The 72,089-nt window shown below is 42.8% G+C and overlaps 3 protein-coding genes, 1 long non-coding RNA gene and 2 pseudogenes across 6 annotated transcripts; all 6 read left to right on the plus strand.

Moving 5' to 3' along the window:
• Positions 1–5,053: 5,053 nt before the first annotated feature.
• LOC125311894 lies at positions 5,054–6,499 on the plus strand (annotated as a pseudogene).
• A 13,011-nt stretch (positions 6,500–19,510) lies between these two features.
• On the plus strand, positions 19,511–23,380 carry LOC125311821 (complement C1q-like protein 4). 2 transcript variants are annotated; one of them, XM_048270171.1, is made up of 3 exons: positions 19,511–19,802; positions 20,122–20,262; positions 22,941–23,380. In XM_048270171.1, the coding sequence occupies exons 1-3, from the start codon at positions 19,577–19,579 to the stop codon at positions 23,213–23,215; spliced, it is 642 nt and encodes a 213-aa protein (XP_048126128.1). In that variant the 5' UTR covers positions 19,511–19,576; the 3' UTR covers positions 23,216–23,380. The 2 variants fall into 2 exon arrangements, with proteins under 2 accessions (XP_048126128.1, XP_048126129.1); XM_048270172.1 differs by having other exon boundaries at positions 20,125–20,262.
• Positions 23,381–47,103: 23,723 nt separating this feature from the next.
• On the plus strand, positions 47,104–56,005 carry LOC125311798 (complement C1q-like protein 4). 2 transcript variants are annotated; one of them, XM_048270132.1, is made up of 3 exons: positions 47,104–47,380; positions 49,549–49,689; positions 55,554–56,005. In XM_048270132.1, exons 1-3 carry the CDS (start codon positions 47,191–47,193, stop codon positions 55,847–55,849), a joined length of 627 nt encoding a protein of 208 aa, XP_048126089.1. In that variant the 5' UTR covers positions 47,104–47,190; the 3' UTR covers positions 55,850–56,005. The 2 variants fall into 2 exon arrangements, with proteins under 2 accessions (XP_048126089.1, XP_048126090.1); XM_048270133.1 differs by having other exon boundaries at positions 49,552–49,689.
• LOC125311799 lies at positions 52,229–53,403 on the plus strand. The gene is made up of 3 exons (XR_007196528.1): positions 52,229–52,303; positions 52,856–52,915; positions 53,132–53,403. It is a non-coding gene; the product is annotated as an uncharacterized LOC125311799 (long non-coding RNA).
• A 1,782-nt stretch (positions 56,006–57,787) lies between the features above and the next one.
• On the plus strand, positions 57,788–58,795 carry LOC125311873 (complement C1q-like protein 2). The gene is made up of 2 exons (XM_048270242.1): positions 57,788–58,298; positions 58,497–58,795. Exons 1-2 carry the CDS (start codon positions 57,803–57,805, stop codon positions 58,778–58,780), a joined length of 780 nt encoding a protein of 259 aa, XP_048126199.1. The 5' UTR covers positions 57,788–57,802; the 3' UTR covers positions 58,781–58,795.
• A 12,814-nt stretch (positions 58,796–71,609) lies between these two features.
• Positions 71,610–72,089, plus strand: part of LOC125311895 — a 3,426-nt pseudogene continuing 2,946 nt past the window's right edge.

Raw genomic sequence — 72,089 nt, forward strand, 5'->3', positions numbered from 1 at the left:
AGAAACATCTCAAGGTTGATCAGTGGAAACAGAATGCACCTGAGCTCAATTTTGAGCTTGATCGCAAAGGCTGTAAATACAGTGATTCTTTTTAATTTTTTTATTTTAATACATTTGCAAAAATCTCAAACAAACTTTTTTTTTAAGTTGTCATTGTGGGGTATTATGTGTAGAATTTTGAGGAAAAAATGTATTTAATCCATTTTGGAATAAGGCGGTAACAGAACAAAATTTGGAAAAAGTGAAGCGCTGTGAATACTTATACTTACACTCCATATGCACTGTACATATATTTTATATTGCATGCAAAAAGAGGTGTGTACAGTTAATAGCAACTTTAAGCCATAATATACATATTTTATATTGCATACATCATTAATACAATTATGCTACATTGTACTATCCTCCAAAGAATGCCACCTGGCTCTGCTACCAAGAGAGGGGCAAGGAGAGGGGGTTTAAGGTACTTCTATACTCTTGCACGCATAGCTCTACAATGAAAGATACGAGAGCTATGAAATTATAAATTTTTCTTTTTTGGACAATGTACCGGTAGTTAAGGCGAGACACGTGTGTTGCTTACGCGGCTCGGCTGCCTTTAGCATGCAGGTCTTGACAAATAGACCTCTGAAGTTCACCTACAAAAAAGCTGCCATCTTTGACATCCGGTATCTGGCGATTTTTCCTATGGGAAAATAACATGGGGATTTTGAATTATCGCACCTGTTAAACTCTCACGAAGGATGAAAACGTCTGAAATGCAGATGTTTTCCTGAACACACTTTTGTCTTTTGCCTTCGGATGGGTACTGTGATCTCCGGTACGTGAAGGCGGCACACTTAGATTTTTGCTGCCGCAGAGCTAATTTGCAATGCAACTTGCCATAGGTAGTTAGCTTCAATTAACAACCGGATCTCCTTATATGGGCAAAGATGGTCGTTTTGGTTCTTTTTTGTAGGGCCAACTTCAGAGGTCTATGCACCCTCTGAGAAAGGCTTGGCTGCCGTAGCAATTTCCCAAGCGATGATGTAGCTTGCCTTCACTGCCCCTTGAAACGAAATGGAATGTAGGAATAACGAAATTGAGACACTCCTCTTTATGAAGTGGTGCAGAATAATTAAGAGTTGAAGATACCTTTCGTGTGTGTATCTCGACATTTGGAGAATACGGCTTGCTGTTTCTGTAGCGCATACCTGTCAACACTCCCGTTTTTCCCGGGTTCTCCCGTATTTCAAGGTCATTTTCTCAGCATATCAGGTCATATCACAGATTATTATGGCCATTATTTGAACAGTGAAAATTATAATAAAAGAGTTTTTGAACTTTAATGTCACTAATGCTGATTATTCAATGATTCGATTTGAATTTAAATATTTCAAATACTGTCACAGGAAAAATTATATATGCGATTAATTTAGATTAATTAATCACAGGAAAAAAAAATCTCCCGTTTTTGGAAAGCTAAATGTTGACAGGTATGCTGTAGCGATGATGATTGATGATCAACACCTGAGTAAATGATTTGTGTTCCTTTTATAGTTTCCTGTGTATTTAAGGTCTTGTGTTTGCCTTTGCTTGGTCATTATGGTGTGTCAACGTTGGTTTCTCTGTACATGTTAGTGATCGTGAGATGAAGCTTCTTGAAGCTTTTCAGCCAGATGTGTTGGAAAGTGATTCATTTCTTAACTCGAAAAATTCCAAACACAAAAGCAACAGAAAATGTGTCTTTTGGTCCGCGTGCCCGATGCATTCATACTTAACCCTACACAGGCGTTAAAATTAAAAATGAGATTCTGAACTCTGTTCTCCAATCGAGGCAGGAGATGTGGTGGCACCATTCTGCAGACATCCTCTCAAGCGCTGCCTCTATTGTGCGCATCAGGCCCATCGATGTCTCAGCGAATTATTCTGAGATTTCCTGCTGCGCTTTGCAGGAGACCTTTGCATGCTTGCAGCTGACGTGCTGTGTTGAAACACTCAAAAGTCACAAAAAGGCGCCTGAACTGGTGTTAGTAGGTATTAGGGCCACACAAAGAAAAAACATTTTTGCCATAACTAGATTAAATTTGAAATTTCGAGAATAACTAGTTAGTATAGTTGTTGCTAAACCCGATTCACCAATTTGTACAATTTCACCAAATCATCTCGCTACACAAGGCATTTTGTTGAGTCGTCGGCAAACTGACTGTACGATTCAGTGGCAGCTAGGGGAGAAGCGGGAGGAATAAAACAGTTTTTAATTAAACATCATTTACAAAACCGTTCAGGAGTTATTCAGATGTCGAACGTGCGTTTTATTTAGTTTGTCACTCTTGGCCCGGAGAAATGAAACGGGGACGAAAGAAACGTACAGTTTAAGCCATGTAGGCCAACACTTCCCACAACTTCAATATTTGACAATCATGAATGGTACATCAAATAGGTGTTATTTCAGATAGATCTGCCATCCTTTGGAGCGGTCATTCTCTCCAAACTAGTTTTGATTGACATGCCAAGATGAAATTAAGATTCAAATCAATATATTTCGAGATTAAAATCAATATGATATTTCAACTTTATTCTCAAAATGTCAATGTCGGAGTCAACACTCCTTTAATTTTAAGCTGCAGCCAGTTAAAATATACACATCAACCTACCGAAATCGAAGCCCCTCTTTCTACTCTGAAATCACCGGTGTGGAAGTATTTTGTCTTTCACGTTACGTAACACTAACTTAGCCTATAAGTTCCCAGACCCCATCTCAATGAGATCTCAGTGAGATGGAGTTTGGCGTTAGCCAGTCTAAAATAAAAGCCCCCCAAAACAAAAAAGGCCAAAAAAAGTAACATTTAAGGAATGCATTAATTAATCGAAAATGAAATCGAATCGAGGATTTGGAGAATTGTGACACCCCCTATTCACTACTCTATTCGAATCGAGTTCTTCTTCGATGCGTTGCAAAGCCGCGGCGTCTCCTCGACCATGCTCATCAGCTCTTCGAGTGCATCGGTCCAGAGTCATGATCCAAAATCCAATAGAAATCCAATACAATAATCCAAACGATGATAAGAGTGTGGTGTCATTGTTTGCGCCATCACTGTTTATCTGGTATGTTGACTTGTCACTTCCTGTCTTCTTGTGCACTGATTTGCTAGTCAAGGGCTAGCACTCTACCCAGTGGCGGAACAAGTCAGAGCGGGGGCGGGGCACATGACCAGGCCCTTTATTAAACTCATCATAACATAATTTTACAACATAGGCTACACATGCCCGCAACAGCGGGTCTTACAAGCGTCAGTACAACGGAGAGCAACTATGTAATTTTGAAGTCCATCGAACGTATATGAAGTGTAACCAAGAGAACAACAACAAAAACATTAGGCTACATGACCCCTAATAATAAAACAACAATAATACGCAGCACTATTTGAAGGGCATACGACGAGCCTTGCGCTCCGCAAACTCGTCCACGATGCTCTGTGTATGTCCATTTTCTTTGCTCTCGAATTCTCTATGGACAACATGGCAAATCCACTCAGTCTCTCCTGTCCCACTGTGCTCCTCAAGTGGTTTTTAATGGTCTTTAACTTGGAGAATGAGCGCTCAGAGGTTGCAACGGTGACGGGAAGAGTCAAAAATAAAATTAGGGCGGTGGAAATCTCACTGAATGCAGAAGTTACTGCTGAGTGGTTGCATTGGCCCGGGCGAGGGGTGTGTTTTAGGGGGGGCTCAAGCCCGAATCTCTTTTCAAAAGCCCCGAATATTTTTTTGTATGTGTTTTGAATTTCCAACGATTCTAATTTCTAATTTAACTTCCCCTCGGTTTCTCTATAAATGTTGCAAAATGAAGCCTACTATTACTGAGCAAATATCCCTCCCTTAATATCCCAATATTGACAGATAATCTGATTTCCCACACGATGAGTTTAGGCAATGCCAGAGCCGAGATGCGGCCGAGATTTACGTCATAAACCTGGCAGGAAACTTCAGAGCGGCGCAGTCAGTTTAAACAGCAAGCCAGTAAGAAAAACTATTGTCAAGACATTATGCAATTAGGCTACTGTACCCCGGAATACAAAAATAAACTTCAGAAAGACAGAAAGTTTGTTGTACTGTATTCTGTAGTCTGTATTCTGTAGTCTCAATGACCGAATCAGTAGATATAGGCCTACCTGTTGTCAGTTGAGTTTGTTCAATTTATTGTAGGCTAGTAGCCTAGGCAAATATGAAACGGAGATGTAACGTGGCTACCGGCGGGATTTTGAACTTGCATGTTTCATGCATTTTAAGGCAAAAAATACCATGGGATAGATGTGTTCTCCATTTGAGGAACGTAATCAATTGCGGACGTGCACACACAGCTCAGACACAGAGCGCATATAGGCCTAGGTTAGGCTACTTTCACTTTCTAGAGCGCATTTATTAGGCTACGTAAAATATGCTTCATACCAAAACAACGATCTAACATTATCAAATGTATCATGACGTGTTGTCACAAAGACTTACTCCAATTAGATAACACGGTGCGTGCCATAAGGAGAGGACTATTAAGAGTGTCGGGTCAGGACGGATCACTTGACAACTGCAGAGATAACTGGCCTTTGGCCATAGCAACCATCCATTTAGAACGACTGGCCTTCATAGCAACCAAGGATCTTAGCTGTGATTCACGTAGCTACAGTATGCATGCAATGTGATGCAAAGTATAGAAAGGTGATGAAATATACAGAGACAGGTCAAGAAATATAGTGCAATGTAGACAGTAGTATACAGTTGATTTACAGAAGGTGGTTTAGAGTAATATGAATTAAATATAAATATGTGCAGTGTATTAGCAGTCTCATTCTCATACAATAAGTAGAATAATGAATGTAGATGTAGCAGTAACATTATAATAGTAGAAATAATAATATAGATATATGCAGTGTATTAACAGAATATAATAAAACAGAATAAATATGGATATTCAATATGACAAATATATAACAGATATGTACATAACATACAGCTATGTGCAGTGTGGAAACGGTGTCATTGTAGTGCAGAAACAACATTATAAGCAGCAATCCAGGCCATGCACACGGAGCTGAAAAGCTGGCTTGCAGCAGTGGACGGGTCAGGCCTCCCTGGGAAATTTAAAGCCTGGATATATCAGCATGGCATCCTGCCAAGGCTTTTGTGGCCTTTGCTGATGTATCAGGTCCCAGTAACAACAGTGGAGACCTTGGAGAGAAACATCAGCCAGTTCCTGCGCAGGTGGCTGGGCCTGCCGAAGAGCCTAAGCTGCATTGCCCTGTATGGGCACACCAACAAGCTGCAGCTCCTGTTCTCAGGCCTGACAGAGGAATTCAAGGTAACCAGAGCCAGGGAGGTGTTACTTTACCGAGACTCAGCCGACACCAGAGTCTCCTCTGCAGGCATAGAGGTCAGGACTGGACGGAAGTGGAGGGCGCAGGAGGCAGTCCAGCAGGCAGAGGCAAGATTGCGGCACAGTGTGCTAGTAGGCTCTGTGGCAGTTGGGCGACCAGGACTTGGCTGCCACAAGGCACTGCGCTATGACAGAGCGCAGGGAAGGGACAGACGGCAGATGATTCAGGGCGAGGTCCGAGAAGAGGTGGAAGAGGAGTGGCTCAGCAAAACGGTGGCCATGCGTCAGCAGGGGGCCTGGACCAATTGGGAGCATGCACTGACTCGGAAAATCACCTGGTCAGAACTTTGGAGGTCAGAGCCAGCAAGAATAAAGTTCCTGATCCATCCAGTTTATAGAGAAATCTGCATTGCTGGGGGCTAGCTGAAGCACCATCCTGTCCCCTGTGCCCTGCAAGAGGATCGCTGGAGCACATCTTGAGCTGCTGCCCGAAAGCACTGGGAGAGGGGAGGTACAGATGGCGCCATGACCAGGTGCTGAAGGCAGTAGCGGACACCATCCGTGCGGGAATCCAGCAAAGCAAGCTCCAGCCCCTTAGCAAGGCCACACATTGCTTTCGTCAGGGCCGGCGAGAAGCCTCAGTCACAGCCAAAGGTCCCAGCTGGGCTGCTATCTACAGCAGGAGATTGGCAGCTGAAGGTGGACCTGGGGAGACAATTGAAGTTTCCAGAGCACATCACCAGCACCAAGCTCAGGCCAGACATGATCCTAACATCAGAGAGTACAAAGCAAGTGGTGCTACTGGAACTCACAGTCCCCTGGGAAGACCGGATTGAGGAAGCGTTTGAGCGGAAAAGGGCGAAGTATCTGGAACTGGTGGAGGACTGCAGGCTGAAGGGGTGGAGGGACTGCTGTGAGCCAATCGAGGTTGGCTGCAGGGGATTCCCAGGACAGAGCCTGCACCGATCACTCAGGCTGCTTGGAATTAGAGGTGCTCAAGAAAGGAAAGCCACCAGAAACATCTGCGAGGCAGCTGAGAGAGCCTCTAGGTGGCTATGGATCAAAAGGGGCGACACATGGCTTAGTGCGCTGCTTGGACACAAGTCGGGGTCTGATCAGCCCCGGCTGGGTCGCCCAGGTGAGTGTGTCTGATGATCTGAGACCCGAAACACCCTGTGACCCTGGGTTCATCACTGAGGATGTGTCCAAGCTGCACCACTATGGTGTTTCTTATAACTAAGAGTAGTAAGAATAAGTCTATGTGCAGGATGAATAGTATAAAGATCAGTAGAATAACTATGTATAAATGTAATTACAGTAGGCCTATGTACATTTGTAAATAAATAGAAAACTATGGGTGAGAGGGATAAATTAATTTTATTTAATCGTAAAAGTAAATTGCATTCAATTAAATTGCAATTAAAAATCTTTCCAGTAGGCTTTAATGTCACGCAAAAAGTACAACCAAAGCTGAGCTTGATCAACTAGAACGTCTAAAGAACCAGAACTTGAGTGTAGTTTTTTGCTGGGTCCCAGGCCATGTTGGTCTGAGGGGAAATGAGAAAGCGGACAGTGCTGCTAAGCAAGCCCTCAATGAAGAAGTCACAGAATGTCATATCCCTTCCCCAGACCTTAAACCTATACTGAACTCTTACATCTCAGATAAGTGGCAATCTGAATGGGATTAATGTATATGCATAAATAATTCCAATTTTGAAAATGTTCCACCACTTGGATTTTCATGGACTTTTGGTATGTGATATGGGAAGGTTTCATGAACTGAATACAACAAAAATCATTTCTGTTGCAATTAGTTTTGGGTTGGGTGATTTTTTCTCACAGATTGCTGTGAGAAAATCCTGTGTAGATAATCCTGTGAACATTTCAGATGCAACACCATTGCCAAACGCACATGGCAGCAGGTGAAAATGAAATACAAAAACATTATTCAGAATAGTAGGTTTATATAGTTATAGCTTGCATTAATATTTCCTAATTATGAAAACATGTAGGCCTAGTTTATAGCCTTCACTTGGCCTCTGTTTTACAGCTAACAAGAAACAGGTGTCTTTGAACACTACTGTAGGAGGAAAGGCACCAGAGTGTTTTACAGTAGCAGAGGAGTTGGCCATCGCAAATAATAGTGGAAAGCTGATTATGGAAGGGGTTGAGGGAGGCATTCGGTCGGATTCTGGTGCTGTGGAAATGTGTAGCCTTTATGTGCAGGGTACAGTAATATGACATTCAATTCAATACGTTTGTTAAAATGGTGATTTTAATTTATTAGACATACTGTAGGCCTATGTCCGATTTATTTTCGGACATACAGTATTCTTGCTCAGATGTTCAGCATCACCGATGGAATGAATGTCCACGTACGGGCATTGCCCAGATAAGCCAGTAACCCTGCTTCGTAGTACAGGCCCTAGGTCTATTTCTTTGATAGTCAACATCATGCTACCACATAACAAATACCAAATAACAATACAAAAGTTTCTTACAAACCTTCCTGCATACTTCTTAAATGTGCTGCAGTCAGATGGGTGTCCTAAAGACATAACTAGATCTTGAGCATCTATTACCAGTGTTGAATGAGCAGTTTTTGCAGTGATCACTACTGGACATTTCACATTGCTAGACAGCACTTGAGTGAGGATAGACTTATTTCCACTTCACAAATAACCATAGCTATCTGCAATAGCTACAGTACAGGGACATTAATCAGTTCATAGCTGAGGATTTGTCTTCATAGCTGAGGATTTGTCCTAGGTCCACTTCCCTTTCAGCATCATATGCAGTAAATGATGCACTGGAGAATGTTTCTTTTTGTTGCACTATAAAGGATATCTTGTCTAAATGTTTTGCAAATAATGCAATCTCCATAGCACTCTTCAGCAACCCTCAAACTGGCACACTCTTCCATTTTTTTGCATGGCTGGAATTTGAATGATAGGAAAGAGCACCAGTGAGATGTTTTAACTAGGCAAGCACAGTCGCCTTTACAGTAAAATAAAAATACAGTGTAAATCCTCTGTTAAGACTGACAACTGTTCATAATAGTTAGTGACAAAGTACTTTCTATAGAAAAATGAGCAGTCACCTACTATTCTATCAATTTATTATCAAGGAATCTATTTTGCTTCTAAACGTCATACTGAATTTTAGCTATTATTATTATTTATAATTTAATTTTAGTTTATTTTAATTTGCTACTTGAGGGTCATTTGGGTAATTCCTGTCCTGTCCTACAACATATCTGATACATAAAGAATATATTAATGCCTTATTTTTTGCAATTCCTATGATATCTGATGGCAAAACCAAAAAGTATGTGAATTATGCTAATTAGCAAGCTTAAAACTCAAAATTGAGCTTGGTAAACGAAATATTTGAATTCAGCACCCTCAAATTGTGTGAAATGGCCCCTTTACCGACTTTTCCTCAAATTTGCCAACAGGACTTTTTCTGAACGTTTCTTAGCTATCTGCTCTCCCTCTAAATAGGGTAGCAGGAGTACACGCCCCACACAAGGGGAGCCACTATCCTCCATTTATGCAGTGATCGGGTTCCCATTGAGTTTTATTGGCAGAATCCAAGATTTTCCCAGAATTTGTCAAAGCCTTATTTTTCTGAGCAATGAATGCACATTTCGGCCACGGTGTCATGATCTCCAAACCCTCCTCTCCATTTCAGGAGAATGTCGTGACAGTATGACCCTCCAGTCGAAAGTTCATCTACATTAATGAAGGTGTACACCAAGTTTGTTTTGTACTCCGGCTTCTGTCTGGCGTGGAACCGAGGCGTTTAAACGTCAGTCATACGTCAGTGACACGCCCCTGTGCAAGCGGGAACTGAACCAGAGCCTGTCTCTGACTGAACTCCACTTTGCCCTCATAGACATGAACTAGGACGACCCATCTTGCCACGCATTCATTATCTTTGACTGCAGCATCCTCCTCACCTTGATCAGGCCAGAGCCCGTTTACGGAGAGCTGGGTTATTAACTCCCTAAAAAAATTAAAGCCCTATTAACTCCATTGTACCTGCAATCTGTTGCAATCCGGGGCAGCCGTGGCCTACTGGTTAGCACTTCGGACCTGTAACCGGAGGGTTGCCGGTTCGAGCCCCGACCAGTGGGCCGCGGCTGAAGTGCCCTTGAGCAAGGCACCTAACCCCTCACTGCTCCCCGAGCGCCGCTGTTGATGCAGGCAGCTCACTGAGCCGGGATTAGTGTGTGCTTCACCTCACTGTGTGTATACTATGTGCTGTGTGTGTTTCACTAATTCTTTCTGCAAGCGCAATATGGATTACAGGTCAAAAGTTAAATGAACGAGTACTTACGTCTATTCGATTTCTTACAGGTTGGGTCGTTGTTGCACACAACACACTAGCTTTCTGCTAATGAATGACGTCATTGACACGTTTGAAAGGCTTTTTAGAACAAATGAGTGACTCAAAAAATATAATAGTCAGCAATGTGTATTTTATTTACCCCCTCTTTCGAATGCAACATTCAAATTTCCAGACAAATAATTATATCCCGAGAAAAGTGGATTTTGAGGGGTACAGCTCCATAGGCCTGAAAAAAAAAAAACTGGCGCTGAAAGGGTTAACACTACAGCATCCTCCATGGTCTCACCTTGATCAGGCACTGAAAGGGTTAACACAACAGCATCCTCCATGGTCTCACCTTGATCAGGCGCTGAAAGGGTTAACACAACAGCATCCTCCATGGTCTCACCTTGATCAGGCGCTGAAAGGGTTAACACAACAGCATCCTCCATGGTCTCACCTTGATCAGGCGCTGAAAGGGTTAACACAACAGCATCCTCCATGGTCTCACCTTGATCAGGCAGTGTGCAAAAGAGTCTGACCTTTGGTCCCCAGGCAGTGTAGAAGTGCACGTTTACATCCCCAGGCAGTGTAGAAGTGCACGTTTACGTCCCCAGGCAGTGTAGAAGTGCACGTTTACGTGTAGAAGTGCACGTTTACGTCCCCAGTCAGTGTAGAAGTGCATGTTTACGTGCATCTGGTTATCCATTTGTGTTTATTGCTAGGTTGTGAAGCTGTGTGCAAAAGTAGATCAATATAGAATGAAATATGAGTACTTTAGACCATTACTTGCCAAGGCTTGCTCATGTGTTTTGTAAAATGCCCAATGGAAACTCCCCATAGGACTTTTTGTTACCCAAAATGCATACAGACAATAGAAGGCTTCCTGTGTGGCAACCTCTTGGTGTAGAAGGATAATCCTGGTCTCAAATGAAAGGTAACACTCTGTAGTTTCTTGTAGACTATGGAATGTATTTCAGAGGTTCTGATATAAATTGACTACACAAAATATGAAATAATTAGTCTCTGTTTTTGCATTCTCTTTGTTGGTTCAATGGATGTGTATAAGATGGGACTAAACATATACCGGTACACAACTAATATTGGATAAAACAACATGAATATTCAATTTCTAGGGATTCCTGTGAATATTTCAAGACCCAACATGCTGCATCTACTTATTGCTAAGGGATATACACTGCAGTTACTACACTGCAGCATGTTGCAATATACCATTTCACCACTAGATGGGAGAATTTCCCCCAAAAATTAACCCCATGAATTTACACAATGTAGCTTTAAGGTAATGGAACAGTAACATATCAAGACAATGTATTAGAAGGCTGTAACATTTCTATTTTGATCCATAGTATATATCAATGACCTTAAATAAAGACCTACTAGTAATTATGTTTAATAGACACTTAATCAGAAACATGTGACAGGCTACACACACACAAAAACTCAATTTTTTTTGTGAGAAGTCGGACGGACCCCCCAGTGACGAAGGAGGTCAAGCACTGGACTGACCAATCGGAAGCCAGGCTACAGGACGCCCTTAGCAACGTTGACTGGGAGATGTTCAAGACTTAACTCTGCTGACATCAATGAGTTTACGGAAGTATCATTGAGTTACATCAATATGCTAACTGATTCCATCATCCCAACTGTAAAGATCCGAAGCTTCCCTAACCAGAAGCCATGGGTGGATAGAGAAGTGAGAACGGCATTAAAGACACGCACCATGACTTATAATGCTGGGCTTATTTCAGGGATATGACGGATTACAAAGCAGCATCTTATAGTTTACGAGAGCTATTAAAGATGCTAAGCTGCTTATAGAGACAGAGTTGAAGCTGATTTCTTGGAGGGTGATCCAGCACAAGTGTGGAAAGGACTCCGAACCATCACTGGCTTTGAAAGAATGTCCCCTCCTATGATGAATGTGAGTAAAGCCCTCCCTGATGAACTTAATGCTTTTTATGCTCGCTTTGACATGAAAAACACAGACTATATTGGACTAGCTGCAGCATGTGAAGCAAATGAGGATGCACCTTTCTGTGTCTCTGAGGTCGATGTGAGCAATGCCTATCCAGTATCCAGTAGCTTTTCTACAATTAACCTAAGGGTTAATTGTAGAAAAGCTACTGGACTGGATGGAATTTCTAACAGGGTTTTGAAATCCTGCGCTGCTCAGTTAGCTCCTGTGTTCACTTATATCTTTAACACATCATTGGCTCAAGAGACAGTTCCTACTTGCCTCAAGCAGTCTGTTATTGTTCCAGTACCGAAAAACAAAAGTCCATCATGTCTGAATGACTACCGCCCAGTAGCCCTGACGTCTACAGTGATGAAGTGTTTTGAGAAGCTTGTGAAAACATTATCTGCTCATCCCTCCCCTGCCTCCTTCGACCCTCCAATTTGCTTACAGAGCCAACAGGTCTACAGAGGATGCCATCTCAAACCTTATGCACACCACCTTAACTCACCTGGAGGAGGGAATGGGAATTATGTGAGGATGCTGTTTATTGACTTTAGTTCAGCATTCAACACGATAGTACCTCTCACCTTGGTCACAAAGATGAAGGCCTTAGGACTGAACACCACCCTGTGTCACTGGATATTTGACTTCCTCACCAACCGCTCACAAGTGGTTAGAGTGGGGGTCTGACATCTGACTCATTAACCATCAGCACTGGTGCTCCCCCAAGGCTGTGTTTTGAGTCCACTGCTGTACAACATATACACACATGACTGCAAAGCCAACAGTAGTCATACCTCCATCATCAAGTTTGCAGATGACACAGTGATCTTGGGCCTGATTAGTAACAACAATGAACAGCTGTACTTGGATCAGGTTGATGAGGTGGCACAGTGGTGTCAATCTAACAGCTTGACACTGAATATCAATAAAACCAAGGAAATGGTAGTGGATTACAGAAGGCAGCAGCAGAACTACAGTTACACCCCACTAATGATCAGCGGGCAACCTGTAGAGAGAGTCACAAGTTTTAAATACCTTGGTGTCCACATTACTGAAGACTTAACATGGACTGTTAACACTCCATATGTTCTGAAGAAGTCCAGACAATGACTCTACTTCCTTCCTTTCTACATCCATCATGAAGGCCTTCTACACTTCAGCGGTTGAGAGTGTTCTAACTGGTAGCATCATCACCTGGTATGGGAACTCCACAGTTAGAGATTGTAGTACTCTGCAGAGAGTAGTGCGCTCAGCTGAACGTACTATAAGAACTCAACTCCCTGCTCTACAAGATACTGTATCTATTCCAGAAGAGTACTCCTAAGAGCCCAAAAGATTCTGAAGGACTCTTCTCATCCTAACTATGGATTATTCCTACCGCTGAAATCAAGAAGACGCCTATGTAGTCACAAAGCCAGAACTGAGAGACTCAGGAGAAGTTTTTATCCCCAGGCCAAATCGAACTCTGAACTCACACTATACTGACTTTGCACACATTCACTCCTCAGCACTCTCAAACATTTCCCAACTCTGAACTCACACTATACTGACTTTGCACTCATTCACTACTCAGCACTCATGACCCCCCCCCCCCCACACACACACACACCTACAAGACTTTTAGCACTTTTTACATCCCTCTCCCTATGCTACAGACCTTTTATTTATTTTTTCTTATTTCATCACATGTCAAAAACACACACACACACACACACACACACACATATCTGACTTTCTCCAACTTTTTGCACATCTCCATAGAACTTTTTTATTTATTATTTTTGATTTCTCCTCCATCTACCCATGTCCTGATTGCCTAGCCTTTCTGCCCCCCATCCCCCAACACACACACTTACATCATCACTGTCATCACTTCACATACATACAACACACTGCATGCTACAGTAAGCCTCCTCTACATACTTGCTGCACACTGCCCCCCCCTACATACACAGCACATTGTCTTCAGGATCTTCTCCAACACACATCCTCTACATACTTACAGCACACTGCCCCCACCTACACACTACACACACACACACACACAGTCACTGCTCCACTCCCCTCCCGCCCACACACACATCTTCACTGTCATCACTCACATACATCATACATACAGTACTCTGCTTGCAATAGTAAGTCCCTGCCCCCCCCACCCCACATACACAGCACATTATTTCATCAGGAAGCTTCTCCAACACACATCCTCAACATACTTACAGCACACTGCCCCCAATACACAGCACATTGTCTCATGAGGAAGCTTCTCCAACACACATATTGCACACTGCCCTCTCCCCACATACACAGCACACTATCCCATCTCCCCTGTCATCCCCCAACACACACACCAAGACCCTGGCAGTTGGGTTAGCCCTTGAGCCGTGGATCTGCCCAAGGTTTCTTCCTTGGTAAGGGAGTTTTTCCTTGCCCCTGTTGCTCTTGGGTGCTCCTTTGTTGGTGCCCCCACCCAATCCCAATCCTCCCCACCTTTTTTATGCAGCCCTTGCCACTTAATCTACTAAACCCCTCTTCTACTGCACTTTTTAACCCCATTAATGCACAAATAGGCTGACACCAGACATAATTTCACTGCATTTCTTACTTCCAGTAACTATATGCATGTGACAATAAACTTCCTTGTATCCTTGTATCCTTGTATATCAGCATGATGTCAACTCATCTTCCCAAGAAATAGAAATAGAGGGTTCAGGTAAACTCTAAAAAGGTTACTGTAAAAAAAATAACAAAATAATATTGACATTTACTTTCAAACCAGTGTAAATAATAATTTTAATCTTTATTTATACAGGAGGTCTTGATTTTTTATATTAACTACTCAAGTTCAAACTTTCTTAAGGTACTTTGTATTAAGAAAAAGCTCCTTGACTTGGCACCAAATGACACTGTCAGTGAGCACTGGCCGTTTGCAATTGAATTTCTTCTCTGAGTAAATGGACTGTTTCTTCATGTCATGAAATTCATAGAGGCACATTACCACATGATCAGCAACATTAAAGAGCAGCAGGACCGCAGGCTGGGGCAACAGACGTTGTGCCATAACGATACAGAAGACTGTTTCTGATTGCAATAGCACAGCACTAGCCAGAAGACTTCACATTCCTGAAGACTTCATGTCGGTCACAATAAAACGAGAACACACACACTGGGCCACATCTGATTCTTGAGGTCACCGCGTACTGTCAGTGTGGGGAAGAAGAAACAATGGTGCTACACACACACACACACAGCCACACACACACACACACACGCACGCACGCACACACACACACACACACGCACGCACGACACACACACACACGCACGCACGCACATACACACACACACACACACACACACACACACATACACACACACACACAAAACGGTGCTACCCAGTTAATGCAGCCAGAGTGCTACACACACACACACACACACACACACAAAACGGTGCTACCCAGTTAATGCAGCCAGAGTGCTACACACACACACACACACAAAACGGTGCTACCCAGTTAATGCAGCCAGAGTGCTACACACACACACACACACACAAAATGGTGCTACCCAGTTAATGCAGCCAGAGTGCTACACACACACACACACACACAAACGGTGCTACCCAGTTAATGCAGCCAGAGTGCTACACTCACACACACACACAAAACGGTGCTACCCAGTTAATGCAGCCAGAGTGCTACACACACACACGCACACACACACACACACACACACACATGCATGCGCTGCACGCCACACCTTCGCACGCACGCGCACGCACATACACACACACACACACACACACACACACACACACACACACAAAACGGTGCTACCCAGTTAATGCAGCCAGAGTGCTACACACACACACACACACACAAAACGGTGCTACCCAGTTAATGCAGCCAGAGTGCTACACACACACACACACACACAAAACGGTGCTACCCAGTTAATGCTACACACACACACACAAAACAGTGCTACCCAGTTAATGCAGCCAGAGTGCTACACACACACACACACACACACACACACACAAAACGGTGCTACCCAGTTAATGCAGCCAGAGTGCTACACTCACACACACACACACACACACAAAACGGTGCTACCCAGTTAATGCAGCCAGAGTGCTACACACACACACACACACACACAAAACGGTGCTACCCAGTTAATGCAGCCAGAGTGCTACACACACACACACACACACACAAAACGGTGCTACCCAGTTAATGCAGCCAGAGTGCTACACACACACACACACACACAAAACGGTGCTACCTAGTTAATGCAGCCAGAGTGCTACACACACACACAAAACGGTGCTACCTAGTTAATGCAGCCAGAGTGCTACACACACACACACACACACACACTTGCTGCCAGTTAATGCAGCCAGAGTGCTACACACACACACACAAAACGGTGCTACCTAGTTAATGCAGCCAGAGTGCTACACACACACACACACACACACACACACAAAAACGGTGCTACCCAGTTAATGCAGCCAGAGTGCTACACTCACACACACACACAAAACGGTGCTACCTAGTTAATGCAGCCAGAGTGCTACACACACACACACAAAACGGTGCTACCTAGTTAATGCAGCCACAGTGCTACACTCACACACACAAACACACACAACGGTGCTAACGAGCTCGAGTTAATGCAGCCACATTGGCATTGCTACACTAATACTCAGTGACCTTGAGAAACAGAGATCTATGTGAAATTATATTGGTGGTGGGGGGGGGGTTGTGTAGATAATTTCAAATGTGGCCCAGGACAAATTTCTGTTTTAAAAGGTTCAAGTGTCATTTGTCAGATATTCTACACTGTATTGAGCATAGACTGTATATATACTGTAGTTCTATATATACAGTCTATGGTATTGAGACTTGAAGATAATTACAAATGTGTTGATGCTGAAAAGGGCCACCTTTTTCAGACAGAAAAAGCAATTGATAAGATAATTGATAAAACACTGTAAAAATGTCAGGTTGATAAAAGGGGTTGGGCCACAGTACTTTAAAATCACCTGCAACAAACTGCATACAGTACAGTTGACAGACAGAGGGGTTGGATCACACACACACACACACTTAACGTTTTGTTGTCTCTATACTTGGTGGACCCCTGTACCCAGTCAGACAGCTCTGTACTTGAGTAAAACACACACACACACATCCTTCAGTGAAACACACACACACACACATCCTTCAGTGAAACACACTCACAGAGAAACTTCCACGTTCTTTAGTGAAACACAAATCATGCCAACCTGTAGCTCAGGTTAAACATCCACGTTCTTTAGTGAAACACAGATCATGCCAACCTGTAGCTCAGGTTAAACATACTTCGTTGTTTGTTGCATTGTTTGGACAGGGAAGTGTGTGTGGGCAATTTTGGTTAGCGATTGCTTAAAACGCATTTGCTCACTCGCTTTAAGATTGTTTTGATTGAAATAACGTTTTCAAAATAGTTACCACACATGCTGAAGCAGAAGCTCATTTGGCCAACAAATTGCTCACATAAACATGCCACAAAAGCAAATATTTCCTTTGGGGGATTCCTCATTGCATACTACTTGTCCTAGCTAGTTGGCCTCTCCATTGGTAAGCTTCAGTGTCCTACTGAATCCTTTGTGTGTGTGTGTGATTCTACTACTGTGTGTATCTGTGATATTGTGTTAAAAAAAACCTGATTATTGTGGAACCACATCTCTTATCATGTATGTAAATATACAAACCTGCGTGCCTTATAGGGTTACTTTGACTAATTCTGGGTGCAATTCCCATCATGGCATAGTCAGCTACTCAATACAGGTACAGGCCCTACCTATACCACTTGCCACACAGCATAAAAGGAAACATTTGTGGAGTGGAGAAACAGTTCCATTGTGTAAAATTGGGGTGGTCTTATTCAACAATCCGTCAGAGGTGACACTGAATCACATATTTCTAGAACAAAAGCTTGTGTACTTCTATGATTTTGCATTGGTAGCATGCTTGTGTGTGTGTGTGTGTGTGTTGGTAGCCACCCCAGATACCAGAGTGACATGCGCTGCAGAAGCACAGAATAAATTAATTTGTTACATTTTGTTGCTGCTCACCTGTTGGAGTAACAACGGTTTACAGCAGGGGTGTCAAACTCATATTAGGCAGTGGGCCAGATTTGTTGGAATGAGACCTCATGGGGTCATTGTCGTCATTGTCATGGTCATTTTCATTTATCTGCATTGGTATCAGAGTGTTGTTAAATTATGGACCCTTTCAAGAGAGTTCCATTATCAGCATCATAGTGGCCCCACAAGGCTTCCTTTTTAACATTCCATATGTTATCTTCATGCAGAGGAAGTAGATTGGGGCCCAAATAGAACGTTCAAGCATTGTTTTTGTTTTTATTGTTGAAAGGGTCTATATACTCCTTTATTATACCCACTCATGAGCAAACGAGTACAAATCATTTACTCGTCATATCCTGATCTTTTTCTCTTGAAACACCCTACTTCCATGTCAGTGTTTTGGCCTCTTCCTTCCTGAGGATGGTTTGTAGTTCTAGGTTTAATCAATTTATCACCCCCCCCCCACCCCCCCCCCAACACACACACTTACATCATCACTGTCATCACTTCACATACATACAGCACACTGCTTGCTACAGTAAGCCTCCTCTACATACTTGCTGCACACTGCCCCCCACATACACAGCACATTGTCTTCAGGATCTTCTCCAACACACATCCTCTACATGCCTACAGCACACTGCCCCCACCTACCCACTACACACACACACACACACAGTCACTGCTCCACTCCCCTCCGCACACACACATCTTCACTGTCATCACTCACATACATTACATACAGTACTCTGCTTGCAATAGTAAGTCCCTGCCCCCTACATACACAGCACATTATTTCATCAGGAAGCTTCTCCAACACACATCCCCAACATACTTACAGCACACACTGCCCCCAATACACAGCACATTGTCTCATGAGGAAGCTTCTCCAACACACATATTGCACACTGCCCTCTCCCCACATACACAGCACACTATCCCATCTCCCTGTCATCCCCCAACACACACACCAAGACCCCTGGCGGTTGGGCCCCTTGAGCCGTGGATCTGCCCAAGGTTTCTTCCCTGGTAAGGGGTTTTTCCTTGCCCTGTTGCCTTTGGGTGCTCCTTGTTGGTGCCCCCACCCAATCCCAATCCTCCCCCACCTTTTTATGCAGCCCTTGCCACTTAATCTACTAAACCCTCTTCTACTGCACTTTTTACCCCCATTAATGCACAAATAGGCTGACACCAGACATAATTTCACTGCATTTCTTACTTCCAGTAACTAAATGCATGTGACAATAAACTTCCTTGTATCCTTGTATCCTTGTATCCTTTATCACAGAAATTGCTTATTACAAATTGTTGAAGACAGCTGGATGTGAATATCTTTTCTTTCTCATTTTCCCCTCCTACCCAAAACATCTGGGGGGCCGTATGAAACCTGCTGGCCTGGTCTGGCCCCCGGGCTGTATGTCTGACTCCCCTGTTTTACAGCATCAAGCACAATTAAATGAATTTGTTATATTGTGTGCTTTTTGTTGCTGCTCACCTCTTGGAGTAACAACATTTTACAGTATCAAGCACAAGACAGATTTATAGGATCTTCATAGTTACACCACATTGAACAGGAAATGCACTGGTAGTTTTATTTCCCCACCTCAGCTGATATCAACATCCACATCCCTGATGTCAAAATCACACAACGGAAGACCACAGTCCGTCTCGCCCCCGATAAAAGGAGCCACAGACCGGAGCCGGACACAGAGGACTGGAGAGAGCTGCAGAGTTTAATGCTGACCAGCTGCCCAGTTTGAGCTGAAGAGATTAAAACATGAAGACTCCTGGTGTGCTGCTGCTGCTGTGGTCTGCGCTGGTTGTGGTTGCAGCAGAGCGTGGAGGCCTCCATGTTGAGGCTACAGATGCAGCTGCAGCCTCCACCCAGCAGAGCTACCTGTCCGAGTTCCGCGCTGCGCAGAGACAGATGATCGCTCAGATGGCGGAGCAGAGAGAAGAGCTTCGACTGGCCAAAGCCCAAATTGAGGAACTGAAGAGTGGAGGTAAGGGATTTCACCATCTGTCTCTCGCTTCATGTGTCTGCTGAGTTAATACATAGCTGTCAACCTACCTGTTTTTTCCGGACTTCTAGCGTATTTGAACTTTTCCCCCATTGTCTTCCCGTTTTAATGCTTTCCCATAAAATATATGGTATTTTAATACTCTAAGTAACATTAGCCCTACCACCAGGCCTGTCAGTCTCTGTACAGTTGTCATGTTGCTATCCTGAAGGAGCTAAAGAACATTGGTGAAGGTAATGTCTCTCTCTTCCACACACACACGCACACGCACACACACAGACTAACTGTTTCTCTCTCACAGCAGTCAGGCCCTCTAACGTGGCCTTTTCCACCTCCTTCTCTGTGAAGACTGACAAACACATCGGACCCTTGAAGACGGACACCACCCTGCTATTCGACTGTGTCTTCACCAACGTCGGCGATGCCTACGACAAAACCAATGGTAAGACTGGACACACGAGCCTTCAGACCACTACAAGCCACACACAGTCTCCATTGACCTCTCCTAGTCTCCATGACCTCTCCTGCTCTCCATGACCTCTGTCGTAGTCTGATTACGTTTTTTTTTCTTTGTGGTTTCTTGTTGCCTATGAGTTACCTAGTACAAATAGGGAGGGTGCCTGGTGATATCTCTTGGGCAACTCCTTGTATTCAGTTCTAAAGTTGACTTAATGGCATAGGCAATGGGACCAATTTGCCCATAAAAATGCCAATTTCATTAAAGGTGCCATGTGTAAGAATTGAGGTAAAAATTTCCAAAAAATGAGCAACACACATCAAAAGAATGAGAAGAAATAAGGGTGATGATGTCGTTACAAAAATGACAAGGTATAGTGCTGCAGAGATATCAACCTGAATTAGCATGCTAAATTACTAGCCACAGCCCGACAGGTGTCATAATACCAGTTTCGGCCATGGGAGGCGGTATGCGGGCAACATAACCGCCAGCCAAACTGCAATACACGTTTCTCGGTTGTTACTCTAGGGTAGACCAACTCAGTTTCTGGAGGTATACTGCCCCATCTTTTATGGAATGTGGAGTATGAATTGATTTTTTGGCGGACATTACACATGGCACCTTTAACCCTTTGGAAGGGCAGCATGAAATGTGAACCCATTTTTCCTGTCCACTTAATCAACAAAGTAAGGAATAGATAGGAAGGAATAGATTAAATAGACAGATATGGAAAGTCATATCATGCTCCATACCAAATACACTACCAGTCAAGTTTAGACACACCAACTCTCAAATCTATGTTTTTTTCTTTATCTTTATTTATCTGAGTAGGTGGTTAATATTATGAAATAGCCCACATTGATTCATATTGTAAGCAAACAAGTGTATATAAAGCTACATTTTCAATATTTTTAAATTCTTCAAGGTACAGACCTTTTGCTCAGTCTCTCAACCAACTTGATATACAGTAGTCAGCTGAGAGGGATTTCCAACAGCCTTGATTTCCCAGACATTGTGAGCATTTGTTAGCTGCTTGTCTTTCACTGATTTTATTGAAAAGAATGAAGTTAGCTTTAATAATATCAATTGACAGCAAAGTTGTCAAAGAGGTATGAAATGTGGCACATGGAAATAATATATTTCTAGAGACCTTTGTCTTCTGTCATACTTTGGATGTTGTAGGTATTGTTGTATAATGTAGTAAAAAAAAAAAATAAAAAAATTAAAAAAAAGGGTGTGTGAGTTCAAACTTTTGATTGGTAGTGTAGATATATATGCCATATCATATCATACTTTCAAAATACCAAAATATAGTATTTTATTTTGATACATGTGTGGCTATGTATCTTGTAGTTTATTTTGATACACTTAAAATTAGGGTATTTGATATTTTATTTTTTGCCATCCCTGACAACAGCTAGAGCAAGCAGGCAGCTACAGTGCTACACCCTTGGGGCATATTTAAAGTCATGGTCCTTATAGTGTAGCAGCCTGGTCTGATCTAGCTGTTTTCTGCAGCAACTGGAGCTAGGCAGCATCAGGGCTTTGTTCTCGTACCGACGGCACTCAGTGACTTCGAGAAATAGAGATATGTGTGAAAAATGGGCAGAATTCTCCTGCACAGCTATGTACCAGCTAGCTACCATTACACTCAGCACCAACTCATCTACATCCAAGCTGGGTTTGAGACTGCACACTGCACAGATGCACAACTGAAAATTCTTGACTTTGTTTTGGGTGGTCGTCCCTGGTCCCTACCCAGAATTCCCTGCTCCCTACTGACTGCACAAGGGATAAAATCCAAGGAAGCGTCACAGGGAACTCAATAGAGTATTAAAGTGAAAACGTCATGTCCTGACAACCAGATTTTCAGTTCTAAACAACCAAACGAGAGATGGCATTTTCCATTGCTTCGCTGTGTTCTTTCTTTTAAAGGGAAACTTGGCAGGATTTCCCCCTCTGCTGTTGCTGCTGTGCAACTCCCGAACTCTGAACTAGTATGAAAGATAAAGTTTATAACGTAACAGTAAATTTGCCTAATCTGTTCTGATTACATAACGTTATTACTGTCAACCGGGGTGGCTTTGGACACTTTTTTTTTTTTAAAAAATTGGAATTTATTTTACAAACCTGAAAAAAAATCGGCAAGTATGAGACTCTGATATGGAGTCAAAATAGGGTCTTTAATATTGAGAGCTTGTGTAAAGATGTTCAATATTAAAGACCCTATTTTGACTCCATACTCTGATTGATGCCTGCATGTAGGGGCGAAGCACTGCACAACTGACAGCAGTTTACACAACGTTAGTTTAGTTTTTTTTTTATGAAGACAATCTATTGTCAATATTACTTACATCATTGGTAAAGCAAACTCGCAAGTCATTTCGCTAAAAAAATCGTTCCTTTTCCATAAAACGTTTGTGTGGCATAGGATTTCCCCTTGTTAATTTGGTTTGTTTAGACTGAAAATCCGTTTGCCAGGACAGTGTGACGTCACACTTGAGTACTCTATTGCTAAAACAGTTTTTATTTGAAGTGCCCTGCTAGTTTTCATGTTGCCATAGAGACGTTCTGGCTGCAGTTCCCTTTCGAACGGAACACCGTTGCACAGCTCCCTAAGAGATGGATTATCACGTGTCCACATGTTCTTCTCTCTGCCCCAGGCCTGTTCACTGCTCCGCGCAATGGCGTCTACATGTTCAACTACCACATCTTTGCCGGAGGCGACCACGGAGCTGGAGCCAAGCTCTTGAAGAACAAGGATCAGGTGGTGGCCGCCTACAACCACGTGGCCCCTCACGACATCAACACGTCCCAGAGCGTGATCCTGCAGCTGCAGGAGGGCGACACGGTGTCCTTGCTCCTGGAGGCTGGCTGGTGGGTCGCGGCCTACACCGGACATCTCACCACCTTCAGTGGACATCTCCTCTTCGCCTGAGGAACGATAGTCAACTATCTATCTCTTTGTCTATCGATCTATCTATTTCTCTGCTTCTCATGTGATTTGGCAATTTGCTCATCTGTGCCAGCGGTGCTGATTCGTCTGCATACGCAGATGGTTTCACTATGTTGTGTTCAGATCCAAATAAAATGACCAAATGGCTGGGGAGTGGTCATTTCAAAGCTGGAGGGAAATGCTTATCCGTGCTTCTAAGTAGGAATTCAAGATATATCGGTGGTCATTTCACAGCTGGCTTTGACATGCTGGAGAGAGATACTTATCTGACCTACTAAGATCAGATCTGCAATGATGAGTATAAGATGACACAAAAAGGCTTTCCATAGAAATGCCACAGACACAAATAAGAGTGTTGATGATGACACTGATGATAACAAATAAGTTTATTCTATACAGGGCCCAGGGCCTTTCACTATCCAGAGAGGACTACAGAAGCTCTTCGGGAGGCTCTTCAGGAGGCAAACTCGATCCCTTTTAAGGATTCGGGTTATTCTCAGTCACTCACTAAACTGATCCGGGTTGTGCGAGTCACTTGAGTCAGTATGGCTTAATCGCCAAGGAAACTCAGTCCTAGCCCATTGTCTCTAACCACTAACGTAGTAGAAAGTTCTGTGGATTCCGTAGTAAGAACCTTAAAGGAGAAGTTCGGTGTGATATTGACCTAAAGTGTGTTGAAACATGATACTGAGTGTGAACTTCTGTCTCATAGCTCATCTCGGCTTGTCCCCTGCACTCCGAAATCTGGCGCCAGGTTTTCGATGGGGGTGCCTCGGGCATCAGCCTAGCCATGCAAATAAATCACTGTTTTACACCATTTACGAGGCTCAACGTAGCTCCACACTTCATTGGTAGACTTCTGAGGGCCCTGACATTTAAAACGAGACATTGAGAACTTTGAAAAAGGACTGGTAGTTTATTTAAAAGATGATTTACAAATATGGGGCAATGCACAAACAAAATCAACCATGAAATATTATATTGTACCATCAATTACTTCAACTAAGGCTTGCAAAACACTGCAAGCGGTAGCCAAGGTCAGCCTAATGGGCAACTCCCGAACTCTGAACTCATGAAACACTGTAGCTTCGCAGTCTGGCGCACACGCACGCAGCCCTAGCCAGGCACAATGTCAAATACATTGAAACATGCAGTCTAGCGCACACACACACAGCCCAGCCACATCAAATACAAACAACTCGATTAAACAATTTAATTTTCAGGCAGTGGCCAGCCGCCTACTGAAATGGACATAGGATAATCAGTGTGGGACTAGCCTACTTCAAGTCCACTTTTCTAGTTTCTTTGAAGGCAAAGTCACAAATTAAATAATTGAAGTCGATTTGGCGTAGCAGATCAAACTAACATGCCTCTTCTTCCAGCAGCACGACACGTCGGCAGGCACGGGGGGGGGGGGGTTGACGTGGAAAAAATCACTGACTTTTAACTCTATGTACAAAAAACCAGCGGATAACGGTCTGAGATAAGAAGTGGCCGCTTGTGGCCTTTTATACACAAGTCCTCCTGGGTACAGCTCTGAATGCACAGAGACTAAGTGTAGCCAGGCAGGGGTTGTGAATGATGGATGTCCTCTGCAGCGGAGACTCCACGACCCAGGCCTTGGGGAGAAGGTGCGCACGTTCTGAAGTTTGCTCCCTTGGGGGAAAGTTTTTGTATGTGGTCAAAAACACCTCCTTTTTTTACTTATGGCCAACCCTGGCCCAGTGTCTGCCCCCTATGTAATCGGCAGACCCTTTTTCATCCAATCAATGTATATTCAATAAATCATATAGGTAGATGAGCTCACTGAGCTGCCACAAAAATGTTAAATAATCCCCAGTAGGCCTGTGTCACATTCGCGCACATGCATGACATCCTGCCCCAGCCTCTGCCTGGCCACCTGGCTGCACATGAACTCTTCATGAACTTTACTACATATATCTCTCGGTTGCTGCCTGGCAACACATGACATCTTCAAAAAAATCTACCACAGTGTCGGTGGAACTGTTAATAGTAACGTTGTCAGGAACAAAACTCTACGTGCTGGTCATCTACCGCCCTCCAGGCCAACTAGGCGACTTTATTGACGAACTTGACACTCTGCTATCCTCCATCCCTGAGCATGACTGTCGCTTCTTGTTCTCGGTGATATGAACATCCCTTAGATGCCCCAGGCTCAGCGGACTTTTTTGGCCCTGGTCCCTCCTTTGACCTCGAACTGGTTCAAAAGCCCACCGACTCACAAAGCTGGCAAAGAGCTTGACTTGATCTTCACTCGGAACTGCAGCACAGACACCCTCATGGTGGCGCCTCTCCATCTTTCTGACCACTTCTTCATCCAGTTCAGCGTCAGCCTGACAGAACAGCCTCCGGCTCCTCAGCCCGATGGTCACGTTCGCCGCAACATCGAACCTGTCTCCAACGCACTTCTCCTCTGTGGTTGCCTCCGGTCTACCTCCACTCAACACCTTCTCCTCTCTGGAGGTTAATGAAGCCACTGACTCGCTCTGCTCCACACTGACCTGTGTCTCAGAGCGAGCTGTGCCCTCTTACCACAAGGCCAGCTCGATCCAAACATTCTCATCCATGGCTAAATGATACCCTCCGATCTTGGCGCACCAAACTCAGAGAGGCGGAGAGGAAATGGCACAAATCAAACTAGCTGATGACCTCCAAAAACTACCAGACACTTCTGACCTCCTTCTCAGCCAGCATCACTGCTGCTAAGACTGCTTTCTACAATGACAAAATCACAGCGCTACAGACACTTTCGAAAACTTTTCTCAACCTTCAAATCGCTACTCAACCCTCAGCTGCCTCCTCCTCCATCAGCCTTACTGCAGATACCCTCGCCTCATTTTTTTTACAAACAAAGTGGCGGCAATCAGCAGTAAATTCTCTACATGCCCACTCAACGCATCTGGCTCAGAGGCCGCACTCCTACAACCTCTAGGGACTGCTGGAACATCTTTTTTCAGCATTCACTACTCTCTCGAGAATGAAGTGTCCAGACTCTGACATGCAGCCGTCCTACCACATGCAAGCTGGACCCTATACCTACGAGCCTACTTCAGTCCATCAACCCGACCATCGGCTCCAGCTATCACACATGTGATCAATGCCTCGCTAATCTCCGGCACATTTCAACAGCGTTCAAAATGGCCGGGTAACACCGTTACTTAAGAAAGCTTCTCTCAACCCTGCTCAAGTCGAGAACTACGCCCTGTCTCACTACTGCCTTTCCTATCCAAAGGCATTGAGCGAGCAGTCTCCAAACAGGTCTCTGACTTCCTTTCACAGAACAACCTTCTGGATCCAAATCAGTCTGGGTTCAAAAGCGGCCACTCTACCGAAACGGCTCTGCTGTCTGTAACAGAAGCCTTAAAAGAAGCCAGGCGACCGCTCGGTCATCAGTACTCATTCTGCTTGACTTATCGGGTTGCCTTTGACACAGTTAATCACCGTATCCTTCTCTCTATACTCGCTGACATGGGAATCTCGGTTCTGCTCTCCTGGTTTGAATCTACCTCACAGGACGCTTCGTTTCGCGTATCATGGCTTGGTCAGCTATCCGCACCTCACCATCTAACCACAGGGGTCCCCAGGGATCAGTGCTGGGCCCCCTCCTCTTTGCAATCTACACCACCTCCTTGGGACAGATTATCCGTTCGCGCGGCTTCTCATACCACTGCTATGCAGGCGACACACAGCTCTATCTGTCCTTTCCACCTGGCGACCCCCTGGTTTCCAGCACGGATCTCGGATTGCCTTTCAGACATAGCTACATGGATGAAGGCACACCACCTCCAGCTGAACCTCTCAAAGACTGAACTGCTGGTCATCCCAGCTAAACCTACATACACCACGACATCAACATCAAATTTGACTCCCTGTCTGTTTCACCGACCAGGACTGCAAGAAATCTAGGAGTTGTTCTTGACAACCAACTAAACTTCTCGGATCATGTTGCCTCAGTCGCCCGGGCATGCCGTTTTGCACTCTACAACATCACGGAAAATCAGGACTTACTTGACTCAAGATGCTACCCAACTTCTGGTTCAGGCAATTGTCATCTCGACTCGACTACTGCAATGCCCTCTGACAGGTCTCCCCAGCCTGCGCGGGTGAAACCACTTCAGATGATCAGAACAGCGGGGCGCCTGGTCTACAACCAACCAAAAGGGCACATGTTACCCCGCTGCTCATCCAGCTACACTGGCTACCTATGGCGGCCCATCAAATTCAAGTCTCTAACGCTTGCCTACAAAGTAGTCTCGGTTCTGCTCCCACCTACTTGAATGCCCTCATACAGACTTACACTACCTCCAGACCGCTGCGCTCCTCTGACGAGCGCGCCTAGCTCTACCACCGATGCGCTCAAGCCAATCAAACTTTTCTCATCTGTTGTTCCTCGTTGGTGGAACACACTGCCAGTTTTCCTACAAGGGCAGGGACATCCTTTTCCACTTTCAAAAACTCCTGAAGACCCAGCTCTTTAGAGAACACCTACTCTCATAGCAACACTTACAACAAGTCTTACTGATCCTAGCACTCACCAGCCGTTTTAAACTGACAAGTAACTGTTAAAAACAGCACTCACCGGCCCGACTTATTCTTACTGTACTCTAATGTTTTTTTTGTTTTTTTAAACTGTCCTAAAATTGTGAGAATTGTTCTAAAAACGTACTGTTTACCATGTTGTTAGTCGCTTTGGTTAAAAAGCGTCAGCCAAATGTAATGTAATGTAATGTAATGTAATGTAACAGGGGTAGTAGGCCTAGACGTATTACTATTTTGATCCTCATCAAAAAGTGGACAGTTTTGGGGTTTTACTGAGAACATCTGCCTGCCGCTCTCTGAGACAATAAGAAACCGCGGGCTTCACTACGGTTGGGGAAATGCATCACAAATATCAAAATATGATCATATTCATTGTTTTTTTTTTTAAGTGTCCCTCGCTGGGGCCCCCTAGTGGTCAGAGCCCGGGGCAGCAGCCCCTTTGCCCAATGCCCAAAAGCGGCCCTGGCTGCCATCTCCACTAGGGAGGTTGGCGCCTTCTTGTATGTTAGGTCAAAGTTTGGATAAATGACACTGATGGCAGTTGTTAAGGGATACATCCTTGTGTACAATGTCGGACAGGATGGGCGATGTGCTCATTGGATTTCTGACATACCACAAGGAGAGATGTAAGCTCTGTCAAGGTTCTATAAGAAGTGTGCCTTTTCTCTGTAACATCAGACTGTTAGCAACACGACGTGGGTCTCCGGTGCCGTAAATAAAGCTCTCTGAGATTTCTGACCGACTGGCTGAGACTTTGTTTGATTGATTCCTAAAACCTAGATCCGACAATTCAATGACTCGCAATTTCAGAACTGGTGTTTTTGAGCCATGTTACCGGCTTTACTATGACAGCAGTTCTCTGCCATGTTTCACTTAGAAGAAAGGAGTTAATAAATACTGATGAACCAAGAGTTTGGCTACCAGTGTAGTAAAAAGCATTTATTTTAAAGTGACACACATGAAAAAACAAACATTTAGCCACGCATAGGCAATGTCATAATAATAGATGAAAAAAAAAAAAAAAAACACAACGCAAAATGTGCAATAATACAACAATAAAAATACAACAATAAAATAAATTAAATACAGAAACAACTATCAAGTGGAACAAACATCCAAAAGGTGCAAATAATAAATACTAAGAAAAAAATAAATAACTATTTACGTTATAAGTAGTGCTTCAATATTGTTATATGTTGACTCACTTTCATAGTGCTGAGGCTGCACCTCCTCTGCGAAACGATTTGCCCTGTTTTAGAAAAGACCCTCTCTGAGGGCATGGAAGAGGCAACAATGCAGAGTCTATCTAGTCTGCATGACTGTGCTCACGTTTTTATAGACCAGTGCTCTGACTTTCCACCATTGCAATGGGTCAGTTGTGCGGGGATAAGTTGTTCAGACAAAAATCCTTTGACCTCAAGCATAGCCTCAGAGTGTTCTGATTGACTGGGCGTAGAAACTGGTCACCCTCTCTTCAAAGTCAGTCCAAACCTCAGGCACTGACTGAGGTGCAGGCCTTGCTGCACCATCTCCTCTGTGGCCGATGTTGGTGCTGCTGCCGCCTTAGCTGTTGCCCCCACCATTCTTCACATGGTGTCGTCTGTGTTCCTGTCATTTATGAAAGCATGTTTCTTGAACCGTGTGTCCAAAAAAGTTGCCCCGGCCAAGACATGAACTTCGCTTTCAAATCGCTTTTGAACCAGCCTTCTCACTGGCTCAGTCTTGGAAGGTTTTCTCTGCCTGTGAGCTATTATTCGCTGAAGCTCACAGGCAATCAAAATGCTTTTGAGCCTATCACATAGCTTTGAGAAAACAAATAATAAATAAAAATAATTTAAAGTGATCAAACTGTGAGAGTTTTATGAAGTGTTGGCAAAAAACATCTGAAATGACCACCATTCTAACTTTCACTCACCTGAAGAGAACTTTGTATGAACATTTGTGAACTCTGTATGAATATTTGAACGAGTGAATAAAAAATAGAAATAATTATCCCAGAAAGTCCCAGAAATATGACTTGAATAAAAGTTAGTTAGTTATTAACAATTAATTGATAAACTTTTAGAATACTTTAAGCACTGATGCAGTCAGCAGAGGCCTCTTACATATATATATATATGTTATAGTTTGACGATGTCGTACTCCCGTGCGGGCCGGTTGCTATATACCACGGACATGTTTTGGGGGGCCACTCAAAATGAGGTGGCGGGCCGTAGTTTGGGGACCACTGGTATATAGAGTCGGTGGGCGGGCTTAACATAATGATGACAGAGTTGCGACGGTTCCGCATGAATTCCCTGCTACTTGAAAACAAAGATGGATGCTGCTGCTGGTGAACAGCGGTCTTTGAATCGCCACTCGAGTTAATCTTTTTTTAAGTTGGCAAAAAATTGATGAACTAGCCAACTAGCTCCGCTGGTGGGAAAACGCATGGGACTCAGGAGTTATAGTGCTATCCTATTGCGCACAGAGGGAATTTGAAAGACAACCGTTTATCCCGCCCCTCAGATTGAGCACTACCAATAGTGAATTCACCCTTCGCTAAGCCACACCCGAAAACCGCCACAGGCCAATCGTGGCTTAGCAACCAGTCACTAGGCACGGGAGGTCTGACAAGCTTTTCGAGTTTTGCCATGTTAACCTGGATTTCTTTTGGACGTGTGGTGCCCTAACCCACGTAAAGACACAGTGAAATAACATGTTACACTATAGAAACATGATATAATTGGGAACACATATTGTTCTAACTATAAAAAATGGCATATTGCATGATATTTCCATAACCGCGAGATACACGCCTTACGATAACGGCAAGAAGTTGTTAACAGACGTTCACCAGGATGTATAGCCCATCAGCAATCTATTTAAAATAACACCTATTTGAAGTACCATTCATGATATGTTGGAGGGCGGGACTTAGCGAAGGGTGAATTCCCAGACCCTACATCTTGATGTGGTCTGGCTCGTCAGGCTAGTTGCTGTAGGCATTGGGTCACAGCCTATTGTATACAGTCTATGGCCACAGCGCCCACACAAACAATTGCACTTTGAATTTAAACGGTTTCTTCACAGCGTATGAGTTGAAAACGCATCTTGTGGTCACGTAAGGGCCCAGTTCATGTTGCACAGAAATTTTAACTGCATTTTTGTGTCTGTTAAAGCTGCAGTTGGCAAGATTTCATATTCACAGAAACCGACACTATGATCTGACAGAACAACATCAATCAGCCGGTTTTTAGAAAAAAAACCCTGCACTTCTACCTCCACCTAGAGCCTGTTATGTTATTTGTTTTGCAAAAATTCACAGCTCCCGGTTCTTCTGGTCCAATCAGAGCAGGGCTGTGTGAGATCTGACTGTAAATCACAGTCTGGTGCGCACTGACGAGCACAAACTCGGTGAGATGGTGCTCAGTGGTAGTGGGGGAGGGGCATGAGAGTTGTAAACATTCAACCTTTTGGCTAAGTCCCCTCAATCTGTCAGACTTGCCAACTGCAGCTTTAAGAGGCACAAAGGCAGGCCCCCTAAAATTGGCATTATAGTTGACTGGAGCTGTAGCCATTAGCTGCAGCAACTCCAGTTTGCTAGCAGCGATTTTTGTCATGCTTTTACCTTATCGACAGTACTCAGTAGGGGTGGAACGGTACATGTATTCCTATTGAACTGAGACAGTACGGGCATCAAGGTTCGGTGCATGAATTTGCATGGAGAATACACATAAACCCTGTGGTGATTACATTTATGTTAGGGTAACTTGTGTTGTGCTCCTACTGACCTACTCACATAAAGAGCTGGCAGTAACCTAAGTGTTAAAAGGTCAACGCCAACCAGGCTAATAAACAAACCATAAGTAACAAGGAAGGGTCACATGACTTGTAGTTGTAGGCCTAGTCTGTTTATGAAACAAAAGGAGAAATTGTGTGTTTTTTGTGTGTTTTTAAAGAAGGCAAAATAGTGGGAAATTTTCACAGCTAGTAGATTATTACTGTATACACACTGAAAAATATTGAGGCAAACTGTAAACCTTCTATATACAACCTTTCATGGATGTTGAAGGGCTAGTATGCCGCCCTTAGTCACAAATCCGAGGCCAGGTTCTCAACACTGATGTTTATTTCTCCAGCAAGGAAACACAAACAACGTAGAACTACACAAACAAGACAAAACATACAACAGTCAATCATACATTCATAAACACAAACACAACCTTGAGCGTTATTAAAATAATAACCAAACAAAGCACAACATACCATTTTTGCCGGCTTGTAGACCAAAAGAAGATGTTACAAGTTGTTGTTGTTGAGTTCGACATAAGACTATATAAAACTTGTAAGCATTAGAAACCATAAACTTGCAGCGCATCAAACAGGTAGCTTACGCAAATTTATGATACATTTATATGAGTCTTTCAATCCAGCAAAGCCACTACAGGTGGGAGCACACACACGCACACACAAGCACACACACACGCACGCACACACACACACACACACACACACACACACACACACGCACACACATAGCCATTTCATCAATACTGTTGTATTTATCTGTACGCTTCCATTTGTTTGCAGAAATTATCATCAAATGGCCAAACCGGCCCCTAACAGAAGAGTCTTTCAATCCAGCAAAGCCACTACAGGTGGGAGCATGATGCCCCTAACAGAAGAGTCTTTCAATCCAGCAAAGCCACTACAGGTGGGAGCATGATGCCCCTAACAGAAGATCCCTCCCTAGTGACCTCACCATACGGTCCATGTACGATGACAGACAGAACTTTTTAAAATTTGCAACAGAGGCACCTCTCATAACCCCTTCAGCCAGGAGTTTATGGCTTATTTCAGCATATGTCTTCCCCTTTTCCTTCAGTTGCCTGATCATCTCTTCGTGCTGTTCCAGTGCCATCCTTGAGCCGTTGTGATGTAGCCTAGTAGCCTTATTTCAACGACCAAACCCTCCAATGTATCAAAATCACAGAGGAGGCGGAGTTGACCAATGAAGGGTATAAATGGAATGTGTCTTCCGAAATTCTTTCTCTTTGTGCATGCATTCAACACGATTCAACAAGAATTCCGTAATTCTTCACTCCACCAACGGTGCAACGGTCAGAATTCGAGTGCTGGACCTTACCTTGGAGAACGTGGCCAGGATTTTCCAGGTGCAGTAATGTAAAAGTTATACTATTAATTTGGGGAATGCATATTACTTTTCCTTTTTTCATCAGCAATATAAAGAGATAAACACATATAAAGACAGCACTACCAACACATGTAACTGCCTAGGCTAGGCTTAATTAGCCTATAGTTGTAGGCTAGACTAGCCATAGTCTACCCAGTGTTGTAGCCTAACGGCAGATGACTTAATTATTAGCTGGTTTTTAGATTATGAAGAGCCTCCTTAGAACTGTTGTAGACAATGCATGTTTGGGTCATTTTTATTTGGCTGTAGTGTTAATTTTGTCACCTATTTTTAATTTAGTCTTAGTCTTGTGACGAAATGTCCTTTTTAGTCTTTGTCATATTTAGTCATTCAAATATCATTTTTGTTAGTCAAGTTTTAGTCAACTAAAAGTCTTGTCATTTTAGTCTAGTTTTAGTCAAAAGAAAACTAAAGCTATCTTAGTCAGTTTTAGTCAAAACATTTTAGTCTTTTTTTATAACAAATTATTTCTGATTACCATTTAAGTCAAATAGTGTTTCACACATCTCAATTTTATAACAATATTGTGTGTCCACAGGGCTACTCGACTGTTATAATTACTCATTCTGATTTTTTTTGTCAGTCAGTACATGCACAGGTAAGTCGAGCTACAGTTATAGCTCGGTTGGGATTTGGCCATAGACAGTAAAAGATTTGACTGGACCACTGTCATGATCTTCATAGACCAGTGTTTCACAAAGTGTGGTCCGGAGACCACTGGTGGTCCGCAAGCTATCCCAAGTGGTCCACGAGCAGACGTGGTAAAATATAATATAGATGAGTTGTTTGCGATATTGAACCAACTTGTATGTAAATTCAAACTGTTCTACAACACTGTCTATGTCAGATATGCCAGTTTAAATCATATGAATCCTCTAACACAATTAAACAAAGTGCAAAGACAATAAGCAAGGTGGTTCAGTGAGTATTGTGTAGGCTAATATACTGCTAGGTCTATTTTTTTTTTTTTTAGCTAGGTGGTCCGTGCGTTTCTTTTTTATTGATTAGTTAAGTGGTCCTTCATCTGAAAAAGTTTGAGAAACACCGTCTTGGACCCAAGTATGAATGTTTTACTCCATGCGCTAGATGGCGATATAACCAAACTAACACAAACTCTCAATCTTAGCTAACTTGCTAGCGAACTTTCCATATTAGTTTACTTGCTAGCAAACTTTGCATCATCAGTGTAACTAGTTAAATAGTTGACATTACTTGCTGAAACTTTTCGTATGGACATTCTGGGGGATGTTAATTTGTATATGTATGAGAAGCTTCAACTTCTGGGTATGTAGCATTGTGGCATAAAGCTTAGGTAGTTAGCTTGCTAACTCTGGCAGAAATCTCCGGTGTTCTTGTTCCATGTAGTTTCCTGCTGCAGCCACAGGGTTGCAGCAACAGCACGTAGACTAGCCTACAGGAAAGCTGCTGCGCATGAACCATGAACTCATGCGGAATATTTTGAAAAGGTAACAGCTATTCTGTCTTCTCATTTTGTAGACGAAAATGGAAGAGAAATTTTATCTTAGTTTTTATTTTAAGCAAAACATTTTAGTCGTCTTTTTTCGTCAACAATAATGCATCTTAAGATAGTCTTAGTCAGTGTTTCAGGACATTAGTGCAGTCTCGTCATCGTCTCGTCTTAGTCATGGAAAAAAGGTTGTTGACTAACATTTTTCCTTTCGTCTCGTATGACGAAATTTACACTATTTGGCTGCTTCTACTTTTTAATACTATTATTTTCACTAATTATTATTAGGCTTTAATAACACTTATTAATTATATTATTATTATTATATGCTAAAAAAGATAATAACCATAATAATAATAAGATTCGCAATAAGAAGAATACATTTTACGAAGGATTTACAAAAGCTGACTGGCTGTTATACGTTGAATTATGCTTTTTTCAAAAGCACCACGTGTGGTAGTGCTGCTAGGCTGCATACAGAAAGCTAATGGATACATAGGTGGAATTGTAATAGCAAGTTATAGTTCATAATAATATGTATAATATGGTTCAATAATAACGATAAGAAGTAGGCTAAGGGAAAACGGCCGCCGAGGTGTCCTGTAAGGAATTAATGGACGAGGGTGAGGGGCAAAGAACTCCCCGACGTGCAGCGGAGTCCATTTAATGTCGTATGACACACCTCAAGGCCGTTATCCCGCTTATCACCCGGTTGCCACTGTAAAGCTGACTGTGGTTATGCCTTGAATTGTAATAGCAACTATATATTTTTAAAAAGATAATAACCATAAGAAGAAGATTCACAATAAGAATTATAACAATATCGTTTTACGAAAGCTGACTGTGGTTATGCCTTGAATTGTAATAGCAACGTATAGTTCATAATAATATGTGTAATAGCAACTTATATGAGTTATTATATTGTCATTTTTGGATTCCTAAGAGTGTTGAAATTCTGGTTCACACCCTGGTCACCTCCCGCTTAGATTATTGCAACTCTCTCCTCTATGGTTTAGCCTACCTGACAAATCCATAAAACTAGTCCAAAACTCTGCTGCCTGCATCATAACACCTGTCCTGCAGCAACTTCATTGGCTCCCCTTCAAATAATTGAATCAGTGACAATGTGTGGATTTTTCAAAGCATAACACAAAAATGCTGAAACGAAAATATGTTTACATGTACCTGACGGTGACAATTAATAACACTGCCTTGCCGCCTGGCGCCCTCTCTACATTTCTCCTAACAGCTTGTCCCAGATACCATCTATTTGAAAGACTGGGAGAGTGGACACCTAGTCCTCCCATATAGTGGACTGATCCCATATAACTGGGACCATCATGGGACCGGAATACGATGTGGAGGGGAGGCCCTCCACCGAGGCGGGGCCACCACAGTTCCACTTCCCCCCTGGCGGTCTCCCTGCTGCTGCCCCTGCCCCGGGACCAAGACCTCCACGCCCCTCCCCATCACCGGCCACCTACACAAGGTCATTTACTTTTAAGTAGCCTATTATAGAGTTCTCAACGGGCCTGAAAATTATAACCCAACCCGGCCCGTGGCTTTTAAAGCCGATGTAGCCTAACCCGACACATCAACATGAATTATCTGCCTGAACCCGGCCCGACGTAAAACATACTTTTTGACATTATTTAGGTGAAGATTTATATTTATAGTATGACAATTTAGGCTATAAAACGGTGAATTTCTCCTCTTCTGCGTATCGTGATGGAAGAACCATGTCAACTTTGGATGCACGGTTATCTTAGCGATACTTTTTGCAATACCCTCGATATACATACATATCGTTGGAAAGTTTAGTTCATGGCCGTTTATGTAAGCGCAATAACGTAATTTTGTAAATTTTACCAAAGCGACTAGTTTCTCGACTGTGACCTTGCAGGGTCATATATTTCATCAGCACCTTGCATTTTGAGCATGGCACATAACCTGTAATTTGCACGCAGCAGCCAGACTTTCTTTACGGTGAACAGCAGTGATGATTAATAGGCCTAAATGGGGTTTTTTTCACTGAGCGGAAAAGATTAAGCGTCTTAATCTTAAGCGTCGAGGTCCGACCCGACCCTAATCATTTCCTTATATTTTCGACCCGAACCTAAGGGTCCCGTCGGGTCGACCCGACCCGACCCATTGAGAATTCTAGCCTATTAAGGTTGTGTTTGTCTGTATGTGTTGGTGTGCTAACCCGTCTTTTGTTTTTTACATTTTCAAAAGGAATGTTGTGGTGGCCTCATTAGTGGATGGAGCGTGGGAGGAGGCGAGCCTGATGGTCCGCTTTAGTGCGGATCAGGCCACGGTGCAGGGGATTCAAGACCTGGTCAGGGTGGCGCTGGATGTGAGGAGCGTCGTCCTGGCCGACGGCCAGGGGAGGAGGCTGATCCCCTCTGCCGACGCTGAAGGTATATATCAATACCACCCTGAGCTTCTTTAGTTAATTTGACCAGTGCTCGAATTCTCTGGTCTCTCTATCTCATAAAACGTTGACAGCTCCCGCGCATTGCCTAAAGGCGATACAAAATAGCCTACAGGCGCGAGTGGCGCTTTTGCAACACCTGGGTGTTCAGTTGTCTTGTGTGTTGAACCGTGGAAATAAAGACAAACAATTTTGGAATTTGCACTGAAATGTTGTCAGGTAGCCATTGAATATTCCGCCATCAGAGATTGCTAACAGGCGTTTCGAATGGAAAATGGAACTTTCCGGAGTTCTGAATGGCATAGGCTAGGATAGCTAGATCAGTTGACTCAATCATAGAAGTAGGCTGCATTATATGGGCTTATAATTTATGGCTTTGTCAATAAACATAGAAGAGGCTAAGCGCAAGTTCAATAGCAAACAGGATTAAATTACAATGCCAGACACCTTCAGATATGAGAGACCCCCTCAAATTTTTGACTTTGTTGGTTTCATGGGAGCCATCCTCACTCTAGCTCGGCTCCCTCTGGCTCCCACATAATTTGAGCACTGTATTTGACGTAATTTGACATGTTCTGTCTGTTCCCATTAGGGTTGGAGTATTGGCGGAGGGGATCCAGGAAGGTGGTGGCGTACAGGGTGGAGGCGCCGGTAAGGACACCCTAAAAAAGGTCTATAGGCAAAGTCTGGCGTGATGCGCTCAAAGCAGCAACCATAGCCGCTCAGTGACGAAAATTGAGCCATTAATGGTGTAATAATACCCAGCGCAGCCTCTTACCTCCTAAAACAATTGAGCTCCATTGAGATTGTATTGCAGCACCAATGTACTGTACACAACGTACATTGGTGCCTGCTTTAATTTTACATTCAAGTTTTAACAATGTGTGATGGATATCAATCTCAACCAAAAGAAAGACCATTCACCTTATGCTGTTGGTTAAGGTCAACCACCGAGGAGATGGTTCAGCAGGACGTGGCTCAGGCCCAGCAGCTGCGGCACTTTCACCAGGGACCAAGTTCAGGCCCTGAAGGACACGTTCATGTGTGTTATTTGTAGAGGTAAGTAAAAACAAAAGCCACGTTTTCAATCGACAATTAAAGTAGCCGTCCGACCTCTTAACACAGATATTTTTGCAATGACATCAAAGTAAAAGTGTGTATACTATTGTCATTTCAGACCATGCAACACAATTACACAGAGATGGAAATTGTGTTTCCCCCTAATCCAAAATGTACAAGTTAGATTTATAACACACAACATATAATACAATAGTGCAAAAGACAACATCAAAAAACATCCTTTTGTTTTTGTGTCGTTCCAGGTGAGATGGACGTGCCCGTTTTGGGCCTGTGCTGCCGCCCCCTGGTGGGGTGCCAGGCCTGTATATCTGAGCGGCAGGTGCAGGCCGTGGGACGACAACTGCCCACGGTGCAGAGGGGAGTTTACATCCATAGATGTTGCTGGGCTTGGGGAGGGGATATCAGTAATAAAATATTTGTAAGTTTGTAATTTGAACATCAAAGTCTGATTTTATTTATGAATAATATGCAGTCTGATGTCACACTACATCACAATGCCAATCCACAGTCTTCAAAATTCACTCTGTCTACAAGACAATCATTTTGGATATTTGGTTTGGGCAGTGGCCTTGTTCAGGATGACTTGATTATCACTGGATCCCGTCTTCCAAACTGTCAAGGTCTCAGGTGCTTCATGTGGTATCTTTCGGATGGTTCATCAGAAAACAGAACAAAGTGGGATTCAGCAAATATCGTACGGTCCCAGGTGTCCAGCTTTTATAAAAAGGCCAAAAGCTTGGTGAAGAACAAGGAGGACTTGTTATGAAACTTGAAATGATACTTGTATTGAAAACTGTTGAGCCTTTTTCATTAGACACAGCGCGCGACCAGCCTACAGTCTATGAGCTACTTAGATCTACTTCTACTAACGTTAAAGAAAATGTTTGCTCTAGTGAAATGGGTCGGCGGAGAGGACGAGGGGAAGACCTCGATTTTGCCGACTGACTATTCAAAATTTTAATGAGAGGATTATATCAATGGAATGGACAGGGACAGTATTTATGTGGTGGAGGGGAGGAGGGTGGCCAAAGGGAGGTTGGCAAGTGTTTGAGGCCAAGGTTGTCAAAGTAGCTGGTAAGTAACTTAATCAGTTGTTCATTGTACGCTGAATTTCTTTCATATAACATTTGAAACAGTTAGCTTATAATGAAATAATGCCATTGATGGAATCTGAAGTTAATGATACAGTTAGCAGCTTAGACTAACGTTAGCTAACCTTAACGTTACTTTCTGTAAAATTCGCTAACGAATATGAGGACGGAACATGTAAGTTAAAAGTTAGCCTAAGCTGCAAGCATGGCTTTGGTACTCTATTGAGTTCGGGCGACTACATCGCGTCTGTGTAGCAGCGGCCATTTTAGCGGAATGCTATAGGAAGATAGCGTTTACTAGTTAGCGTCCAGAGAAGATAAGAAAAGAAATGGAGAATGGTGATATGTAAGCTTCTTCACAACGACGAGATGTACAAGAAGGCAACAGACCATTAAATGCTGTAGATTGGCTTCTGGTCTGTGTATGTTAGCATTACGTTAAAGTAGCCCTGGTTTCCCCATGCTGCCATACACGTGTGATTTTATTCTCGCTGCTAGGCAGCCTGGGTTCCATGGACCAAATTTTCACCTTAACGAAGGAACCAATCACAGAACGGAGGGTGGACAGCAAGACGATGACGACACACCGAAGCGGTTATGAGCTACGTACAGACGCATTTGATAGACATTCGTAGCGCCCAATAAACGGCTCAGTGAGATGAGGTCTGGTGTTAGCCAGGCTAAAGTTAAAGTGTAACTCTCACCAAAATGCATCCTAGGGTGTTTTTGTGAATATACCCGAGTCAAACTTTCGTTTAAAAGCATAAATACGTCCGAAGCGCCACTTTTAAGCTTGTCTGCATCGTTATGCAGGGGGATGGGCAAGATCTGGGTGATGGGACCAAGACGGCTCAAGCCCAATCCAAAGTATGCCAGTCTGACTGATGTGGATATGCAGGCTATACGTAGACCAAAAGTAATGAAATATAACTGTTTATAACTGTAAGCATTTTTACGTTCATTGGAGCTCCCCAACACCTGAAAGGTTGGGTTTGTGCCATCTTTTGCTCGAAGTTTTGTTTAGAAATCCTTTAATCTATGTCAAAAATGATACCTCACATAACACATCCCGACATTACACACTACCTATGCGCAGCCCAATGTTTCATTTTTTTTTTCTTTCGGTGATGACGGTGACAAGCCATGTATTCTGTTCACTTACAGGTTCCAGAGAAGGCTGGTAAAGCTCAATATGAGCGTGAGCTTTGGGAGGTTACCCAGAACAGACCAGCTAGGATAGAGATGAAGCGATGATGGCTCTTCAGGGGGAGGCTGCCAGCGTAAAGGCTTACATTCAACATGGTTTGTAGAGATTTTTCATACAGATGTTAACTTTTACATGAATATTTACATGTTTAACTTTAACAAAACAGCAACATCTTGATTGAGCTAAAACAAACCAAACTATTCGTGAACTGCTGTGTATTTTCAGAGCTAACACAGATTAAAAGTGCTCTGGAAGAACTGAAGCAAATGACCAGCAATACAGCAACAACCCAGGGAGAAACAACTCATCAGGAGATTGACAGGGTCACCTCTGGCATGCCCTGCGGAAAGGTCGCCTAATGGCCAGCAATTTTGGGAGCGTGCTCTCCGCAAAACGTGCCACCCCCTTCCCTCAACAACAGGCTCTGTAGGAACCAGGACCTTTCTGGAGTTTTGGCTGTGCAGTGGGGCATAGTCAATGGAAAAAGAGGGTATTGCTGCGTTTGAGGAGGGCACCGGCCTGAAGGTCAGAGGGTCTGGTTTATGGCTGGCTGACTCTGGGATCCTTGGTACCACCCCTGATGGTCTTGTTTGAGAGACGGGCATCATTAAGGTGAAGTGTCCATACAGATGGAGGGACAGCACCTTTGAGGAGGCAGTGAAAGAGAAGAGCTTTTACCTTCACCAGGAAGGTGGCACCTACCACCTGAAAAGGGACCACAGCTACTGGCAAGTGCAGGGGCAGCTGCACATAACAGGGAAGACGTCATTTTATCATTTAGACACCTAAGCAGTGCATGATATTGCCAATCTCCCGCAATGACTCCTGGCTGCCTAACTTGGAGATTTTGGAGGCATCTCACAGAGCTCATATGCTCCCACATACTGAGCAGAACTTGTAAATAGTGTATATAATAATGTTCTTACAATCAGTTCCCCTTTGTTCATCCTCGAGGATTTCTTTACAGTTCTGTTCAAACATTTTTGGGGGGTAATGGATCAGCGTTCTCCCTGCGCCTCCTGTCAGTACCTGGTTACAGGGAAGCCAATGATCCAGAACATAAGAAATAAAATAAAAACACCACATCATCACACTGCTACTTGTAATGCAATCTGTGACCAAGGAGAATAATAGCCTAACTCATGCACAAATAGGCCATAAACTATCACACACTCATAGGGACACATGGATTTTATTTGTCATATAGACCCTTTCAACAATAAAAACAAAAACAATGCTGATTTTATTTGTCATATACATATAGATGCTTTGTAAAATAATGTTTACTCCACATAGCTGTACATCTGTGTATATGGTTCATACTGAATATCAATATCCATTTCTCTTATTATATGTAAGGGATAAAGTATAGAATGCCGGTCATTATTGGGAAAATAAGTCCCGACAGGGCGAACTGGACCCGACGCGCAGCGGATGATGTCTTTGAACCAAAGTTCATGTAGAACATATGTGACCAGGCATGGCAAAACCAGGCTCAAGTCGCGAAAAACGCAGAATGTGCAAGTTGAAGTTTTAAAGAAGCAATTCCATGTTTCAGATAACAGCATTAATGCTTTAAAAGTGTATATCTTGTCTTTGAAAATGGTTAAGTTTCAGGAAGTAAACCAGCGTTTAAATTGGGCGACTATTAGTGCTCTTTTGTTTTGTCGGCCAATCAGCTGTATGCTAGAAGGAACCTCATGGCTACTTACTGAACCAGCATGCTCTTTGTTTACAATTGGAATGGAGACGGACAAAGCACAGCGGATTGCAGATGACCTGAATCTGATGATAAAGGCGACTTCATTACATTGGAGAACATCCCAAATCTAGAGCTGACCTTAGCCGAAGATAATTACAACGAGGAAGAATCTCTCGGTCTGGCAGCAGAGGAACTAGATCGTAAGATATCAGATGCTATTTCCACAGTTACATTTGACGGGGATAAAGTTTGTGTGTTAGAAACTTTATCCATTGCTACTAGCTAACGTAGGCCTACTGTCGTTATCTATTGGCACCATAGGCTACTAGCCAAAACCCATTACAGATAGTTTTGGTGGGCAATTACTTTGAATAATGCGAGAATGTCTTGTTTTGAATGATGGCAGGGTGCCTTATCGTGTGTGTATTCAAATCAACAGGGTTTGCAAACGTGATGTCATGTTTGTTTAGTTCGCGTTTTAGACTATTTTATCCATTGCTAAACCTGCTAAATCCATTGCCAACTTGGTGCCTTGCACTGGGTGTTCATTCAAAATAACATGGTTTGCAAACGTGATCTCATGTTTGTTTTAGACTACTTTATCCATTGCTACTAGCTGGTTCTGTAACCCATTACAGATAGTTTCGATGGGTCATTAGCACTGCAGGCTGACAAATCAGTGACCGTGACAGGGGGGAGGGTTGATCTTAATGTCATGTAAATGAGGACCATTGTGTTCCCCTCCCATGGATTGAGGGAGAAAGTAGTCAAATTGAAAACCCTGATTTCTCAGCTTGTAGCTTTGAGATGTGTAGGCCTATACTTTAAAATGGCTACAACTTATTCAAATATTATCAGATCTCCATGAGTGAGACATCATTGGATAGCTTTGAAACTACACTCAGAATCTGTGAATAACTCAAAATGTCTCTGGGGAGACATGTGCCTGGTTTTGCCATGCCTGACCAGCCGTATGAAACCCAGCCACATGTCTCCCCAGAGACATTTTGAGTTAGGAACAGATTCGGAAAGTGTAGTTTCAAAGCTATCCAATGATGTCTCACTCATGGAGATCTGATAATATTTGAATAAGTTGTGGTTATTTGAATGTATACGCCTCTGAAAACCTTTTACTGAGAAAACTGGCCTGATAGATGCAAATTGTTACCTCACCTGAGTCAAAGGAAAGACAATTGTGCTCATTTGCATCTCATTGAGATAAGCCCTGTAACGTGTAATGTAACAATGCATAATAAACGTTTACTGTGACTTCATAAAAAACTACTCTGGCTTGAATGGTAGCTAACACAGACACTATCCCCTCCTTAATTTGTGAAAATAATTAGGCATATATCCACAACCGAGTGTTTCCCATACATTGACTAATCTGTGGCGGGGCGCCACAAAATAAAAATCGGCCGCCACAGATTAATATTCTATGTTTAATTTAATTTAAATTGAATATAAGGTGTGATGTCACGAGAGGCTGCGTCCTGGAGGGGCGCTACATTCCCCTGAGATGGCTGCAGTCACGGACAGCTTTGGCTCCATCTGCTGGAAACTCCACCCCTCAACACACGAGATCCCAACACACCTGAGACCGATCAGGGCCTGATGAGCCGAAGGGCTTTTTAAGGCGCAGAGACACAGTTGGTGTCAGAGTGGGGTTTGGGAGACAAGCTACAAGTTGTGCTCTCAGAGAAGCTACAGACTGTCGAAGTAGCACTTTCCACGTGACGTACTTGAAGACTGGAATACTTACCTGAAGACTGAAATTCTTACTGCTGGATTGGCCACGGGCTGCAGTGCTGAATAAAAATAAGGCTGAAGACCGGTTTCCAAGGAGATATTTTCCTGAGGGAATGGGACTATGATTTCACGTTTGAAGAGACATTAAGTTTTGACTGTTGAAAGATCAACCTTATCCTTAGTTACCCTTTTGAACTTGGCATACCTTTTTGTTAATTCCCAAGAACTTTATTAAAAACCTTCGTTGTATTATAACCTTGTGTCCTTGCACTGCTGAACTGTCCCGCTGAGAGCCGTGTAGCCTCTCATGATATCACAAAGGTCAAATCCTTGCATTGCCATTGAGCTGCGCTTTTTACGCACGCAGCCTTTCCTTGCCCCGCCCCGCTCTCTCTCGTAGACCGCTGCCACTCCTCTGCGTGCATTTAAAATATTCACGATTGTTGTTGCCACATAGAAGCATTGCATAGAAGACGTCTAGCTAAATTGCTATTAAATCCGCTTAGCATCGTGACCATGCTGCGCAAATTTGTTCAAAACTGCTGCATTGAAGTGAACTCTGCTAAGGTCTTATCACAACATAACTTAGTTTAGTCTCTTCAATGTAGCCTACTAAGTTATGAAATCAAGCAGTATCTCAAAGCTAATGTTAGAATACTGTTCGGATGTCGAATTTAGCATGCTTAGCCTACTTACTGCTTGTCAATTTCGTTGAAGGGCTCATTTTATTGACTCCGACACTGAATGTTTGCAAAATCCCGATGTAAATGGAAAAGGGTTTTCCAAAATTCAAAAGTGCTTGTCCCAAGGAGAAGTACGTGAACCTTTATTTTAACTATGTAGAAAACGTTATGAATTGCATCCACACATCAGCAGCCTTTCAACTGTGTTACAATTGCAAGGGTTCCCTCAAACGTCTTAAAGTGACTCAATTAGACCTATACACTACCAAGACTATCTTAACACCCCATTGTCCAAGTCAGCTACCGCCACAAATTGAATCTAATTCTGTGGGAAACACTGCAATGGAAGCAATTGATAGAGTTCACAAACTTTGCTCAACACTGTAGGCTACTGTGTGTGAGCTGACATGTAATCGATGATGACTTTCTCAAAGTCGATGTTTGCACGAACAGAAATGTCAGATGCAAACCATCTAAAGCAAATAAACAACCAGGTTTCTCCACGACATAACCACTGCAGTGGAAGCAGTCGATAAAATTGTATTATCATTACAACATTTTAGAGGGTATAACTGATATCTTCCCTCCGCTTTCAGGGAAGATCAGATTCCAAAAATAATTCTGTGGAAATGCATGGATTCCAGTTTCTTCCAGTAGCAGCAACTGGAATCCATGCATTTCCACAGAATTATTTTTGGAATCTGATCCCTTATCATACCTGTTCATTCTTACTCGTCGCTCGACTTATCGTGACTAAATTTAAGATGGCTGCAAACGCTAAACTTCTAAAAGATACTGTCTGAATAAATCGTCTTGTAAGTAAACTACCAGTGCTTTAGGTCAATATCACACCGGAATTCTCCTTTAAGCCAATTAGAAGCCAATTATTATGACATTATCAATCATTTCTTATTTAAAATGTGCAAAATTGGAAATGTCTGACCGAATGAAATACGGCGCATGCTTCCTCTCTCCTTGCATCAGTGAATCTGCGATCGATCCATGACGTCTTTTATAGACAGACGAGAACGCGCTTTTAACAGGATTACACCTGACTTGACATAATCGCTCCTACTCATCCTGGATTGCTGTTTGTGAAATGTGTTAAACTACGATTACCACACTACACTATGTCATGTCAAGCCTCGCTTTATTATTTATCTTGGATTTATAATTCTGCTTTTGTGCAAAAAAAAATTCTGCCTCTTTATTTCAAGCTGCACCTTCCGGATTCTCAGATTTTTATATTCGATATCCAGCAGATGCTGACGCTTGTAAATGGAGCAGACAGTGTAATGTAAGCAATTTATACCCATGTGAAGAGTTACTTACTTAAGTATAAGTATAAATACTCTTTTTGATCCCGTGAGGGAAATTTGGTCTCTGCATTTATCCCAATCCGTGAACACACAGTGAGGTGAAGCACACACTAATCCTGGCGCAGTGAGCTGCCTGCAACAACAGCGGCGCTCGGGGCAGTGAGGGGTTAGGTGCCTTGCTCAAGGGCACTTCAGCCATGCCTACTGGTCGGGTTTTGAACCGGCAACCCTCCGGTTACAAGTCTGAAGCGCTAACCAGTAGGCCACGGCTGCCCCCTTCGTTCTGGCCAGAGGAGTGAACATATGTGTTTTAAGCTTTAGACTTAACAAACACACTTCTTTGCCCAACACAAACATGCCTGTGCCATTTGTTGATATTGGACATGGTTATACTATGTGTGCATGCCATAACGGCACACAAGCACAGCACATTATAGCATGTTTGTGTGCCTGTTCCTTCACAAACATCTTGCATGATGGCTTCAATTTGACATATAACAGATCCGGAGCTTGCAGGAGAAAAGGAGACAGTAGCACTTTTGTTTGTTTGTTGAGTGGAGAAATGGCCTAGACAGGTGAAATTGAGGTGGTCTTATTCAACAAGCTGTCAGACATGACACTGAATCACAGATCTCCAGAACAAATGACTGGCTTGTGTTACATCTATGCCACCCCAAATACATGCGGTGTAAAAGCACAGAACAAATGACTGGCTTGTGTTACATCTATGCCACCCCAAATACATGCGGTGTAAAAGCACAGAACAAATGACTGGCTTGTGCCACCCCAAATACATGCGGTGTAAAAGCACAGAACAAATGACTGGCTTGTGTTACATCTATGCCACCCCAAATACATGCGGTGTAAAAGCACAGAACAAATGACTGGCTTGTGTTACATCTATGCCACCCCAAATACATGCGGTGTAAAAGCACAGAACAAATGACTGGCTTGTGTTACATCTATGCCACCCCAAATACATGCGGTGTAAAAGCACAGAACAAATGACTGGCTTGTGTTACATCTATGCCACCCCAAATACATGCGGTGAAAGCACAGAACAAATGAAGTTGTTATATCATGTCTCCTTTGTTGCTGCTCGCTCTTGGAGTAACGACGGCAGCACAAGACAGATTATTTATCGTATCTCCATTGTTACACAACAAAACAGGAAATCACCCCCCCACCAACTCAGCTGATATCAACATCCACATCCCTAATGTCAAAATCACACACACAATCCCACTCAGATTTATAGTATGTCCATTGTTACACCACAGAACAGGAAATGCACTGGTAGCTATTTTTCGCCACCCTTCCGCTGATATCAACGTCCACATCCCTGATGTCAAAATCACACACACAATCCCTGTCTTCCCACAGACCGGAGCTGGACACAGAGGACTGGAGAGAGCTGCAGAGTTTAATGCTGACGAGCTGCCCAGTTTGAGCTGAAGAGTTTAAAACATGAAGACTCCTGGAGCTGTGCTGCTGCTGCTGTGGTCTGCGCTGGTTGTGGTTGCAGCAGAGCAGAGCTGCCTGACTGAGGTCCGCGGCATGCAGAGAGAGCTGATCACTCTGGTAGAGCAGCAGAGAGAGGAGCTCCGGCTGGCTAAAGCGCAAGTGGAGAAACAGATAGACGCACTGAAGAACGAAGGCAAGATATTTCTTCATCTGTCTCTCACTGGTCACCATCTGTCTCTCATTCTGTCTGTGTTTGTGTGACTCAAACTCGAGGATTCTTCCTTGGAAGAAATTGATCCTGCCAAGTTACAGTTTTTCTCAGTCGTTTTGGTGCTTTTCTCAGATCAGAATGAAAATTCTCATAACTATTAGTTATTACCTCCACAACATTTAGTCATTTGTGCACATCATAGTAGCAATTTCTCCTTCCTCTGAAGAAATTGCAAATACTTTTGAACATGTATCAGTTGCTTTGTCATGTCAGTCAAAATTAACTATACTTATGGATGCTGAACAGTCGTTCCCAATAAAACGAATAGTCTTCATTTCATTGCTTGAGTCATTACATACAAAATTGGTGAACTAGTTATCAAATTCTGTCACAATGCTGTAGAATTGCAAAGAGCATATACAGTAAAACTGTGAAACGACATATTCAGTGTCTTATACTCACTTACTCCCCTAACTACAGCAATTTGTAACTTTACTGTAGTTTTCAAATGGCTGTACAAGTACTGTATAGTGCTCTCTTGAGCATTTTCAGGTAGTGTCACCGAGTTCTGACCTTTTTTTGCATGGGAAAACACTGAGGACCAGATGTACGTACATTTGCGAACTTAGCGTTATCAGCGTCATGGACACACAGCAGATTGCGAACCTGTCAGACCCAAGTTTCCGTCGTATTTATCAATCGTTCAATCCTTAGTGTAAACTGCGCCTTTCTCCGCCCATAAACACAATTTACGAACGTCCACAACTGAATGGCAGCGCCTACATACAAAAGCTGTTGAATGAAGTAAACTGATGACAACATTAAAAAGAATCAAACGTTTAGTGATCATGAAATAATACCATACATGATAAGATGTAAACAAGCAGGGAGATAATAAAGATCAGTAGTTCTACTCAAACTACTTGTGCACGTAGGCTATGGAAGATTGGTCAAATCTAGCAAGTAGGAAAGTTTAAGTGAATGACGTGAAAGTAAGACATTCGAAAGGCCAACGAAATTTAAGGTTGCTTTTGGTAGTACAAATACTTTCATCACAAAAACTGGTGCTCTAAATAGCGATTCTGTTGTCTTTGAAAGGTTCTCTTATTGACGCATTGAACTGCAATTTGGATTAACACCTGCTTTTACATGGCGGAAGTATTTAGGCGCAGAATAGGCGCGGCGCTTTCAGGAGCAGTCTTTGTACATACCACATGAATACATAATTATTAAGCTCTTTACTCTTCCCCTCCCATCTTTTTACGCTTAAAATCCCACTTTCCCCTGGATCCTCCCATGAATGCATATGCATGACATGACAAACGCAATCTGCCACTTTCAGCTCCTGCGACATGTAGTTTGCGCTTTTACATCATTGCCGCCTGTTTGTACATACCTCGCAATGATTTTACACACACATTGCGAAACAAATACGCCTGAAGTGGGCGCAAAAGTGCCCTGAGAGCATAAACTATCGTAATGAAAAAATGACAAAGCCATTTATAGCCAAAGACTATCTTGTTCATAAACGATGGTGTCAAGACTTTTCATTTTGATGACACTGGCAGTTTCATTGACATAAATACTTGCTTTTGAGGAATGGACTATCCATTTTGAGCAAGTGACATGCTTTTGCAGGTTATCCACTAGGTTTTGCAGTTTGCAGTTTGTTTTAAGAAATCCATTAACTGCTGTGTTATGTTAATAGTGATGTGAGAAAAGCACCAAAGCTACTGTGGAAAACTGTAAGATCCTTCAAAGACGAGGTAAGACTTCTTAGCATTCAGAAAATACACAATGGAAAAGACTAGCGATGTTAGCGAAGCTGCCGCAGTTTTAATGAGCTGCAGTTGTTTAATGGTTGGGAAGGCACGGACAGGCTTTTCTTGGTCTGTCGGTGTGACAATTCCCTTGATTCTGTCTCTATATTAAATGGTAGAAGACTGTTTGTGTGCTTGTATTGTCATGTGTGAAAGTGAGATCTGAGTCTATAAGAATACTAATATCGGACTTGGTCTCACACACGCGCACTTGAACAACAACATCATGAAGGAGCTAAAGATCATAATTTGGTGAAGGTTATATCTCTCACTCTCTGTCTCTCTCTCTCACACACACACACACAGAGACTAACTGTTTCTCTCCCACAGCAGTCAGGCCCTCTAACGTGGCCTTTTCCACCTCCTTCTCTGTGAAGACTGACAAACACATCGGACCCTTGAAGACGGACACCACCCTGCTATTCGACCTCGTCTTCACCAACGTCGGCAATGCCTACGACACAACCACAGGTAAGACTGGACACACACGAGCCTTCAGACCACTACAAGCCACACACAGTCTCCAGACCTCTCCTCCATAGACCTTGTCACCATTGACTTCTCCATGACCTGGCCTAGTCTTCATGACTTCTCCTCCATTGATCCGTCCTAGTCTCCAATTGACCTGGCCTAGTCTCCATTGACTTCTAATCTCCATTGACCTGTCCTATTCTCCATGGCCTGTCCTAGTCTTCATTCACCCAGCGGTCAGAACGGGGCTAAAGGGTACACTTGCCATTACACCTCAGTCCAGCAGACGGTGGTGGTAATGCACTCCGTTTGCAAACTGCCAAAAAAAACTCACTGAAGAACAGGCCAGTGAACCCTTCTTTTTTTTCGGTGATCTTTTTTTTTGGTGAGCCAATTTGATGGTAAACAAACTTGTAATAGATTAATCGTTCACCTAGCATTATCTATACAGCATAGACGTAGCGAGTCTCTACCGAGAAAACCAGCCATGCAACTTCCAAGAGTAGCGCCCCTCCAAAACTCGCGAGAATCTGAAACATTCCCCCCTCCGACTGGCAGAGCTGGCAACCCGGATGCCTAAACACTACTCACCACTTTGTGATTATAGGTGGAGGGTGGCGCATCAGGCCAAAACATAACATGACAACATCAGTTGAGGGCTGCAACTTCACTTTTTAAATGACAATGTCCTGGCCAGACTACTGTTGTCAGTGATATAAGTATTTGAAATGAACATGATTTCTTAATGTCTAGTGACATATCAGGACCATTTTACGATTGATTGAAATACATTTCTTACATACGGTTCCTTTAAGCACAGCGTGAGTCAGGCAGCTGCATGTTACTTGCTGTCAATGTGATGCCAAAATGAAGGGGAATCCAGGGGCTTCAGGTGAAAACATTCAGTGCTTTCGGAGTCTAAACGGTTCTCATAATACCCGTTTTGCCTGCTCTTGTTGCTCACATTTAATAGATTAATCCACCAACTGTAGCCTCATTGGCGCCACATTGATTGCATAATATTGACAAGAACCAGTCGTCATTGTTTTGGCAATGATGTAATGCCCTATTGCTATCTTGACATTTCTGTTTTAAGATACATATTATGGTTTATGTCATGCTTAGCTTAAGAAGAATAAATCATTGAAGACTCACCAATTTGATTCTACAAAGGCGAAGTAAGTATAAGTTTAGGCTAGCACTGCTTGGTCATGTTCCAAACTTTAGGTTAGCGAGTGCAGGGCAAATTGAATAGCATTCTTTAACCAACCTGAAGTTGTAAATGACGAGAACAACATAACTCCACCTCCTCATTCTTGTTGCCGTTATGATTTTCTCTCTTATATAACATAGGAAATGCAAACAATGGAATGCCCTGGAACTAACTCTCTCTTTCTCTCTCGTGCACGCTAGCCTACGTTCCAAATTATCGTATTTTATGGTAAGGTATCGTTCACAAGTTAAATCTGCTGCATGAAGGAGAGTGAGAGAACGCCCATATCCTACTTGTATATTTGATAAATAGGTCCATCTCATTTCAAAGGTTTTAATACATGATCAGAATCTAAACTATAAATAGATTCTGTGTTATTTGCTCTTCTGTTTTTAAGTGTTGAGAGCTGAGGAAAAAACATCCAGGGCTATAGCAATGGAATCAATGGTCAATGGAACACTGACTCCAAGTGGCGCCTTATTAGCCTCCCATAGGGGGCACACTTTCTGAAAGTTCGCTTACCCCCTTGCCTCTAGTCTCCATGACCTGCTAGTCTACATGACCTGTCTCATGTTGCAGAATTCACCCACTGCCTACTGCACAGGGTATAAAATCCAAGGAAGCGTCACTTTATATAGAGACGTTTAAAGGAGAACTTGGCAACTATTTCAACTTAATAAACCCGTTTAGAAATAATTTGGATGGTTAAATGACCTGTTCCCCACTCCCCCTAGCATCCCCAGGCGGAAAACCAACCTTGCAACTTTGGGACTACCGTCCCGGTAAGAGAAGTGAGAAACAAGAAACTCGTTTTAAATCGTGTTTGTTACCGTGTAACATCCACATAGTTCTGCCGAACTTAGGCCAACCGTTTCGCTAGCTTGTTAACAAATCCATGTGCTTTATTGTTACCTTTCTCCACAGTTTGAAATAGCATAATGCACAACTTCTCCAGCAGAGGGGGAAATATAGCTAATCCTGCCAAGTTTGCCTTTAAGGAACACAATGACCGGAAGACTGGCCGCCTTAACCCCCTAAAAGCACTCAAAGTGGCAAGGAAAAACTCATATTCCAGGAAGAAACCTTGAGCAGAACCTGACTTAATAGGGATTTTTGGAATGCCTTGCTAGTTTTCATGTTGCTATTCACCATATTCACACGGCGGCCATCTTGTTTTGACGTCATGCTCAGGGTGGGAAGTTCGAGTTCTGTACAGTTGTGTATGGATGTTGTGGATTGTATCAGTCACGAATATGTCTGCTGTGTGCCTGGGTGTAATTCCTACTACAAAGGCGGAAAAAAAAAGACAAAACACGTTTCGTTCCACGGTTCCTGACAGACACCAGATTGAAGAGAGAGTGGATTTCAAAAATTAGAAGAGACATCGGTACATTTTTCCAGGTAAGTGCATAATTATCTAGCTAGCCAACCGGTTAGCTTAACCTCAGGCTAATGTTAGTTATAAAGATAGCCATTGTGTAACGTTATCATGCTACTTGTTAGATCAAACGCAAACATGATGTCGTTTTATTTATGTATGGTAACGTTACAATGATGCCTTGATAGAAATGCCACGTCTCAAGCAGTAAGCTTGTCTTTGCTGACAGAGAAAGCCCTGGTCACTGTGTATGTAGGCTAACTGCAGCTAACGGGCAGGCTGTTTGTTGTTCGTGGAGATTAACGTTACGTCCAACACAAGTTTGTGCCAAACATTTCACTGAGCAGTGTTTTGTGCACCATGATGAGGCTGGAAAAACGTGCCTCCTGCCAGGAAGTATCCTGTTCGCTTGGACAAAAACGACTCATAAAAGACCAATGCGAATTAGAGGGAGAGAGATCAGTTAGTGAAAATTGTTTCACACGTCTCCTAATGTCATGTTTAGCCTAGGTCTGTTACAAAGAGTTGATTCATTCAGTTTTGCAAGAACTAATGTTTTATTATTACATACACAGCAATGAACCTGCTGGAGAGACAGAAGATGCAAGTGTAGACCTGGCTGAAGTTGACACTGGGTAAGACACGTATAAAGTATATTGCCTATGTCCATCTTGCAAAATATCACACAGCTGCTGCATAAGACATAGGCTATGTGTAGCAGCAGGGTATAACATGTAATCTCCATTAATGAAACAAATTCACTGTAGTAGGTTACATGGTATACTATACAACTTAAGTGATACACATGCAGTTGGAACTTAACGTTTTTGATTTGACATTGTCTCCTATAGTGCAGACCAAGTTGTTAAGCCAGCACCCCACTCTGACCATGACTATGCTGAACTCTCGGTCACTGGAAGAGCAGCTAGAAGCAGCACGGAAGGAGATCGCCCACCTTACGCAGGAGAATACCATCCTCAAGGCATCCTGTTTCAACTTGAAGCAAAAATGATTCATAGTTCTTGACATTCTACACTGGATTTCGGGTGAATAATTATGAAACATGAAGTCTTTTTCTACAGTGTTGTTACTATAGTACTTTCTACAGTATTAGCAATACTTTGTACACAAAAAACTCATACAGCAATTTATTTTCCTTGTGCATTAACATTGTGCTGATCTCTGTATTGTACAGTAAAAATAAAAGGCATAGATTTTCTATTTTCTTCTATTCTATACTTATTATATTATATTTTTTATAGGACTACGAGACACAGATCATTGTTCTTGTCCCTTCAGCCAATGGCAGAGGGCATGTTTTTTGCATCTTTTAGGCATGGAGTTATGTCAGTCATGACATTTCACATTCTTAACTGGAAATTAAATAAACTGAATAGATTCTAAAGCAACACAATGTAGTTATTTTACTTGTAATGCATTTAAACTTTGGCTTTAAAAATGTTGATGCTACATTAGCTTACAACATGGACATCAATAAGGTGAATACAGTAGCTACAGATGAAGAAATACATTTTTAATGATAGTTTATGTACATAAAAATGGGACACTTAATAAGACAGCATTAAAGTGCACTCTTTCCAGATAGTAATCCTCCTGGCACATTACAAAAAAAATAAACCATTTTGCTCCTGTAAGAGCCATCTGTCCCATGACTTGTGAGTGATATTCATGGCCATGCTTGAAGGAAAAGGTTCTATCCACTGTTCTCAGGTATGAGCAGTTTGACTCTCTTGGTTTGGGCATTTGATTTCAAGTAAGCCATGGCCTTAATCTTTTTTTACTCAACTGTGACAACTGTAGGTCTTGTTGGATTTGACCTTGTTATTTTTTTTTTAAGAGTGACAGGTTTGGGCCCTAGGCCTAATTCTCAAGAAGGGATGTGCCATGTTTGGGGTAAGGAGGTTTTACATTTGGTTAGGGGGACTGATTTGTATCCTAATTTAGAGTAATGAGCAAGAGTATACAGGAGGCCAACAAGGTGTGAGCAGTGCCCAAGACCTGCTTCACTGGCACAGCTGGTTTGTTGAATCCGCTGATCAATTCAACCTGAAAAAAAAAAAATATATATATATAAATATTTAAAACTTGTTTATGGCTAAGTCTTTATGCAAAGCCTGTTGCTCAGACCACACAAAGTGTTAAGATCGTCTAGGGAAAAAATATATAGTATGCTAATTTGACATCATTAGCCTGTACCCTGTAAGCTGGCTCATTTTTAAACATACTGGGATGCCTTCGCCCTGACCCTGACAATATTGGCATTAGTCCCACCCTCCTCAACCCTGACTGAAAGCAGAACATAACTTGCATTAGTAGACAACTTAGCCTTTGTTAAATCTCATGAAAAATAAGCCAATAAAATGAAAGGATAAACAGGAGATAAATTAAGCTACGACGTGGGTTGCACAAAAAAAAACATAAACTATAACCTAGTTTGGTTAGTAAGACAGCCTGATCGGCTAACGGAGTATTCCACTGTGACACAAGAAGTTTACATCTCTGTCGGCAGTTTAAGGCTAATGATAACACTTACGTTACCTAGAGCTCAAAATTCAATAGTATATCCACGTGAAACGGTCTCACTGGCTACTAAAATCAGGCTGGTTTAAATACAAGCCTGAGTTGTTCTGAGGAGAAATGACAGACAAGGCCGTGCCTTAATACAGGTTTATCGGTGCAACCCAGTTAATAAATAAAGTGGTATTAAGTTAGCAGTTAGCTATATCGTCTTACCTTTAACATCGTGGATATAATGTTCAATCCAGTTGCTGTGTATCCTTTTTTTCTTAATTCATTTAGGGGTGCTGACCTGTTCATCTGTCCATGTTTCGATTTCTTGGCATGTCAAGGCTGGTAGATAGGTTACGTTTTTGGACCATCTTGCCATAATTAGGCTAATCACAAACACCGGACAGCTGACAGTTTTTGAGCTATTTGTTTGGACTTCCCCAGAGGATTCCCACCCTGAGCATGACGTCATAGAAAGATTATGGTGAATATGGTGAATAGACCCTTTCAACAATAAAAACAAAAACAATGCTTGAACGTTCTATTTGGTTCCCAATCTACTTCCTCTGCATTAAGATAACATATGGAATGTTAAAACGAAAGCCTTGTGGGGCCAACTATGATGCTAATAATGGAACTCTCTTGAAAGGGTCTATAGAGACGTGTCTTCTGCAGGTCCTTGTTACTCTGCTCCTTGCGTGATGGAACCTCACGTGTGTCTCTGCATTCTTCTCTCTGCCCCAGGTCTGTTCACTGCCCCGTTGAAAGGCGTCTACCAGTTCAACTACCACATCTTTGCCGGAGGCGACCAAGGAGCTGGCCACGGAGCTGGAGCCAAGCTCTTCAAGAACAAGGATGAGGTGGTGACCGCCTACAACCACGTGGCCCCTCACGACATCAACACGTCCCAGAGCGTGATCCTGCAGCTGCAGGAGGGCGACACGGTGTGCTTGCTCCTGGAGGCTGGCTGGTGGGTCGCGGCCTACACCGGACATCTCACCACCTTCAGTGGACATCTCCTCTTCGCCGTCGGGTATTAATAAAGTCAAGCATCTCTCTATCTATCTCTCTCTTTCTATATACCTTTCAGCTTCTCATGTGATTTGGCGATCTGCTCATCTGTGCCAGCGGTGCTGATTCGTCTGCATGTGCAGATGGTTTCACTATGTTGTGTTAAGATCCAAATAAAATGACCAAATGGCTGGTGAGTGTGAGTGGTCATTTCACAGCTGGAGGGAAATGCTTATCCGTGCTTGTAAGTAGGAATGCAAGATATATCGGTGGTCATTTCACAGCTACCAAGTACATCCTTCTGGGTTATAAAACAGACGAAGTGACAGCAAAATAATAACTTCATATAGACTTATCTCACGTTTTTGTCTATTTTTGTGGCAAAGCATGTTTATAATCCAACGCTATTGTGTGTTTCTCTATGGCAAAGAATGTTCATAATCCGGTTTTGAGATCCTGGCAAATTCCCGCATGGCATTCAATTCAAGGCTCACATTGCATCCCAATTTGTCCGACAAAGAAACACCTTTTTTGCCTTTACTTTGTTCATGGCAACTCTTCATGTCTGTTTGGTTGTCTTATTTCCTTATTGGAAATGTAACAAAGCCATAAAGGAAAATGTCACCCATACACCAACCATGGCTTTTTATTGACACCTGAATGTACCCACCAGTCCTTTGTTCTCCTCATAGTCTTCACTGTTCTCAGGTTATTTTTCGAGTGCCATCCGTAATATCTTCCATTCAATTAAGGTTGCATTGCCAGCAGCCAGACCAATGGATACCTTGTCTTAGCTGAATTACTGAAGCTAAGCAGGTGTGGGCCTGGTTAGTACTTGGATGGGAGACCTCCTTGGAAAACTAGGTTGCTGCTGGAAGTGGTGTTGGTGGGTGGCCAGTAGGTCTGGCCAAAAAAAAGATCGATCCCAATGCCTCAGTGCTGTGACGGGGGCTCTGCACTGTAGGAGATGCCGTCCTTCGGATGAGCCGTTAAACCGAGGTCCTGACTCACTGTGGTCATTAAAGATTCCATGGCACTTATCGTAAAGAGTAGGGGGTTCCCCGGTGTCCTGGCTAAATTCCCAACCTGGCTCATTCAATCTGGCCCCCTAATCATCCCCCACTGTAATTGGCTCATTCACTCCCTCACTCTCCACCTCAAGCTAGTGTGTGGTGAGCGTTCTGGCGTATAATGGCTGCCGTGCATCACCCAGGTGGGTGCTACACATTGGTGGTGGTTACTAGTGAGGTCCCCCCATCCATGTGTTGTAAAGCGACCTTGGGTACCATGAAAGGCTATATAAGTCGAAGGTATTATTATTATTATTGTCTGTGTTTTGCTTGTGTGAATGCATGCTCGAGAAAGGCATCCTAGTACTATTGTGGATCTAGGACATTCTGTTTGACCACTGACATGGATATGCATAGAAAAGGAGAAAACAAAATAGCTTAAAAGCATGAAAGGGTGGAATGTAATATAGCTGTTTTTTAGGTGGATAGTGTTTGTAGACGGGCCACTTAAAAGGAGCATCATGTTGGGGGAGACGAGCAGTGCCTCTGGAAGACAGAACATTAACTAACTTGTGCATTTCACTCTGAGGTAAGATGGGAAATCTACAGAGATGTTTACTGGAACCATGCTGAATTATGACTAACATTTAATTAACTTCAATTTGCCACCATATACAGTAATTTATTCACCAGGTGCATATCAGATGAACAGTAAGTGATACAGATTCAACTTTGGGTTTGAAAATCATCAGCACGACATTATATTATAAGGCTACCTTCTTCAAAGAACATACTGGACGTGCCTGCTTTATTTCTTTGTTCATTTAGAGCTGTAGATTAACAACTTTTAGACATATGCAATTTCATTCATGATCATCTTAGCAAAAACAATGCATGTTTCAGTTTGTCTCTCTGTGATTTTGCTTCAAATATGCGGTTAAGTACAGACAGAGTTGGAGAATCAGTTTCCTCATGACGACTTGTGGAGCTCTACTGGTGCTGCTGTGCTGTTGTTTGGTGCAGCTCAGAGGAGAGACAATCAGTGACACAGACACAGCCTCCACCCAGCAAAGCTGCCAGCCGGACATCCACACTGTGCTGAGAGAGATGAGCGCTCTGGTGGTGGAGCAGAGAGTGGAGCTCAGATACACTAAGACACAGGTGGAGGCCATGGAGACCAGACTGAGGGCCAGTGAGAAGACAGTGGAGGAGCAGAGAGCCGTTATTAAGGAGCTGAAGGAGAAACAGGAGGAGCAAGCAGCAGCTGTGAGAGCTGTAGGAGGCAGAGTGAACCTCACGGGGAGCCAGGTGGAGGAGCTGAGGAGGGAGAGAGAGGAGAGGAGGGTGGCCTTCTCCGCCTCACTAGTGGCTTCAGGAGATGAAACCTTTGGGCCCTTTAAAGATGCAACCCCCTTGGTCTTCAAAAATCCATTCATCAACATTGGAAGTGCTTACAACCCAAACACAGGTACATAACAGAGAAGAATGGGTGGGAATTTTGACACTTTGCATTTGAAACATGGTATTGTTTTCTGATATCTACATGTTATCTACATCTCAAACTATCTTGACCACCCTGTGAATTATCACAGTTTGGAAACTTGCTACATAATGGCTGTTACAATTCCCTAAATCTCTTAAATTAATGTTTTTGTTGCTGTTTCAGGAGTGTTCACAGCCCCAGTCAGAGGGGTCTACCACTTTGTCTTTTTCATCTTTGGGAATGGTCACGCAAGTACCGCTACCGGGGTGTCCCTCTATAAAAATGCCCAACACGCAGTCACCGCCTACTCTCAACAGGCCAGTATGTATGTGAAGCCCTCCAATGGGGCTTCTCTGCTGCTGGAGGTGGGGGACGTGGTCTACCTGAAGCTGTGGCCCAACGGCTGGGCCAGAGACAACGGCTTCTTCCACACCACCTTCTCTGGCCACCTGCTCTTTCCTATGTGATTAGAACAGACACAAGGCTTCAAACACTTCTTTTCTTTTCTCTGATTGTCTAACACTCTGTAAAGCGCCATGAGACATGTGTAATGTTTTGGCGCTCTATAAGTACAATTAAATTGAAATTGAAACACAACCACTGAGTAGCCTGTTTACATGGACTGTTTTTCTGCCATTCCAATTAAACTTCATGACTGAAAATGTTGTGTCATCTGTTTCTCTCAAGCGCTTTTGAATCTTGGATGATTATAAAATCACACTCTGTTAAAAGAAAGACATGGGGTGCCAGTTTGGCCGCATATTATGGGGTGCCAGTTTGGCAGCATATTATGGGGTGGCAGTTTGGCCGTATATTATGGGGTGCCAGTTTGGCCGCCTATTATGCCGCGGTGCATGTGCATGAGGTGGCAGTTTGGCCACATATTATGCCGCCGGTGCATGTGCACTGTGGTCAGAGTGAGTCAGACGCACAAAGAGGGCGGAGTCAGGCAGGTTCATTAATAAACGATTTGGTTAAAGCCGACCAATAGCTCCACCAGAAATAAATGTGCTGTCTTGCCGCCTTTTGTGGCAAGTAGTCCATTGGGATTCATGTTTGGCTTTCAGTTTTCACACAGCTTTGTACATAATTACAATAAGCCTGTATTTCTCCATTGTCCTTACTGGTATTAACAACATTACTAATGTAATTCCTTTGCGGTACATATTTGTGCCAGAATATTTTCACTTTTGTAGCAGTATACAACTTCCCATGACTTTTAACTGGACGTTAAAAACAGTGAAAAAAGAAATTATGAATAATTAAAATTAGCCGGTAAATTGTTCGCTTCCGTTACTTCCATAATACCTTTAAATGGAATGCTTCAGACAATATTACAGTAGCATTAGACATCATAGTATTGTTGAGCATATGAGCTGAATACTTTTTCAAATAATAATGCATTTTTTCTGCTCTTTCAAGCAATTCAACTCACAAAATCATGGCTGTAGCTTTTCAGACCCGTTTTAAATAGAGTGGAGCTCAGACACACCAAGACACAAATGAAGGAACTGAAGAAAGAAAATAGGTAAGAGATGCCCATTCATAGCCTAGAAATCTAGACGCGCCCCTAGCGGCAATTACATTTGCTGCCAGGGCTAGTCTAGCAACTCTCTGTTGGCTTGTGAGCTCCAGAAATCGAAACTTAATCAGGCCAATGAAATCGTGTATAGAGTCGTTAGGTGGGCTTAACATAATGATTGATGGCAGAGTCGCAACGGTTTGGCTTGAATTCCCTGCTACTTGAAAACAAATAAGATGGATGTTGCTGCTGGCGAACAGTGTGACACGAGTTAAGCTTTTATTAAGTTGGCAAACGTTTGAACTAGCCAACTAGCTCCGCTGGTGGGAAACGCATGGGACTCATAGCGCTGCCCCTGTCCTATTGGGTGCAGAGGGAATTTAAAAAGACAACTAATTATCCCGCCCCTCGGACTGAGCACTGCGAACGGTGAGTGCCCAGACCCTACATTTTAATGTGGGTCTGGCTCATCAGGCTAGCCCATTCATCCATTCCATGTCATCTTTAAATGTATGCTTAAATGTATGCTGATGTCTGTATGCTCTGAGACCTTGAATATCCCCTTGGGGATCAATAAAGTATTTATCTATCTATCTATATATCTATATCTATCTATTTATCAGTCTGTCTGTCTGTCTAAACTGGAGGAAAGGAAGGAAACAGGCTTCACTGAGTCGACCAGCAGATGGCGGTAGAGGACCAGAGGAGAGCACTGGTTGGCTGGTTTGGGTTGGAGCCCAAAGCCCATCATCACTGCTCTCAGAGGGCCACTGTTTAGTAAGGGTGGAGATGAACTAGGTTGTGTGTGTGTGTAAGTGTGTGTGTGTATGAGTGTGTGTGTGTGTGTATGAGTGTGTGTGTGTACGTGGGTGTGTGTGTATGAGTGTGTGTGTGTATATGTATGAGTGTGTGTGTGTGTACGTGTGTATGAGTGTGTGTGTGTACGTGGGTGTGTGTGTGTGTGTATGTATGAGTGTGTGTGTGTGTACGTGTGTGTGTGTGTGTTAAGAGTGCGTATCGGGCCGCAAATTTCTGTCCGAACCCGACAGGCATTTTCATTTTTATGTCTGAACCCGACCCGATCCCGACGCAGATGATGCCTCCGTTATTCCCATGCTAGTGATTAAACGTTCACGTTTGTGGATAGCCTGTTTTTTTAGCCCATTAAACGGAACACACAACAAATTGTCTACACAGAATCAGATGAGCGTGCACGCACGCAGGTCACACACAGCGCACATTAACACAAGAGGCCCAAGCAAGCATAGCCTATTGAAATAGAATTCTAGTCTTACCATTGACGAAAAGTCTTGAAATGAACTGCAACAGTCTTTGAAACTACAGTGCCTCTGTCACTGATCCATATCGACGTTAATTGGGGCAACTTGAGGAAATCCTCATCCAGTTGAACGAAGACAAAATATACACTTTTAAAGCAACCAATGCTGTTATCTGAAACATGGAATTGCTTCTTTAGGACTTTAACTTGCACATTCTGCAAAAAAACGAAAATAACTAATTTTGAAAAAAAAAAAAAAAACCTTCAAAGTCGTTTTTCGCGACTTGCGTCTCTGTGACTTGAGCCTGGTTTTGCCATGTCTGGTCACATATTTGTATTCCGTCGGGCCCGGGTCGAGTAGCCACACTCTAGTGTGTGTGTGTGTGTATTGGACTCAGGTGAAGGTTCTCCTAATAAATATGTCATCAGTTAAGAAGCCATTTCCTGATTAAAAATAACAAAGTTCAATCAGTTCATGAAGCAGAGGACATGTGATTTCCTACGACAAGCTAATACACAAATGTAAGTATGTATTTCTGTGTGGGCGTGCATGTGTATATGTGTGTGTGTGTGTGTGTGTGTTAGTTGTTCATGAGACTACAAGCATTCCACCAGCAGGTCACAGGTGAAAAGGTCACCATGTACAGCCTAAATAGCACCAACTCTAATTGATTATCACCACACACATACACACACACACCCTGAGTGCTATTTCAGATGTGAGAGCATGGACTTCACAACAGAGCCCACCATCCCCACACTCCACACCACTGCCTGGTGGGTCTCTCTTTCTGTCTCTCTCTCTTTATTTCTCTCTCTCTCTCCCTCTCTGTTTTTGTGTATTTGTGGGCACCTGTGCACAGAACTTCTGTAGAGAGAGTGTGTGTGTTGGCCTACTGCTCAGCAGGCGCTGATGTTACACTCATTGATTAATCTGGACGGTATCTCTAGAACGAAAACACACACACAGACACACACACACACACCCTGAGTACACACACAGGGTTATCAGGGTCATGGGCATACTTTCGCTCCCCCCCCCTCCATCTTTCTCCTTCTCTCCTAAACTATAGTCTCTACTTTTCTCCTAAACTATCGAGTGTCTCCTTCTCTCCTAAAGTAGTCTCTCCTTTTCATCTAAACTATTGAGTGTCTCCTTTTCTCCTAAACTAGTCTCTCCTTTTCATCTAAACTATTGAGTGTCTCCTTCTGTCCTAAACTAGTCTCTCCTTTTCATCTAAACTATTGAGTGTCTCCTTCTCTCCTAAACTAGTCTCTCCTTTTCATCTAAACTATTGAGTGTCTCCTTCTCTCCTAGTCTCTCCTTTTCATCTAAACTATTGAGTGTCTCCTTCTCTGTCCTCCCCCTTCCATCTCAGAGACATTCTTTACAGATGACATCACATATGGCCCAGAGGTCGCTCTCTATGGAAATTAATCCATCTTCTGTAGTGTGTGTGTGTCCGTCGCTCAATCACCCACGGAAAACATCGAGCACCCACGTGTGCCAGCTTACAGTCCCGGCTAAATTTACATTAATTTAAAATCAAACATTGCAGTTGATGTTAAATTCAGCATCTCTCATAATGTGATTGGCTATGTTGCTGTCAATCCCCTACTCCATATACTAACCACCAGAGGTGGAAAAAGTACGAAAATATTGTACTCAAGTAAAAGTACCAATACCTTGATGAAATATTACTCAAGTACAAGTTAAAATACCGATCTGAAAATGTACTCAAGTAAAAGTAAAAAGTAGTTCATTTAAAATATACTTTAAGTAAAAGTTACTTAGTTACTTTTTTTTTTGGGGGTACCAGAACAACCAGTTTTACCAAAGACTTTCTAATGAGGAGATCCAGCACTCAAAAAATCCTCCATAGTAATGTATGGGGTTGTCTACACATCATATGTCTACACATATCACAACCCTTCCGCGGCAAAACGTCGACATGTGAACACATTGAGCCAATCATGTGGTGTGTTGTAAAATACATTGAGCCAATCATGTGGTGTGCTGTGAAGACATCGTGCCAATCATCTGTTGTGATCTCGCTGCTGGAGCAAGATTGGTGTCGGAAGCCTTTACGCACACGCATTTCTGCTGAAATAGATGCACGATAAGTGCCCAAAAAGTGTTGCAATATGGCCGCCGAGTGGAGGTACTTGCCTGAAAAGGACGTTGAGAAATGGAGATCTATGTGAAAAATCACCCGAGTTCTCCTTTAAGTTTGAGCAGTAGTTGATTTTCAAAGTTAGTTGCACTCATCCTTGGGTCGCTTTGCAGTGAACAGTAATCCAGCACAACTGAAAAGCCCCTCACAGGCAGCTGAGGCAGGCAGGCCAATATTGAGTTGCAGAGTTTTTTTTATATTTGGAAACGGGCAGAAGGTTCAGCAGATTAAAGGGCGTCGTACTGGGGGGGAAAGTGGGAAGTATAGGGCCCCAATGGAGGAGAGGGCCTGTGAAAAGTGGAATACAGGGGGCACAACATTTTCACCAGGCATTAGTAATAACTCAGGTAATCCACTCATAAAAAATCCAAACAACTCCATAAGTAGAGTCATGTAATGAAGTGGAATAACACAGGGGAAAAGTATTGAACACGCTTAAGAAAAACACTAAGGCAAGGAAAGGGAAGGAACGAGCTGGAATCTGTATAGAGAGTAGTTATCCTTTCTATCTGTGCAAATTAATATAAGCTTGGTTAGTAGCCTACATATTAATGGGCTAGGTTTTTCATTACCAAGGTGTCACACAAGAAACATTTCATGATGGATAAAAGCAAAAAGCTCTCCCAAGACCTTTGCAACCTTATTGTTGCAAAACATCAATGAAATTGGTTACAGATGCATTTCAAAACATCAGAATCTTCCAGTAAGCAGCATGGGAGCCATTATCTGCAAGTGGAAGAAACATCAATGCATCATCAACCGGCCATGCACAGGATCTCCTCGCAATATTTCTGACCAGGGAGTCAGAAGGATAGTCAATTCTAAGAGCCAAGGACCACTCGGAGAAAGCTCCAGAAAGACTTGAAGGCAGCCAATAGTAATAGCAAATAGTTCTGGAAGTAACTAAAGATCAGGATTCACAAGAGGGACCCCCTGGAATCTGTTTAGAACAATGGGCCAAAATCACACCTGATACTGCGACTAATAAGTTTTGTCATATAGGAAATGTCTTGAAGCTGTCTTTACAAACAAAGGCTTTTCCACAAAGTATTTAAGAAATTTCAGTAGGCACGTTCAATACTTTTTTCCTGTGTCATTCCACTTTAATACACAAAACTCTTATGTTTGGATTTTTTATGTGTGTTAATATAATGTGTGGTGAAAATTTTGAATAGACTCACTGGAAGTTTAGGCTAGTTACTGAAAAAAAAATAAGTGTTCAATACACCATATATTTATTTTACCTGAATATTTTAACTTCCAAATTAAATGTCAAAATGAATGTCAGACGAAATTTAAAGTTTGACTGACTGGATTTTGTATACAAAAGATAGTGAAAACTGTGTAAGGTCACTACACTCTCCCTTGCTAAAGAGCTAAATGGTTTAGTCCGCCTGCACGATTCATAAGGTCGTCTATCTTTTGTTTATTTAGTTGAGCATCGCTAGTAGTGGACCGCTAATTGTTTTGCTGCTGGTGCAATGTCTTTTCCAAGAAAGCCAAGTCAGGTTACTAAAACAAAGGCCAAAACAGGAAAAAAAGAGAGACATCAAAATGAGGGGAAACAACAACTGCTAATAAACTTCTTTCCAAAGAAAGGTGAGCACAAACGTCAAAACACGAAATCCCATGGTGTTTGCTTAAATATCTCCGCAATCATTAGTGCTAAAATGAACTGAGACAACCGATTGGAATAGCGGAAAATACACTTTCATAGGTTAGGCTAATCTGATGCATCTCGTGATCCAGCTCCATCACTTTCAGAAAGACTGCATGGCGCCAGCTTGATTCATGTCCTGTTGTAGGCTACATGCTGATCATTATCAATAGGCTAGTGGTTTAGGTAAAGATTGTTAAGGCGGGCTCTCGCCTTAACAATCTTTGGTTTAGGGCGTGATTTTTTTCTCTCCCTTTCCGTTTTCGTCAGTCTTAACTTTTTTTTTTTACTCAAGTAACGGATGGGATTTTTGATGTAGCGAAGTACAATACTTCACTCAAAATGTAATCAAGTAAAATTAAAATACCGATTTTATAAACTACTTAAAAAATACAAAATACACACAAAAAATACTCGATACAGTAACGTGAGTAAATGTATTTCGTTACTTTCCACCTCTGCTAACCACCAATGAGAGCGTCTTTCGTATGAAAATTCCTGACTCTTCCCACCTGAAGAATTAACACAAGGCTTTGTCGGGTCTTCAGCCCCGAATGTTTAAAATGTATGTAGCCCTGAACATCATTTTAAAAGTAGTCTGACAAAGCTTATTGTTTTGTGACACAGCTAAACACTGGTACCTCATAGAACGTCTATAACATAGCCTAGGTCGCAACTCACAAAAGTAAAGCAGATAGAAAGAACTCACGAATAAATCTAGCCTACAACACGCAGACAGCTTCATGCGAGGGGAGAGAGCGCACAGGTGTTTTATGATTGTTGGCTTCTGATGGTATCTTGCTAATTCACTGAAGAAAGACTTATGATTATGGATAGAAAGAACATTCTGAAAAGGAAAGGAGTAAGGCAATGAGGAGCAATGCTATAGTGGAATACTCATGTTGCTGTATCAGCAGATGAGAAGGACCTGAGTGCCACTGACGACGTGACTGCCTCATAGGCTCACAGGTTGGTGAAGGAGAAAGCTACATCTAGCTGAGCCCAGTGACTATGCTTTTGTGAGAAGGCACACCATTCATAGGCCTAAGAATATCTCTGGCAGACCTTTACAAAAAATATGATACCATACACGCCTTTTACACCAGTGTAGGATATGGCAAAGTTTGAGAACCACTGCCTCCACTTACTGTCGGCTAATGCGCGCTTCTGGATGGATAGGCAATATCTCGTTTTTTTAACGGCGTGATATCAACCCATAATATAATTTCTGTTTATAAAAACAAAGGAAAGTGTTTTTCCTTTTAGTTTGGGTTAACGCAATTAACCCAACGCCACTAATTCTGTGTTGCACCAAATTTTCTCATTGTTTTTCCTGCTGCCAATAGGGATTTTAACGCAGCCAATACACCACAAACCGGACACAAACATTCTGGGGTTGGTAGCACGCACTTACAATAACAAAACATTGCGTGGATTTTTAAAACAAGAATACTGAATGTTAGCAAAAGCAATAAACGCCTGGAAATTGAAAGACATTGAAAAAACATTTAGAAAATGATAGAATGGCTTTGCAAGTGCCTAAAAACCAAGCCAGTCAAAGTCCATGAGCTTGCGTAAAAGAGTGCAGACATTTACATTGATTGTGTGACTTTTTCTTTCCACTTGAAGCCTTGGAGCCGGTGTCTGGGTTGATTCCCACCTTCAAAAAAAAGGGGAGGGGGGAAGAGTGGTGGCGAGAGGGTTGGACACGTAGATAAGATATGCTAAAAGATGAATGATTGAGTGGTGAGCAGTCTCCAGATCCAGATGGTATTTACTCACATACACAGTACATGTAGGCCGCAAGCTACGGGGCCTAACTATGCTGAACATGAATTTGAATGTTAAAGGAGAATTCCGGTGTGATATTGACCTAAAGTGTGTTGAAACATGATACCGAGTGTGAACGTATGTCTCATAGCTCATCTCGGCTTGTCCCCGAGCTGGCCTGTCACCCGGGTGTCAGACGTACCACTGCGTTAATCAAGCAACGCTTCTAGTGGCCTGCTATGGAGGGGAGTATGCATGAGTTTGTGGAGGCCTGTTCTGTGTGTGCCCGGAATAAACCATCCAACCAACCACCTGCCGGCTTACTGCAACCCTTACCAGTACCCAGGAGACCCTGGTCCCACATCGCCCTAGACTTTGTCACTGGTTTGCCACCTTCTCACGGTAACACAACAATCACCATTGTTGACCGCTTTTCCAAATCCATGCACTTAGTCCCCTTACCCAAGCTACCCTCTGCCAAAGAGACCGCTGACTTACTCGTGCAGCATGTCTTCAGGCTACACGGGCTCCCAGTGGATGTGGTCTCAGACAGAGGTTTTTGCAACCTTCTCGGTGCTGAAGTCAGTCTGTCTTCAGGTTTTTATCCCCAGTCAAATGGCCAGTCGGAACGAGCCAACCAGCAGATGGAGACAGCGTTGCGGTGCCTGATGTCACAGGACCCTACAGCAGGGGTCTCAAACGCAAATGAGCCGGCTATTTCTGAAAATGCAATATTCTTTTTTTCAAATACCACATACAACTGCAAACAGAAAGTGCAAGTGTTTTTATCTAGTTTTAGACACCTGTGCTAGCAACCTTAGCTTATAAATAAAATAATGATAAAATAAATATTAATACAAATTATAAAACAAATGAAAAGCATAAAAACGGGTATGTGTGTGTCTCACACCAAATAAAAATATTTTCCTCTCATAACTTTTTTAAACCTGGCAAACTATAGGCGTCAGGGTTAAGAAAGCAACACCATTGGATTTTTATATCAAAATTTCAAAAGGCCATGGCTTGAAAGTGGTCAGAGATAAAGTCCTACTGTAAATGTAAAAATCTTTGAGTAAAACAAAGGTTTATGAAGGGGGTAAATTTACCCATCTAATTTGCCACTGGATGGCAAGCATCTCAAATTATGCACCTTTCAGTAAATACTGGATGAACATATTTGAGCAGGTTTACTTTCCTTTTTTCATATTACCCACATAATAAATTAACAGGAAAACACCTAAGATGTATACCAACACCTAAGATGTATATGTTTTCTAAACCACAAGGCCCACAATAAAGTATTCTGGTCAAATCAGTTCCTATCGCGGGTAATCAGAAGTTCGCATCATATTGCGGGTGACTTTGTAGTTTAGAGCCCTATTTCTACTAGCCCTGCTGTCTGTACCACGTCCATTACGGACACTATCATCACGATTACCACTGCAACCTCCAAGCTATGTTGGGCAGAGGGTCGAAATAAGCATGGTATGCTTAGTGGACACCGTTGTATACACGCAGACGCACCTCCATTCAATAGACGATCGATCGATCATAATCTCCAAAAGGATATTCTCCTTCAGATTTAGAATAGGTGAATAGCATAGCCTACCTAAGACTCACATAAACGTTTTTCAACATTTGGTGTAGGCCTATTTCTGCTTAAATTTATGCAACACTATGGCCTGCATCGCTTCCGCGTCATTACAAATGCACGTCTTTGTGTTTCTCGCGTGTAATACAAGTATTTCCTGAAAACTTTGCGCAGCGATTTTGGGTTTGAATGAAGCTCTGGATGTCTAGCACATAGTGGAGCAGAGTACAAATGAGATTTGTCACCGTACTTGGAGCTATCGTCTATTTCAATCAGTATCGTTGTTTGTTGCAATTAAAAATAGTCTCAAGGGCCGGATTACATTATTATTTTGACATACGCGGGCCGGGTGTTTGAGACCCCTGCCCTACAGCCTGGAGCGTTCAGCTGCCATGGGTGGAGTACTCTATGAACTCCTTGCCATCTACTTCAACTGGCCTGTCACCGTTTCAGTGCTGCCTCGGCTACCAGCCTCCATTCTCCATCCTCCGTTGATCACAATCTCTTATTACAAAGGCTGTGTACTTTGGGCTTCAGTGACTCTGTATTGGCCTGGTTTGATGACTACTTAACTAGGAGAACACAGTGTGTCTCCTTAGAGGATTGTCACTCTGTATATCTGGGAGTAAAGACTGGTGTCCCACAAGGGTCAATCTTAGGTCCTATTTTGTTTACTCTGTATATAAATAACATAGGTTTGGGTTTAGACCCGGCCAAGGTACACCTTTATGCAGATGATACAATCGTTTATGCTATTGTTCCCTCAATACAAGAGGCAATGGAGACCCTACAGGCTGCATTTGATTCACTACAAATGTCTTTAGTCAAGTTAAAACTGGTATTAAATGCCAAAAAAAACAAAATATATGACTTTCACACGGGCACGGTCAATTTCTGACTGTACAATACTGTCACTGGATGGCACTCAAATAGAAAGGGTAACCTCATGTAAATACCTTGGCATCTGGCTTGATGACAAGTTATCTTTTGATGTTCACATAGATAATCTTTTAAAGAAATTGAGGCCTAAGTTTTTATTTCCGTTTTTTTTCAGTGTTAGATTATGGTGACTTAATATATATGCATGCCTCTCTAGGCCTCCTAAAGAAATTGGATGTAGTGTATCACTCTGCTTTGCGGTTTGTAATAGGAGCAACTTCTAGAACACATCACTGCATGCTATATGAAAAGGTTCAATGGACTTCACTGCATCTAAGAAGAAAAATCCATATTTTAATCTTTATAGCAAAGGCCCTAATGGGTAAACTTCCCAGTTATATTTGTAATCTTTTGTCACTTTGCCTTTCTACATACAACACCCGTTCCTCAAACAAGCTCCTCCTACAGTCTTCAACTTCCCGAACTAAACTGGGAAAATCTGCCTTTTCATCCTTTGCACCACATGCATGGAATGAGCTACAACACACACTTAACATGGACTCCTTAAATGTTTTTAAAAGTATTTTAAAGCTTGCTTACACTGAGCAGTGTCACTGCTTCTAGTGTTCTATTTTTATATTATTCTTTGTTGTCTCTGACTTTGTGTCTTCTGTGTTAGTGTGCTGTTGTTGTTAGTGTGCTTTGTTGTCTCTGACTTTGTGTCTTCTGTATTAGTGTGCTGTTGTTGTTAGTGTGCTTTGTTGTCTTTGACTCTGTGTCCTCTGTGTTAGTGTGCTGTTGTTGTTAGTGTGCTTTGTTGTCTCTGACTCTGTGTCCTCTGTGTTAGTGTGCTGTTGATGTCTTTGCTCTGTACCCATGTCCCATGTTGTATTTTCTTTGTCTTAAAAAAAATAAATAATAATAATTGCTGCCATCTTGACCAGGACTCCCTGGCAGAAGAGACATTGTGTCTCAATGGGACCTTTCTGGTAAAATAAAGGTTTAAAAAATTGTTCCCGGCCCAGGAGGTTGGGGTTCCCTCAGCACAGACATTCATCCGACGCTGTCGCAGAACGTGAAGGCGGACCCGGGCCGCCATTCTTCGCTCATAGACCAGAACGAAAAGTCAGACAGACCGTCGCCTGACATGTGAGTGAGACTAGCGTGAAGCTCTTTAAAGAGAAATTATAGTTTACTGTTCTTCCCGGTTTTGAACCCTGCCTGTTTTTGACGAAGTCTTCTGCCTGTCGGTTTTGGATCACTTGCCTCTGTCTGTCTGTCTGTATCTGTCTGCCTGCCTGTTTACGAAACCTGCCTGTTCCTGGACTCTGATTTGCCTGCTGTACTGATCCTTTTGATCTGCAATTGATTCCCATTCTGAGTCGTGACACCCTCATTCATTGCCAAAGATCTCTGTGTTTGATCCTGGCTAGCAGTCTTCTATCAAACTCGGGGAAGGCGTTGAATGCCAGGTATGTCAGTAAAAAGTTGTCCATCCCTTCAACCAGAGTTAGAACATCATTCTGTTGCTCTGCACGATGGGTGCCAGTTGGCTTTTTAACCCCCAATTCAGTGTCAACCTTGTCCATGTCCTTCAGGACTCCAATGGACTGACTGATTCTGTGTGCTGACTGTTCTGACAGGTTAGGGCCAAGACCCTTCAGGAATGACTTGAAGTTCAAGTGCTTGAGGTGACGGTCTAGGGGGGTGTTTCTCCCCTGCTGTTCCAGAACCTGTTCCACTTCACACTGTGAGCCATGCTAGGGCTCAAAGAGGCATTTACCTGTAGTGTCAGGAGGAAAGTGCTGTATGCATAGTTACTGTGTCCATAGGCGTTATAAAAAAGCAAGGCAACCTTATAAAGCCTCATGAGTCTCTCTCCATCACCTTTTTTTACGGCATCCATCATGTCCAGGATGAAGAACCCAAAGCTGAGCCTTGCCAGGGTATGTTTTTTTCTTGTGGTCACGATGTGAGTGTGTATTCCTCAGGCAAATTCTGAGATGAAAAGTTGTGCTTTTTGATCTCGTGTCTCTTGCCTTGAGGTATGTGTAGACCAGTCCACATTCCTCCAATCGACAAGGATACGTTTTTTTTTTTTTTTTTTACATGATGTTGCTTGAACTTCAGAGATGCTGCTTACAGCATCTGGGACATCACCGAGTAGAATGCATTTGTCCACTACCTCCCGTTTTTTCACACAACCAGGCCCTCTTCAATTCAGAGGGGTATTCCAGAAAGCAGGTTTACTGGCTTAACTGGGTATGTTAACCCAGAGTAAACGGTAAACCTGGGATTTCAGTTCCAAAATGATCAAACTATGTATGTAACATAGGTTCTGAACTGAACCTGGTAGGGCGTAGGTTATGTTCGCTTATTTAAGCGCACGTTCAGCCAGGCCGCTGTTTTCACACTTGTCACACAATGGCGTTTCCTTTTGAGGAAGGTCCAATTGACATTGAAGCACAAATAATTCGGGCTATTCACCGTGAGAGGGTGATAAGACCACGAAATGATATCCTTTCTTTTCCTAATGAGTTTTTGCGAGAGCGCTACTGTTTTTCTGCGGAATCTTTACTATATTTGAACAACATTCTCCATCCCCACATTTCGAATGTTACGCATCGTGGATTCGCTCTCAATTCTCTCCAAACGATGTGCATCGCTCCGTTTTTTTGCCAACGGGAGTTTTTTTGTATAATGTTGGAGACTCCGAGCATATCGGCAAAGCAACTGTTTGTCGGGCGGTACGTAAAGTTTGCCTTGCGCTAAAGCGGTTCATGCGCAACTTCATTAGTTTTCCTGGCCACAAACCTACGAGGATCATCAAAGTGGAGTTTCACCAACTGGCAGGTCCGCAGCCTTTTACCAAATTTGCACCGAAATTATCTTTGCTGGGGAGCT

This window comes from Alosa alosa, chromosome 18 (genome assembly GCF_017589495.1).
Source record: "Alosa alosa isolate M-15738 ecotype Scorff River chromosome 18, AALO_Geno_1.1, whole genome shotgun sequence".
NCBI classification, from domain to species: Eukaryota; Metazoa; Chordata; class Actinopteri; order Clupeiformes; family Clupeidae; genus Alosa; species Alosa alosa.

What these genes read in the sequence shown, in the direction of transcription:
- LOC125311821 (XM_048270171.1), top strand. Translation starts at nt 19,577, where the DNA reads ATGAAGACTCCTGGTGTGCTGCTGCTGCTGTGGTCTGCGCTGGTTGTG. An exon ending in TGAGGAACTGAAGAGTGGAG is followed by an intron (nt 19,803 to 20,121) that starts GTAAGGGATTTC and finishes TCTCTCTCACAG; the next exon opens with CAGTCAGGCCCTCTAACGTG. An exon ending in TGCCTACGACAAAACCAATG is followed by an intron (nt 20,263 to 22,940) that starts GTAAGACTGGAC and finishes TCTCTGCCCCAG; the next exon opens with GCCTGTTCACTGCTCCGCGC.
- LOC125311798 (XM_048270132.1), top strand. Translation starts at nt 47,191, where the DNA reads ATGAAGACTCCTGGAGCTGTGCTGCTGCTGCTGTGGTCTGCGCTGGTT. An exon ending in AGACGCACTGAAGAACGAAG is followed by an intron (nt 47,381 to 49,548) that starts GCAAGATATTTC and finishes TCTCTCCCACAG; the next exon opens with CAGTCAGGCCCTCTAACGTG. An exon ending in TGCCTACGACACAACCACAG is followed by an intron (nt 49,690 to 55,553) that starts GTAAGACTGGAC and finishes TCTCTGCCCCAG; the next exon opens with GTCTGTTCACTGCCCCGTTG.
- LOC125311873 (XM_048270242.1), top strand. Translation starts at nt 57,803, where the DNA reads ATGACGACTTGTGGAGCTCTACTGGTGCTGCTGTGCTGTTGTTTGGTG. An exon ending in TGCTTACAACCCAAACACAG is followed by an intron (nt 58,299 to 58,496) that starts GTACATAACAGA and finishes TTGCTGTTTCAG; the next exon opens with GAGTGTTCACAGCCCCAGTC.